Genomic DNA, 60,948 nt, shown 5'->3' on the forward strand with positions numbered 1-60,948 from the left:
GTCAAGGATTGGATGTCGAGGCACTTGCAATGAGAGGGCTTGGACTAGGTTGGTAGTGGTGAAGACATGGTGAGCAGGGTACGATTCTGGATGTTTGAAAATTGGTTTGACAGGATCTGTTGCTGGACTGCGTTGGATACGGGGCCTGAGAAAGAATGGCATCAAGATTGCCACCTAGGTTCTTGGCTTGAAGAGCTGGGTCAATGGCTGTGCTAGTTCCCAGTGGGCAAAGACTGCAAATGGGGCAGGTTCAGAGAGAGAAAATCAAGAGTTTGGTTTTGAACACATTACATCTGCAATGCCTTTTAGTCATCTAAATGGAGAAGTCACAGAAGCAGTTGGATAAGTGGGGGAAATTGATATAAACTTGGGAGTTAGCAGGATACAGGATGAATCAGTTTATGCATTGTGTGTAGCAAAGTGCTTCTCAAACTTTAGCGGGTTTACAAATCTCCTAGAGAGTTTATTAAATAAAATACGTATTCCTGGGCCTCCCAGGGATGCAGGTTTAGTAGATCTGCGGTAGAGTTGAGACTTCGCATTTCTAACAGTGTAGCAGATGATGCTGATGCTGCCGGTCTTCCAAGTGTACTTTGAGTAGAACTTGATGCTGGCCTTTCCCCCATGTATTTGATTTTTTCCTTCCTCTTTCTAAGAAGGCAAAATATCATACTCTGGAGGACAAGTGTCTAAAAGTCATATGCCTCAAGTAATCATTATTATTTATTTAAACAGATTGCCTGAGTCTCATTTACTTTATCATGCCTAAAATCACAGCATGAGTGAATGGCAGAGTCAGAATTTGAACCCAAATCTCCTGAATGGTTTGCATTATGCCCTACTGCCGTATGCAGGCTGTGTAACCTTAGACCAGTCTTTCAGCTCTCCATCAGTTTCCTGCCTGTCTCAAAAAAGATAATATATGTGGGCTTCCCTGGTGGCGCAGTGGTTAAGAATCCGCCTGCCAATGCAGGGGACACGGGTTCGAGCCCTGGTCTGGGAAGATCCCACATGCCGCGGAGCAACTAAGCCCGTGCGCCACAACTACTGAGCCTGCTGCGCTCTAGGGCCTGTGAGCCACAACTACTGAGCCCACGTGCCACAACTACTGAAGCCCGCGCACCTAGAGCCCATGCTCTGCAACAAGAGAAGCCACTGCAACGAGAAGCCCGCACACCACAATGAAGAGTAGCCCCCGCTCACTGCAACTAGAGAAAGCCCGCGTGCAGCAACGAAGACCCAAAGCAGACAAAAATAAATTAAAAAAAAAAAAAAAAAGATAATACATGTGAAAGTGTCATGCAAAGTCCAACATAGTTTGTCTATCCTCGTGAGGCGTTTCCATCATCATCATTTCAGATGTGGTCAAGTGTTTGTCAATGTGCCTAACATTTCTGATCTGGGAGTAGTAAGAACTCTCTCAGCTCTAATTGTGGATTGAGCCTCTGGAGAGAATGTGTGGTGTATAATGAATTCCTCTGTGCCCTAGAATACGTTCCTTTGGTCTTTGTTTTACAAATTGCCCCCATGGTGATCAAAACCATCAAGGCTTTCCAAAACAGATGATCATGCCTATCAGTTGAGCACACATAATCTGTGTGTGTTGTTGGGGGGGGTGCCGGGGGGAGGGGATTAGAGGAGGTGAAGAGGAGAACATTTATTGACAGCATCCCCTTGGTTCCAGGCTCTTTACATATTTGAGATAATCTTTGTAGTTGCCCTATGAATTATATAATATTCCCATTTTACAGATAAGGAGAGAGAGAGGCTCAGAGTCACTACCAGGAGGTGGTGGAGCTTGATTTCTAACCCTTTTCCTTCTGACTCAAAGCAGCAATTCACAGTGTGCTCCTGTTGCCTCATGAGAGTGAACCATAGATACTTGGATGTAGTTTTATATACTTCTACCTAAGAGCTTCAAGTGTAAGGCCGTAGACAGGATGAGCCCCATAGAAAGGCATGAAACCTTAAAAAAAACAAAAAAACAAAAAAAAAAACTGGGGGGGCTTCCCTGGTGGCGCAGTGGTTAAGAATCTGCCTGCTAATGCAGGGGACACGGGTTCGCGCCCTGGTCTGGGAGGATCCCACATGCCGCGGAGCAATTAGGCCCATGAGCCACAACTACTGAGCCTGCGCGTCTGGAGCCTGTGCTCCGCAACAAGAGAGGCCGCGATAGTGAGAGGCCCGCGCACCGCGATGAAGAGTGACCCCCGCTTGCCACAACTAGAGAAAGCCCTAGCACAGAAACGAAGACCCAACATAGCAATCAATCAATCAATCAATAAATCTTAAAAAAAAAAAAAAACTGGGGAAAACAAGACAAACTTGTGGGCACCCTCCTTGGGACTTCTGGGAGTAAAAATCCCTGTCAGGAACTGCTGCCACTTTTCTTCTGTTTCTATCTGCTCCAGGCTTCCACCCTTCACCCAAGTCAGCTAAACTGCCATTCGTTCATTCATTTAACAAACATTGATTGAAACACCAGCTTGTGCTGGTCCCAGGAGTAAGACAGACATGGTTCCTATCTTCCTGGCGCTAAAGGCAGTGTTGAAGCAAGGGGGCAGGGAGAGTATTAAAGAATGGAGAAAAGCAATATATATATATTTTTAAAAATAAATTTATTTATTTTATTTTTGGCTGCGTTGGGTCTTCGTTGCTGCGTGCAGGCTTTCTCTAGTTGCGGTGAGCGGGGGCTACTCTTTATTGCGACGTGTGGGCTTCTCATTGCAGTAGCTTCTCTTGTTGCGGAGCATGGGCTCTAGGCGCGTGGGCTTCAGTAGTTGTGGCACGCAGGCTCAGTAGTTGTGGCTCACAGGCTCTAGAGCGCAGGCTCAGTAGTTGTGGCACACGGGCTTAGTTGCTCTGCGGCATGTGGGATCTTCCCGGACCAGGGATAGAACCTGTGTCCCCTGCATTAGCGGATGGATTCTTAACCACTGCGCCACCAGGGAAGCCCAAGCAATATATATTAAACATAGAATTACCATTTGATCTGGCAGTTCCACTTCTGGGTATACACACAAAAGATTGGAAAGCAGGGCAACTGATATTTATACACCAATGTTCATAGCAGCATTATTCACAATAGCCAAAAGGTGGAAGTAACTCAGATGTCCATAAATGGATGAATGGATAAACAAAATATGGTACATCCATACAGTGGAATATTATTCAGCCATAAAAAGGAGTGAAATTCTGACACATGCAACAATGTGGAGGAACCTTGAGGACCTTATGCTTAGTGAAATAAGCCAGACACAAAAGGACAAATATTGTATGATTTCCACTTATATGAGGTACCTGGAGTAGTCGAATTCACAGAGACAGAAAGAACAGTAGTTACCAGGGGCTGGGGAGAGAGGAAAATGAGGAGTTATTGTTTAATGGGTATTGAGTTTCAGTTTGAGATGATGAAAAGTTCTAGAGATGGTCAGTGGTACTGGTTGCATGGCAACGAGTGTACTTAATGCCACTGAACCATACACTTTAAAATGGTTAGAATGGTAAATTTTATGTTATGTTTATTTTACCACAATAAAAAAAGTAACACATTTTGGACTTTGTCTTGAAGAAAATGAAATGAAAAATTATGAAAATAGATTCATCTTATATTTAACCAAAATAAGGTAATACAAATAGTTCTATGATGGCCATGATGTTAAGTGCTACAGAGAAGTGCTCCCTGGAGTTGGGAGAGAAGAGAGCAGGTGAACCTGCTCTGGTTGGTGGGGTTTGGGAACTGGGCAGGGCTTCCTCAAGAGAATGGCATTTAAACCAAGCCCTGAAAGAGTCAGCTTGGTGAAAGGGGGGTGGGTGTCTGTGGAGGACAGAACACTGCAGACAGAAGGGACAACAGGGGGAAAACCAGGAGCAGCAAAGGCCCTTGCTTCAGTCGAGGAAGAACAAGCCTGTGTGTGGAGCAGAGGAGGAGGCAGAGTGGGGAGGGAAGGTCGGGCTTGCGGGGCCTTGCGGAGGATTTCAGGCTCCTCGAAAAGCAAATGGAAGCCACCCTTAAGGGATTTTTATTTTTAATTTGCAAGCCTATTGGTTTCGTTGAGATTAAGTAGAAAGGGAAGGAAATTAAAGTTTATTGAGGGATTGCTCAGTGCCAACTAGCTCCTTACCATTCAGCTGTCTCTAAGCATAACACTTGGCACAGACAAGATGCTCAGTAATGATCCAAATGGTTGATGTTCCAGATGAGGCTCAGGGAGGTGAAGCCATTTGACTCAAGGCAGTATGGCCTGTGGGATCCTGGCCTCTGTGCTTTAAAGGGTCCTTCCCTGGACGCCCTGGAGCTGTGTGCCTCCCCACATGACCCAGGAACTGTGCCAACCTAGAGCCCATACCCCCTTCCAGACCAACCACAAGTACAGAAAACCCACATTTCCTTGCTCAAATGGCCCCAGCTCTCTTCTAGAGCCTCCTTCCTGGGTCCCTCCTCTCGAGAACACTGGTGTATGTTGGGGTGGCCAAGGGGCAGCTGTTGGTGGGAGGGCCACTTAGGACTTGTGACTGGCGTGGCCCAGCAGGTAAACACGAGGCTTCCTGGTTCAGGGTAGAGCCTGGGCGGTTCACTAGTTTCCTGTTGCTGCTGTTAAAAATTATCACAAATGTATCTTCTTACATTTCTAGAGGCCAGAAGTCAGAAACGGGTCTCAGTGAGCTATAATCCAGGTGTCAGCAGGGCTACACTCCTTTCTTGAGGCTTTAGAGGAGAATCCGTTGACTTGCCTTTTCCAACTTCTAGAGCCCACCCATGTTTCTGGGCTGGTGGCGCCCTCCGTCCGTCTTCAAAGCCAGCAATCCCATCACTCCACACTCTGCTTCTGTCGTCACATCTTCTCTGACTCTGACTCTTCTCTCCCTTTCACTTCTAAGGATCCTTGTGATTATGATGGGCCCACCAGGATAATCCAGGATAGTCTCCCCATCTGGAGGAGAGGTTGGGTGATTAGCAGTCTTAATTCCCCTTTGCCACGTAAGGTACCACATTCACAGGCTCCAGGGATTAGGCTGTGGACATTTTGGGAAAGAGGGGCATTATTCTACCTACCACTGGTGGGAAGAGAAGCAGGTAGGTTGAGCTAGTTTTCCTTGTTCCACCATATTCCCAAGAACTCTAAGAATCTGAAATTCAAACCTAGACTTCCAGGTCATTATGAAGGTATGTTTATCAAAGTAGGAAAATAGAATAGAAACTGTATTTAAATGGTTTATTAGTTTATTTGATAACGTTTAGATATTGAGACATGTGGTATGTGGGCCTCCATTCGCACTCCTGCCACTGGCCCTACAAATATTAGGGGTAGACCTAACCCAAAGTCACATAACAAGCAAATGTCCAAATTAGAGCACAAATTAGAACAAATCCTCTGTTATTTCCATCACACAGGGCACATCTTCAAAGAGAAGTAAGGCTACCATTGTCTTACTCAGTTTTGATGCTATGTAATCTATCTATCTGCCTCCCTGGTGGTTATAAAGCTGTCTATTTTTGAACCTCCTATCCAGAGCCTAGCTCCCTGAAGCGGAAGCTTCTGAAGCTGTAAACCTCCTCTAACTAGTTTCCAATCTGCTCATAACTTGCTCATACCATACATTGTCCTAGGTGGATACCTCTTACACAGACCCCCCTCTTGGTCTTTCAAGTTCTCTCATTTATGGATTCACCAAACAATTAATTAGTGCCTCCACTGGGGATACAGAGATGGTTTAGTCACTATCCCTGCCCTCATGGAATTCACAGTCTAGTAAGGGTGCCAGACAATGAAATGCACAATGATAACCCTAGGTACAGAGATGGGTGCATTGCTAATCCGGGCAGATCTGGGGGTGGGGTTTGGTAGAGGCTTTTCAGAGGAAGTGGTTCTCAAGCTGAGTCTCAACTAGGCCAGGAGGCTGAGGACTAGATTTTTGGGTTGAGAGACTGGCATGTTTATAGGCCCTGAAGCTACAGTGGGGCAAGTTTGGGGAATCCCAAATCAGTAAGGATTACTAGAACAAGGAGTGGGAGGTGGGAGGAGGCAGAACTAAGGCTTAAAATATGAAGAGCCCCAGACTGACCCTGCTAGACCACAGGCTTCATGAGGGCCCTCATGTTACTCTTCGCTTAGCCTCCGTGCTGGCGAGGTGTCTGGTACACAGCAGGTGCTCAATAAATATCTGCTGAAAGACTGAATGATGTGGAGTTCCTGAACACCATACAAAAGATCCCTGGAGGCAGCATTTCTCAGCCCGGCTGCACATTAGAATCACCTGGGGGAGCTTTAAAAACTAAAAGTCTGGGCCCTACCCTAAACCATTTCTCTTACTAACTTATTAGCTCCTTGAGGGCAAGGGTTGTATCTCATTTCTCTTGAAATTACTCAGTGCCCAGCAAGTGCGTGGCTCACAGTAGGGTTCAATATATTGTCTGGAGGAGGAGGGGAAACAAAATGTAAAAGGGCCACCGTAGATGCTTTCTCTGAATCTCTGGATCTGGGGACTTGGTGCATTAGGATCACCTTTAAGATTCCCTGGGTGATTCCAGCGTGCAGCCAGGGCTGAGATCAGGCCCGCAGGCCCCACACCATGGAAATGTCCTACCCAGATCAGATTGGCGGGTCAGATACGCTCTGAATTGACAGCTCTGCGGGAAATGAGGGGGGCTGGGTACAGAGGTGGTGGTGTTGACGGTTTAGTGATCCAGGCGAGAGAGAATGAGAGCCCCAACTAAGGCGATGTGGCAAGCAAATGGATTTTGAGAGAGTTAGGAAGACGCAGTCAATAGGATCTGATGGCTGGGGTGGACAGGTGAGAATCTAAGATGCTCCTGACTTCAGGTTTGGAAAACTTAGGTGAGTAATGGGGCTGTTTCCTGGAATCTGACATATTGTGCAGACGCAGGTTTAGGAAGCGTTTCGTGGCCCTGTAATCCTCTGTAAACAGCCGTCTACTCTTTTGCTGGCCTTCTGACTGTTAAGCCCCGGAGTTTCCCTAATCTTTTCCGTCTTGCCTCCGGCCCTCCCTGAGTAGTTCCAGCTCCTTTCTTTCCTTCTTTACCACCTTCACTATCCACTTGCGGGCGGGATGGGGGTGGTGGGCACTTCTTCCACAAAATCTGGCTGTTGGCACGTCTCTTTAGTTCCTCTCCTCCCTGCTGCCCCCAAAACACACTCTGGGCCTGTGTTCTTCAAAAAAAAAAATCAAAGTGGGGGCATGGTATAGGAATAGGGGGCAGCAGGGAGAAGGTTTCCCTTACTGTTATCAAAGTAACACTCTTCAGAACATTCGGAGAATACTGGGGGAAAAATTTTAATCATTTATATCATGCCCACATAAATCCAGTCACTGCCATCATTTTGGTGTGTTTTCTGCCCCCCTCCTCTTTTTAAACTAGACATAGATTATTTTGTTATGTTCTTTTTACAGTTGTAATCATACTGGTGAAACAGAACTGATTTATAAAAATAACGAAGCAGCTTAAGGGGGACAGCTTGAGAGTGGTGCATGGATAGCAATAGAAAAAATATACCCAGTGGAGGCAAGGGTGTGGAAAACAGGCCCGTGGTAGGGTGTTGGTGGGAATGTGCATTAGTAGAGCCTCTGTGGAGGGCAACTTAATATCTATCAAAATCTCATACGTGCATGACCTGTACCCCATAATTCTACTTAGAATTATCCTATAGAGGATATGTTCAAGTGCACAAATTTAGGTGAAAGAGAATGTTTGCTGCCTCAATTTTTTTTTTTTTTCTTTTGGACCTGCACCCCTGAATAAGCTCTGGGCTCTCCCAACCTTGGCCTCTTGGCAGGTGTGGGGGGAACATCAGTTTAAAAAAAAAAAAAGTAAGGAAAAACAGGAGACAGATGTTTATAGGGAGATAAGTTAAACAAATTGTAGTGTGTCCATAGAAATGGGAGACCATGCTGATCTGGATAAGTGGGGTGGAATACTTTGCAGGATGGTACGTGGTATCCCATTTCGGTATTAAAGGCTAACACAAAATGTCTTGGAAGGGAGCCACTGAACTGTATACTGGCGAGGTCCAAGATCTGGGAGGTGGGGACTTGTTCTGTGGATGCTCCAGAGGCCTGTCAGCATTGCCCTGAGAGTCAGGCTCTCCAATGAGATGACTGGGTTCAAATCCCTGTTCTGCCTCTTACTGCCTGTGTGAACTTTGACAGGTCATTAACCTTTTGTGCCTTCGTTTTCTCATGAGTAAAACGGAGATAATAATCATTCCTATCTCATAGGGTTGAAGTGAGAATTACATTTTTAGTTCATGTACGACCCTTAAAAGTGCTTAAGTATATGAATGTGCTTAATCAATATTAGCTAAATCAGAGATTCCTGAGTTTGCATTCCAGCTTTGCCACACTTTGGGCAAATTTCTTAACTTCTCTGAGCCCTGGTTTCCTGTAGAGTTGTAAGGATCTGGGTTAATGGTGTGTAAAATATCTTGCTGAAGAAATTGTCTCCCGCTGTAGTTCCTGGCCCTGTTGCAGAGGTGGTAATACCAGTTTCTGGATCTTATCCCTGGGAGTGGATCTCATTCAGTCTTCAGTTGAGGGGGAGCACACTTCAGGGCTAGAGGTAATGGAAGTCAGTGCAGCAGCCCCAGTGCCAGAGGGTGAAAGAGTGGGGGGACGTGGTGGAAGGAGGGGTTCAGCTGCTACTCAGCTCCAGCCACATGTAGACTGGCCAAGAACTGCTAGATCTTAACTGTTTTTCGAGAGAAGTTGTGAAATCGCCTGATTTTTAACTCTTGGCAATTAGCTCAATTTTGTAAACACTTTGAGGGCAAACAAAACATGGCAGCAGGCCATATTTAACCCACGAGCTGCCAGTTTGCTGTCTCTGCTCTAGCCTTTCTATTCGTGGATTAGCAAAAGATTTAATAAGTGCCTGCTGTACCTGTGCTCCTCAGCTCCTGATCATGTTTACCGTTCTGCAACCTCAGGTCTGCTGGCCCAGTATTGCTATCGGGTACTAATTCAGTCTGGTGGGTATTTCACTGTGGTTTTAATTTGCATTTCCCTGATTACTAGAGAGATTGAACATCCTTTCATGTATCTATAGAAGTATTTTCTTCCTCAGTAGAATTTTTGTTTCAAGTCTTTGGATCGTGCTCTAGTTGCTGATAGTTTTAGGGCTTCCCTAATGGAATTTTTCTTTTGAATAACATCACACCCACTAGACTGGACTCCTTACAGCTTTGGTGCTGTCTGCACATCTTAGGGGGCCCAGCACCAAGCACAGTGCCTGCTACACAGTAGGAAGCTCAGTAAATATTTGAACGAATCAAGTCCTGTTTCAAGAGTACGATATTTCTTTATTTTGCAGTTCTCGGCACAAGTAGTATTGATTTAGCTATCGGCTTATTCGACAAGCACAACTCCCCCACTTTGATGAGAAGACAGACTGAGAGAGATTTGTCTGTGTCTTGCCCCGTTAAAACCAGGAAGTAAAAAGAGGAACTGGCTTGCCTTAAGGGAACAGTGATTCTTGTAGGTGATTAGGGAAGTGTTTACTGAAAGAGGTACTGGAGCTTGAGAGAGGGAGAGATTGGAACTCTGATAGCCAACTGCTTAGAAATTATCCTGACATGAGGCTGAGGATGACACGCCTGAGGTATGAGTGTCCCCTTGATAGTTTGTGCACATCATATTAATACGTGGAATTGAATGTGCCCTTTTCCCCGTGATACAGAGGGTCCTCCCTCCTTCATTGGTCAATTGCGAAGTGAAGCCTCTTTTGTGTTGAAGTGGGAAGAGCATTGTTTTCACAGCCATAGACCTGAATTTCAGACCCAGTGGTTCCCATTAACTCACCAAGCCTCAGTTTCTTTTTCTATAAAGTGGGGACAGTAATAAAAAAGGCTGTCCCTTAAATGAGAAAATATTTAAAACATCCATTTCTCCTAACAATACTAAGTCTTCCATATGATTTTTGTTGTTTTTACCATAACTAGTCTGCCTTCCTACTAGGTCAGAGGGATCTCTCATCTGGTGGGGAGGGGTCTAACCCATGTTTGTCTCTGAATCAATCTTCCTGTCTTAGGCAACTCTGTTCCCAGGAGCGGTCTTCCTATGGATTTGCCGATCAAGCCTGGTCTTTGTGGTGGCAGTTTCTCTGATTCTTGCTTACACAGCGGCTATCCTAGAGAGTAAGTTCCTTGAGGGCTGCAGGGAGGTCACGCGGTTTGAACAGTGTGGTTCTGCACGGCTGGTTTTGCATCTGTGCTCAGATTACCAGCTTTTTGTTTTCAAGGTAGAAAAATACGCCAGCCTCACAACCCCTTCAGTCAACACCCACTGGAATTATTTGTGGATGTATTTATTGGTTTGGGGTATCTTGACGAAGACTGGGTGGGGGGGTACACTGTAAGCATTGCCTTTTTCCTCATCTCCCCTTCCTTTACCCTCCACTCAAGCCATACTTCCATTTCCTCCAGCACTGCAGACTCTCTCAGACCTGCAGTCCCTTTCGTTGCCTCACCTGGAGTGTCCTTCCACTCACTTTTCACCTGGCAAATTCCTTCCTTCTCAGCCTTCAAGATCTAGGTCAAATGATTCCTCTCTGAAGCTTCCTTTGGCCCTCTAGGCAGATTGAGGCCTCCCTTCTTTATAGATCTCCATTTACTCACTCACTTGATTAGCTACAGATTGATTGAGGGGCTACTGTGTGCCAGGCAGAGGCTACGGAGATTCATTTTAAAAAGAGTCTTTGCCCTAAAGGAGTGCATAGTCTAGGTGGAGAGACAGACCCAAACATGCAGACAGACATGCTAACTGCATTAGGGAAGCACTGAGGGGGAGCACCTCACCTGCATCTGGGGACAAGTGACAGGGAAGGTTCCTGAAGGTGGGGACACCTGAGTCCTAAGAATGTGTGGGTATCCAGGTGGAAGGACTGGCTTGGGCAAAGATACAGAGTAGAGAAATAATGTGGTGTGTGCAGGACAGCGGCAAGCAGTTGGTTGTGTTGGAACATAGGCAAGGGCTAGAAAACTTAGGACTTTGTAGGTTGAACCATATGAAATTGTCATTTTTGTAGGTCAAAACAAAAATAGTCAGATATCATCAGTTTCATATGGTTCAAGCTAATATGTTCTCCTAAGGGTTTTGGATCTTATCTTAGTGTTCCCCACACTTCTGTCATTCTTGAACCACCTTCATGATTTTCACTACTGAGTATCCACTTAATTTTTTTTTTTTTTTTTTTTTTTTTTTTTAAAGAAGAGAAAGGTAATTTTAAATTTATTTATTTATTTATTTATTTTTTTTGGCTGTGTTGGGTCTTCGTTTCTGTGCGAGGGCTTTCTCTAGTTGTGGCAAGTGGGGGCCACTCTTCATCGCGGTGCGCGGGCCTCTCACTATCGCGGCCTCTCCCGTTGCGGAGCACAGGCTCCAGACACGCAGGCTCAGCAGTTGTGGCCCACGGGCCCAGTTGCTCCGCGGCATGTGGGATCTTCCCAGACCAGGGCTCGAACCCGTGTCCCCCGCACTGGCAGGCGGACTCTCAACCACTGCACCACCAGGGAAGCCCTCCACTTAATTTTGATGTGAAGAGACTCACTCTTTATTTTTAACTTAAATAAATTTATTTTAAAAGGAAATTTTATGTCCAAATGAAAAAAATCGTTATTACTCAACATAAAAAGAAGTTAATTGTAAAAAGAAACTCAGTGAAAATAAAACTTGCTAGATAGATCCTGTTGCCTGCCTTGCTCTGCCTAAAAATGTCCCCTTCCACAAATAAAAGGAGTCTAAGCAATTGTTAGAGAAGTGTGCAGAGAGAGAGAGTTTGAGAGAACAAACATATTTTAAGAGCCCAGGAGGGTTCATGGCAGTAGGAATTTCGAGGAGAAGATGGAATCAAGAAATGTTTGAGAATGAAAATCACCAGGATTAATTCAGTGTCACAGGAGAGAAAAGAGGGATCAAGAATGACTTTCAGGTTTCAAGCCTGGAGGAATGCGGGTAGATGATGGCGCCAGCTATAGATGTGGGGAACAGTGATTTAGGAAGGGAGGATGGTGAGGTCAAGTGTGCACATCTCGCATTTGAGATGCCCAACAAACAGCCAGGATGAGGGTTCGGAGCAGAACTACTGGACACAGGCAGTCCTCGAGGCTGAGGGTGTGAGCCTCTAATAGACCAGCTATGGGGGCAGCCGTTTTGGTGTGAGTGCTTCCTTGCATTTCCTCTCAGGCTAAAAACCGATCTTTGCCCTCCGCTGTGAAGGAGTAGATGGAAGTCCTGGGGCAGCAGTGTTCTCAGTCATCTCCGTCTCAGCAGCTCCTAGCTCACTAGAGGAAAGGAGGTTTAAGGAGAAGGTGGCAAGTTCCACTTTGAACCTGCTGAGCCATAGGGCCATGGGGGACATCGAGGAGGAATATCCATCCAGATAGGTTCTGCTCTCCATCCAGGCAATCTAAAGTTTGGGACTAGACCTATAGATTTGGGAATCACCAGCCTATAGATAGTGGTAGAAGCCATGAGAATAGATGAGAATGCCCAAAGACAATGTAGTATCATAATAGTAGCGGGCCCAGGACTAAACTCAGAGGAACTACAGCATTTAAGGGGAGAGAAGTGGTGGGAAAGGAGACCATGAAGGAGACAGAAAAGGAACAGTCGGAAACTTTCAAAGTTAATCAGGAGAGGAAGTGTCATGGAAGCCAACAAATGGAGTTTCCCAGAGAGGAGAAATCACCAGCGTCAGATACAGCAGAGAGATCCACCACAGTAAGAACACCTTCAGATATTGCAGTTGGGATTTTACTGGTGACCTTGAAAAGTTATTTTCAGTAGAGTGGTGAGAATAGAAACCAATATTCATATTGATTGAGGCAATGAGCAAGCATAGATAGCAAATGTAGACTGTTCTTTGCAGGGGCATATAACATACCTTTGTTATTTGTTCATGCAATAAATATCTATTGACTGCCTACTGTGTGCCAGGCACTATCCTAGGTGGTGATGAATAAAGCAGTGAACAAAAAATGGAATTTATATTCTAGGGATGGAGAGACAGACACTATATGAAATACAGTTGACCCTTGAACATCATGGGTGTGAAATGCATGGGTCCACTTACAGACGGATTTTTTTCCCATACATTTATTTTTAACTAAAATAAATTTATTTTAAAAGGAAACATACTACATACATACTAAACATACTACTATGTTTACTATGCAAGGTTGGTTGAATACACAGATGGGGAAACCACGGATACAGAGGGCTGACTGTAAAGTTATATGGGGATTTTCGAGGGGTGTCGGCGCCCCTAACCCCCCAGTGTTGTTCAAGGATCAGCTGTATATCAGGTGATGATAAGTGCTTTGAAGAAAAATATAGTGACAGAGGTGTGTGGGTGTGTGTGCATATGTGCACTACTTCATATAAGGTGATTAGGTCAAGTCTCTCTGATCAGATAACTGTTATAAGGGATTGTTGAGTTTGTTTTAAAGCACAGTATCAAATTAATTGTAGTCTTTAATTCTTGATACCCGATCTACAGTGTTAAAATAATTAGTTTATAGGTTTTACCACTCCCCTACCTGGGATCCGTAAAACTTCACAATAAAATACAAAGTCCTTACCACGGTCTCTAAAACCCTCCATAATCTGCCCCCTACCTTCCTCACCAATTCATCTGGTACTGCCCTTCCCCTTTCTCAGTCCACTCCAGCACCAAAGCTGGAGTGAGTGAATGAAGGAATGAAGGAATGAAGGAATGAAGTGTGTCAGTTGGATGGTGTCTTCCCAAGTGGCCTCTCTGGCAAGGGGAAACAAGGCAGCTTAAGGTCAAAGAGCTTGAGCTTTGGTGCTGGACAAACCTGGCTTTGACTCCTGGCTGTGCTGCTTACAAGTTCTGTGACTTTAGGTAGGTCACAAAGCCTCAGTTTCCTCATCTGTGAAATGGAGATTATATGATATCTATATTGCAAGATTGTTTTTAGGTACAGTTGATAGTTAATGCAAATTGCTTAGCGTAATGTGTGGCACATTGTAAGTGCCAAGAATTGGTGGTAGTGTTACCACCATTGTTATTGTTATCATTGCTTTGATACATCAGGCCTCCTCAGCTAACAGGTGAGGAAGCAGGCCTCGCCAGCGTCAAGCAATGAGTCAGGGAACTAGGAGAGGTGACCAGCACCCAGGTGTTCAGTTATGGAGTGCAAGCCAGTGTGGGCTTCCGAGCTGAGCAGACCTTGGTTCATGTTTTGGGTTTGTCATCTACCATGTTTGAGCTAGTTGCTTTACCTCTCTGAGCCTTGGGCTCTCCATCCTTAAAATGCCTCATGAGATTGTTGGAAGGTGGAGAAATAACATATAAAGGTAACACAGAGCTGGGCCACCTATAAGGCACTCAACAAGCAGCAGTTCTTCCCACCTCAGTGGTGGTGCTGCCTTCTTAATCTTCTCTACTTAACCCAGTGGTTGGTTGGTTGGTTTTCCCAAAGAGATAAGGGAGACACGGACCCCTTTGAGAATTTGTAACCTGTGAACACCCAAACTCAGAGGGTTCCTAAACCTTTGCTGATAGTGGGGGTGGAAATTTAATAGATCCAGACTTAATGCAATCAATCAATCTCTCCTTCTTCTCCCTCCGTCCTCTCTGTTCTTTCTCTTTACTGTCCGGCCCTATGTGTGCCAGGCAAGCTGCTTTTATTTAGCTCACACTTTTTCTAACAACTTACCTCTAAGGGCATTCTCAGCACAGACCACAACCACACTCTCAGTTTCTGGAGCTGAGGGCATGGTGTCCCTTAAATTTCCAAAGCATCAATTTCCTTATCTGTAAAATGGATGGTGAGGATTAATGAAGATAACATTGTTGGTTGATAGCACTTTGCCAGGTATGTTCACACGTAATCTCATTAAATCCAAACAATAATTCCGTGAGGTAGACCTTTCATTCAACTCAGTCAATATTGAGTGCCTACTATGTTCTAGGTAGTTTTAGCCACAGTGATGCCTCATGGAGCTCATAGAGGGGGAAGAGACTATAAAAACATGAACCACTAAATAAAGCAGTTTCAAATTGTAATAGATGTTATAACAAAAATGAAACAAGGTAAAGAGCTAAGGGACCGGTGGTTAGGTTACTACCTGGATACAATTTATATAAATTCATAGTATAAAAGTATCAAAGTATATCATTGATACTTCTTTATTTTTATAGTAGCCCCCGCCCCCACCCCCGTCCCCGCCCCGGCCCCGTAAATACAGATTCTCAGTGGACTGCTTTCCATGGGCATTACAGAATGCTTCAGTCTGCCCTCTTAAGACAAAGGGCCTCAGGAGGTTTCTAGGTCTGATATCCCTAACTAGTTAGTGGAGAGTTTAACTGAACTTCAAGGCAAGTCTATGAAAGGTGTGGACTTTGAATCTCAGACACCATTCCTTGGAGCTGGCAGTCTCTGCTTGCATTACCACATTTGAGGAGGGCAAATCCAGCCTGTGAAACTCAGAAAGATGCCGTCCCTAAGTAAAATAACCACCAACTGAACATGTTTGAAGTATGTGAAACAAAGATGAATGTAGTCAATTCAGAAAAATGAGCCCACTGGGGAAGAGAACAGTGGCTACAGCTGCGCAGAACAAAGCTGCCCAGATGGTTTTACATTCTTCTTTACAGCAGAACATAATATTCTCTTTACCAAGGCAATGAATTTTCTCTAATAACTTGTTCTTTTAAAAAAAAAAAAACCTCTGTATGTCAGTTACTTAATATAACATATTAATAAACCTCACAAGAAATCTATAAAGAAACAATTTCAGCCAGTTTAAGTAACTTGACCACAGCCAACATTGGTAAAGGTGGGGATTGGAGCTCAGGTTGTCACTGAGCTCCAATCCTGTGCCTTTACATCCACCACCCAACAAACCTCAGATGCCGCCCACTTGGTTAGAGAGAGGAGTGGCAGAGCCCAGGCCAGGAGAGGTCCAAGGGGGAAGCCCTTCACCCACCAGTATTCCTCACCCAGCACACTGTCCAGCCCACAGAATCCCACTTGACCATTCCATGAAAGGCAAGGGCCCCTTTCTGCTGTCAAAGACAAAGTGGTTGGTTTTTTTGTTTTGTTTTGTTTTGTTTTTGTTTGGCTTTCCCCCCTCTTGTCTTTCAGTGTTTTAAATGACTCTAGTGCCAACCAGCCTGGGATTGCTCTTTTCCAAAATTAAAATGCCTTTAAGTTGTTTTCATTATAAAAGTGGAACATATTTGTTGCACAAAGTGTGCATAGCAGAAGAGAGCGAGCCTCCCTGCCCATTTTTGTCTCCCAGGATAGCCTTAAACATGCCTTCTGAACATGTTTTGTTGTTGTTTTAAAAGATGGGTCCTTTAAGTCCTCTCACAAGGGGCTGTATAGTGCTAACCCCCTCAGGTTTTCAGATGACACTCTGGGCTGGCCTTATGTTGAATAATAATTAGTTCAGTTTTCAAGAAACCTTCATGGAATGTCACCTGTGTGCTAGGTGTTGCTGATCCAAGGTGGACAAAACAGCCTCTGACGTTAGGGAACTCATTCTGTTGTTGAAAATCCTTGCATAAACCAAGGATTAGATAGATGGTAATCCCCCAGTGAACATATACAGAGTATCACTTTCAGAACTGGTTAAAAACTTTCTTTTTAATCAGAATGACACATATAACATAATTAACTGATCTGAGATGTAGACAAATATTCAAGTGTAAGAGTTCTTTACTTTGCAGGTAACCCTGCCTCAGGCTGGCATAAATGGGGTAGGGATGGGGTGCATACCCCCCAGCAGCAAACATTGTTTCTTTTCATTCCGGTTGTTGAGATCTCCCTGGGTAATGTGCACAAAGTGTTCCATGTGTCCTAAGTATATGCCAGGTCAGTTAGTCAGCAATTCTGCGTCAGGAATGGGCCCATTTTTCCATTACACCAGTGTTACATTTTCAAAATGGAAGGCATTGAAAATGTAAATTTAAAAGCATTTGCTGTGCAGGAGAGGGAGATTCTAGGGCCAGGACTAGAATCCAAGTCTCCTCACACCAGTTTGATGTGTTTTCCATTACACCCCATGATTGAGTCTTAGAGCACTGAATGGGTGATTATTAATCTTTATGGACTTTTTATCCAATGCTGATTATATGGACTGGACTGTGCTGGGCAACAGAGATTTAAAGTTGGACAGGTCAGGGAATTCCCTGGCAGTCCAGCGGTTAAGGCTCAGCGCTTTCACTGCGGGGGCCTGGGTTCGATCCCTGGTCAGGGAACTAAGATTCCACAAGCCACACGGTGCAGCCAAAAAGTAAAATAAATTTGGACAGGTCAGTCACTGTACTTGATAAATAAACAGCTCAGTGAGAAGACAGAAGAATAAATTGACAATTTACACCCTGAAAAGTGTTAGTTGCAGAGGAAAGGGCACCAAGCAGAGGGGGTGGGAACACGGGGTGGGGGGGAGGGAGGCTTCTCAATTTACTGAGTGAATGAAAGCTCATTTGAAGAAACAATTTATATTGTTTCTTTTACCTTTCCCAGAGCGAGACCTGAAGAGCCACTGGGCTTTCCCACATTGGGTGAGAGGTCAGGCTCAGTACACTGCCAAATTGTTGATGGTGATCAGATTAGTGTGTAATCCGATATGATCTAATCAAACAAGATGTAATCAATGCTGGTGTTTTAAACCAATTTTCAACTGTTCAGTAGCTTTTTTTTTTTTAGTAGTAATAATACTTTATTAATAGTAAAATTTAGTGCTTCTAGGATGAGGGTAAGAGCTCTCAAGGATGGTGTCATGGGCTTGTCTGATTGAGGCCCTACTGATTTAGAGGAACCAGCCATTCATTCATTCATTCATTCATTCATTCAAGAAGTATTTATTTGGTACCTCTGTACCAGACACTGTTTTTGGCGGAAAGTGAGACACGGGCTATTACCTCTTGTAGCTAAACTGTTTGACTTTTGACAAATCACTTTCACTCTCTGGGTCTCAAATCCTTGACCTGTTCAGAGATGTGTGGTCACAGTGGACCTGGACTGTTTAGATTCACATTCCAGCTTCACTTCTTTCCTGTTACATGACCACATGCAAGTTAATTTAGTCTCCCTGAGCTTCAGTTTCCTCATCTGTAACATAGGGATAATATACCTCGTTTCATTGGGTTGTACTGAGAGTGAAACTTAGCTCAACCACTGGGCTTAGTACCCCCAATCAAGGGTGGTCACTAGCGTTAATCCCTGATTTCCTGAGCCGCAAACCCACCCTGCAACCACACACAGGTGTTATTTGGGGCGTGGCTCAGAGCGCAAGGGGGCGGGCTAGGATTTATAAAGGCAGGGTCCGGCGCCGTGATCTCATCCTGCCTTGGCTGGACACCGGAGTGGTTTTCCAGGCCGTGGCTCCGCACTACGAGGACCAGAAGCGAGGCTACCCAGCGGCGACCAGTGCGGAGCCCACGCCCCCGGACCAAGCTGCTCCAGCTCCCGGCGCACGCGGCTCCGGGAGGGCGCAAAGGACCGGACCCCCGACAACCACAGGCCGTGGGGGCGGGGCCTGCAGCCGGCCGGCCTCCCCCCCACCCCCCCACGCCCCGCGGCCCCTCCACCCCACTTCGCCGAGGCCCGGAAGGGACCAGTCGCGCTTCCGTCTCCGCCGGGGAGGCACGGAGGGCGGAGCTGCAGCCAGAGGACGCGACGCGAGCCCAGTTCCGGCGAGGAGGCCGCGCCAGTGACAGCGATGGCGGCGGAGTCGGCGCTCCAAGTTGTGGAGAAGCTGCAGGCGCGCCTGGCCGCGAACCCGGACCCGAAGAAGGTGAGCGAGCGGGCAGCGCGGAGCGGGGCGGGCGTTGGGCGCGGCGCGGCCCCGTAACGGTCGCGGGCCCGGGCGCGGCTCCTTCCCGAGCGGCCGGGGCCGTGGGGGCTCGGACCCGGAGCGCGGCCCCGCCGGTCTGCGGCCTGCGGTCGGGAAGTTAGTGGCCCTTGGCCGCTGCCCACGCGGTGGGACCCCGCACGGCGAGCGGCGCGCCTCGGCGGGCCCGGCCTCCCTGCCTCCCGGGCCGGGTGCCCGCGGTGTCCGCCCGGAGCCCGCGTGCCGGCGGGGCTCCCGGAGCCCTCCCCCGGCGTCCCGGGCCAGCTGTTTCCTGTCGGGAGAGCTCGCCCAGAGTTAACTCCTGCCCGCTCCATTCCTCGCCCTGCGAAATGTTTCTGATTTCTTAGAGTCTTTTGATGTTTGTTGGGAGAAGGAGGTGGTTCTGCCTGTGCTTGATGGAGTCTAGGCTCGGTGTGTGGTCCTGCGTCTTTAAGACGTTTTTATTGCTTTGGCTTGATTATTAGAGCGTGGACCTTTTCGCTTTCTCAGTAAATCTCTTTCAAAACAAAATAAACCTCACGTCACCCTAACTAAAAACTTAGGTTGTAAATGGAAAGGAAAGAAAAAAAATAAGGTTTAGAAGTTGCAGCTAGATTTCCTTCTGGCCTTGATAGAAAGGTAAGAGCTACCGTTTCTGGCTGCTGCGAGTGATGGGCAACCATTTTTAATTGCACTCAGCTAGTTTTTTCCCCCCTTAACTGTTTTCTTAAGTTAAATGCATTCTTCTCTCTCTGCGACTTTTCTTCCATCCAGCTTCTTGGTGTCTGGGAGAGTGTCCCGTGGATGTTAGAATTTTTTTTTTTTAATTGAAATACATTGATGAAAACACTCAAGGTGTTTGACATTCTGTCAGCATTATAGCTGGAGTGTACAGTGTGTAAGAGTTGGATCTCTGAACCCCAGAGTGGCTTTTGAAGAGGAAATAATCCAGGGAGGCAGTGGAAATAAAGTGGTGAGGAGATTTGAGTTCTAATTCATTTGCCAGCCATGGACATTAGGGATGTTCCTTGCTAAGCCAGTTTCCTCACCTGCTTCTTCCCAGGACAGAACCAAAAGGCAGAAGAGCTCAGTAGATGTTAATCTCCACTCTTTACAATTTTTCTTGAAGGGGCCCTTTCTCTTCACCTGTTCTTGGCCTGTCATAGGTGAGGTTTTTTTCCCTCCGTTTCTAAAGGCTGCTCAACGCATCTCACTATCAGACCACTGTTTAACTCTTCTCGTGCATACCTAGCTCAAAGATCCACTTCTTCAGGACGACATTTTAGCTTTAAGTCTGTGAAAACTGAAATGCTTTCACTTGTTTTGTGTTATATTTTCTATAATGGCTTCAGTACCTAGTGGACAGACATATTTACAAGTTTCTTTTTACAGTAACCCTTTGTGGGCATCTAATAAATGGTCATTATTTCCGAGTACTAGCTTGTTTTCCCAAACACTGTAGGTTTGTGACTGATTTTTTTTAAAACCCTAGAGCAGTATGATGTAAATCGCCCCCATCTCCCCAATTTGGTCTTCCATCGGGTTAAAAAAAATGCACCGTGTAGTGTCTACATTTTCCCACTAGAATTTAAATTTTGAAGTAGCTTTTCCAGTAGTTGATGTGCATGAAATTTAAAATTAAGAAAAGGTTGGTTTGACTTCACATCCTCCTTGAACTATTAGTGATTGTGAGTATCTGGGCTTTCTCTTCCCAGATAGAAACTCACCCTGAGCTTCTGACTTTGCATTATGAAGATCATTTTTGCAAAGGGCACAATAGTTGGCATTTACAAATGAGCTAATGCAGAGGGAAAACTGCAAGCTGGCACACTGGCCTCTCAACCTTCTGTTAACCCAACAAGCTCCCACAGGTTGTTCTTGAAATTGTAAGATGATTATATAGCAGTACTGAAGTTACAACTAAATCTTGATTTCAAACCATTATTAGTCAAAGGGTTGATTCCACACCTATATTCATAGATTTCCTCGTATTAAACATAGGTGTTTAACTGTAACTCTCTTTTCACTTTAAGCTCATCTGTGATCTAGGCTTACTTGGGGAAAAAGGTATCAGGCAAACCAGGGTCACTTGGTTCCTACTATTTAAGTGGAAGCAATTTTCATGGCTGGTAAAGTTACCTGTCCTGTGTTACAGTTTGAACGTGGAAACTATGAAGAACACCGTTGGAAGGCAAGTGGAGAACGAGGGGTCAACATTCTGAATATCTTTAGCTCTTTGTGTTGAAGTAGTGTGCAGAGGACAACTGAGATTCCTAAGCATGGACTGTGCAAATGTTTGACATTTCTCAATGACTTGTTATCAGTTCTTGCAAACTACAACTGGTTTGATAACCACCTACCTGAGGATACCCAAAGTGCTTTATCTTTTTAATGCTTTGTTCTTTTTTTTTTTTTTTAATAGCCACTTTATTTATTTATTTATTTATTTTTGGCTGTGTTGGGTCTTCGGTTCGTGCGAGGGCTTTCTCTAGTTGCGGCAAGCGGGGGCCCCTCTTCATCGCGGTGCGCGGGCCTTTCACTATCGCGGCCCCTCCCGTTGCGGGGCACAGGCTCCAGACGCGCAGGCTCAGTAGTTGTGGCTCACGGGCCCAGCTGCTCCGTGGCATGTGGGATCTTCCCAGACCAGGGCTCGAACCCGTGTCCCCTGCATTAGCAGGCAGATTCTCAACCACTGCGCCACCAGGGAAGCCCCTTTGTTCTTTTTTGAACCTAATTGAAAATAGAGGGGCTCTGAAGCCCTTTTTCTCTTATGTTGGGCTAAATTGGTTTGAATATCTCTAGGGTTTTAGTTTCATCTGCTTTTAAGTCGTCCCTCCTAACCCAAAACGAAGCAGAAAGGCAGCATTTACACTTCCAGTTAGTGCTAGGCTTTGAGATGAACACACCTTCAATGACTTCTGGCCCCATTCTTATATGTAGCCTTTGTAGAGGTCCTGGGACTCTGTCCTGGTGGTGACCTTCTTTCCTCTGTGGACTCTAAACTGTCTGACAACGTAACACTAAGGAGGGGTTCTTCTGCTTTGTGTCGAGTGTGCTAAGAGGCACATGAACTACTGCTCCATTTACTTTTCCGGTCTTCTAAGGACAGTGTCTTTATGTTGGATATTTCTCCTGGCTTTGTAGTACATGCTGTGGTAAACACACTTGACCTACTCGCTTGTTAGGCAAGTTACCTAACCTCACTGAGCTCAGTTTTAATATCTGTAAAATGGGGAACATAATATCCATTTTATAGAGTTGGTTAATGAGGATGAAATGAGGTAACACATGTAAGGACTTAGCATAGTAGCCAGTGCACAGTAAATAGTATATAAATGCCTTTCAGGGAATGGCATTAGAGGAGACAACCTGTCTTTAACCTTTTCAATGATTCTAAATTTTCCTTTAAGAAAAGGAATTGGCATTCATCTTTGCACCCATAGCTTTGATGACAAGAAATACACATATACTTTGTCCTGAGTTGGATGGTGGTGGTGATCGAATTCGAAGTGGAGGATAATTTTCACTCAACTATGAAGGTGAAACTCCTTAGATACACCACTTGGCTTCTCATATGTTCCCAGTCAAAACAAGATTATCACATGTGATCCAGTTGCTCTGCCTAGCAACCAGGTTCGGTAATTACTGAAGTAGAATGACCAGAAAAACATACTTGCTACTCCACCTAGTAGCACTATAGCATACTAATTGTAGCCTGGGCTACACATAGAAAAAGAACAGATCTTGTTATCAGATATTTAAATATAAAGGTAGTCACAGTTAATCTATTTTGAACTACTTGTACTTTTCAGCACTCCTCGAATGGTAGGTATATTTATATATACATAAATATTTCCTAGAGAATGGCATAGCAGTCATGACTTTGGGTAGAAGTGGAGCAAGGAGGAATTGGCTGGGGAATATCTGGTAGAGGATCAAGGGTAGCCGTTTAAAGAATGGTCAGTTGATGAATGTAATGATTAATAAGAAGCATTTATTGAGCTTGTATAGCATTCCAGGCACTATGGCTAAAGACTGCACATGGTTTGTCTCTCTGAATCCTCACAGCTTGTGAAGTACAGACAGGATCCAGTTCCTGTTTTGCAGATGAAGTAACTGAGGTTCAGAGAGGTTAGTGACTTGCACAAGATCACCCCACAAGGAAGTGGCAGGGCCAAACTGAAGCCTGTCTCTGACTCTGGAACTCTGTCGTAACAGCTCTGCTATCTGATTTTGAGCTAGCTCAAGAGGATACAGAAAGGAAATGTGACCAAACCCAGATTGCTTCTCTAATCTACCCAGACATTTTGTGTTCACCATTTGCAATGGCAAAGCTCTGATTCTAGCAACTTGAAATTGGTCTTGGTTTCCCACTTACATCGAAAAAACCCAGTTCTGTTAAACACACTTTTTCTGGAAACATGATATCCTTTTTCTGTAGAGACCTCTTCTCCTTTTTACTTTCCTCTATGCCAGGTGCATGAGTAATTTCCTAAAATTGGCTCCTTTCTCAGAAAGTCTTTCTCAAAACTGGGCAGAAAGATAGTTGTTGATTACTTTTCCTAGAGCTGATAGGTTTGATTCTCTTCTCTAAGTTTTATTTCCCCTTGGCGTAGCATAGTGGCTGAAAGCACACAATCTAAAGCCGCAGATCTGAGTGAATCCTGCCCTACTTGCATCCTGGGGCAAGTACCTTAACTTTTTCGAGTCTGTTTTCACACTTGTAAAATAAGGATAACAATCATACTGTATACTACAGAACAGTGTAAGTACTTAACCATTGGATATTATTCTTATTTGTTCCAGTGAATGATTATGATTTTATAGAAATTAATGTTCATTTTATTCTCTGCAGCTATTGAAATATTTGAAGAAACTCTCCACCTTGCCTATTACAGTAGACATTCTTGCGGTAAGAACTGTGTAATTTTAGATGTTATATAGCTATGTCCCCTCCCCTTCCCCACCAGAGAGATTGTACAGTAAGAGCATGGGCTTTAGAAGTGAAAGAAACCAGACACAAGGCCACATATTGTATGGTTTTGTTTATATGAAATGTCCAGAATAGGCAAATCCATAGATAGAAAGTTAGATTAGTAATTGCCAGGGGTGGGGGGAATTGGGAGGAACAGGGTTTCTTTTTAGGGTGATGAAAATGTTCTGGAATTAGTGGCGATGGTTGTGTAGTATTGTGAGTATTCTGGAAACCACTGAACTGTACACTTTAAAATGGTTAAAATAGTGAATTTTATCTCAGTTTTTTTTTTTCTAAAAATTAAAAGAACATTGGCATTTAGTCCTGGATTCAAATCCAAGTTTGTGACTTTAGGCTGTTCCTTCGTTGTAAAATGGGGCAGGTCCTAACCTCATAGAGTTATCAAATAAGTATTAATTCAGACACTGTATGCAGTGCTCTTAGCTCAGTGCCTAACACCTGCCATGATCACTCTTGTTATTATTGCTAAAGTTCTAGAAGTGTTTTAATTTAGTGTTTTCCTCTTCTGAATCTGGTGCGCTTTGCTACTGTGTGTCTTATTAGAGTTTTGGGGCACAGACACAAAGTAAGTTTGTACTGAGACTTGCAAGGTATGTTTTTGGAAGGAAGTATTGGTTTGTTGAAAAGTAGGAGGTCTTATTTCTTTAGACTATTGTGAGCCTGGTTCTACACCCCTCTAACAATTCCTTTGTCAACTTTGTAGGAGACCGGGGTTGGGAAAACGGTAAATAGCTTGCGAAAACATGAGCATGTCGGAAGCTTTGCCAAGGACCTAGTGGCCCAGTGGAAGAAGCTGGTTCCTGTGGAACGGTAAGAAAAGTTCCTCAGTTCTGCCTCAATTATAAGCAATAATCCATGATCATTATAGAATACTAGAAAACATTTAAAAATAGAAATAAGAATAAAAATTTCTTAATTCTACCATCCAAAGATAAGCATTATTGACATTTTGGAATGTTTCTTTCTAACCTGTTCTTTTTTTTAAAATTATTTATTTATTTATTTATTTATTTTTGGCTGTGTTGGGTCTTCGTTTCTGTGCGAGGGCTTTCTCTGGTTGCGGCGAGCGGGGGCCACTCTTCATCGCGGTGTGCGGGCCTCTCACTGTCGCGGCCTCTCTTGTTGCGGCACACAAGCTCCAGACGCGCAGGCTCAGTAGTTGTGGCTCACAGGCCTAGTTGCTCCGTGGCATGTGGGATCTTCCCAGACCAGGGCTCGAACCCGTGTCCCCTGCATTGGTAGGCAGATTCTCAACCACTGCGCCACCAGGGAAGCCCTCTAACCTGTTCTTAAAAGGCATTTTTATATAGTTGTGAATAAACTGATGTAAATTACAGCCCTTTTTTAATGTAACAAGTTAAATATTTTGCTGTGTTGAAAAGCTTTTAAAGTATTTTCACGTCCACAAGATGTTTGATCTTCTTTGTGTCCTGTAGTTAAACTCATCATTTTCCATTTATTGAATATTTCAGCTTTCCCAGTTTTAAAACTTAGCTGAGTGTCTTTGAGCAGAACCCATTTACCTTCTTCCCAAGACCTTGTTTTTAACTCTGTAAACTCTTCATCTCTTTCGTGAGTTCAGGTCCTGTGACGTTGTCCTCTGAACAAGGATTACCCTGAGATTTATATCTGCTGCATCTTCTTTTTCTTTTATTTTAGAAATACTGAGCCTGATGAACAGGACTTCGAGAAGAGCAATTCTCGAAAGCGCCCCAGGGATGCCCTTAAGGAGGAGGAGGAGGTAGAGGGGGACTACCCAGAAAGCTGGAAAGCCTCCGGTAGCCAGTCGTTTAGTCCTGATAACAGACAGAAAAAACACAGAAAACTCTCAGAGCTTGAGCGCCCTCACAAAGTATCTCACAGTCATGAGAGGAGAGACGAGAGAAAGAGGTACCACAGAGTTTCTCCAGTTTACTCTTCAGACCACGAATCTTCCGATTACGGCCATGTTCAGTCCCCACTGTCATCCGCCAGCCCTCATCAGATGTCTGTGGACCATTACAGATCCCTGGAGGAGGACCATGAGCCCTTTGTTTCACACCAGAAGCCTGGCAAAGGCCACAGTAATGCCTTTCAGGACAGACTGGGGGTCAGTCAAGAACGACACCTGGGTGAAGCCCAAGGGAAAGAGGTCGTGAGTCAGAGCAAGGAGCACAGATCTTCCCATAAAGAAAAACGTCCGGTGAATGCCAAAGGAGATGAGAAGTCTTCTTTGAGCAGAGAAAAATCACACAAGGCCATCTCCAAAGAGGAAAACCGGCGGAGGCCACCCTCAGGGGACAGTACAAAGGAGAAACCGCCCTCTAGTGGTGTCAAGAAAGAGAAGGAAAAAGAGGGCAGCACCAAGAAGGTTTTACCCCCCTTGGAGGTGGCATCAGACAACCACCTTAAAAAGCCAAAATATAGAGACCCAGAGAAAACCAAATCAGACAAAAACAAGCAGAGTCTAGAAAGCTTAGACATAGGCAAGAGGGCAGGAGACCTGTTGCCCAAGGCAAAAGAGAAGGTTTCTAACAACCTAAAGACTCAAGAAGGAAAAGTAAAACCTCATTCAGATAGAAAGTCAGTGGGCTCCTTTCTTAAAGCTGAGGAGGCAGATATGGATGATGAATTCGAGCAGCCCACCATGTCTTTTGAGTCATACCTCAGCTATGACCAGCCCCGGAAGAAAAAGAAAAAGATTGTGAAAACTTCAACCACGACTCCTGGAGAAAAAGGATTTAAAAAACATGATTCAAAAAGCACTAGTAAAAACTTGGACTCAGTTCAGAAATTACCTAAGGTCAATGAAAACAAGTCAGAGAAGCTTCCGCCAGCTGGATCCCATTCAGCCAAGCTGAAAAAGGTAACCCCTGTGGCCCCTTCCCAGCCAGAGCACCTGGGCCTGCAGAGCTCCCGGGACGACCCCAGGGACGACCCCACCGCTGTTTGTCTGGGCTGGCTTTCCCGTGGCCTGTTGAATGTCAGTTTGAAGTAATTTCCTCCCGGCCTCTCTGGCCACCTCTCTCTGGCCACCAGGGTCAGCAGAACCCAAGAAAAGTATTTTCTGAGGCATCCCATTGTGCTGGGCCCATCTCTCCGTGTCTCCTGACTTCGGTGGTGTCGGGCACGGCTGCCGCCCCTCCTTCAGGCTGGATACGCCTGTGAAGTTACCTGCCACGTCAGCGCTGCTGGGCATCGACTGTGGGAAAGAGCTGTGCTTGTAGAAGGAGGCTCTCCAGTCACTGGTCTCTTCTCTGCAGGTCCCCAGCGATGTGCTGCCAGTGTTACCAGACCTTCCATTACCTGTGATACAGGCCAATTACCGCCCACTTCCTTCCCTTGAATTGATGTCTGCCTTCCAACCAAAGCGAAAAGGTAATTTTCTTTGTCTCTTTTTCTTTTTTTAATGGAGAAAATGATTTTAAAAATTCATTCATGATCTGTCATCAGATTTTGGTGCATTTCCTAAGAGCACAGGTTCTGGAGTTTGATGGCTTGGGTTTGAATCCCAGCTCTGGCTTCTACTACAAGTTACATGAACTTGGGTAACAACTTAATTTCCTTGGACTTCAGTTTCATATTCTGTAAATGGGAGTAATAATGGTATCTGCCTATGAGGTGGATTGAAAGTGATAATGCTGGTAAAGCTCTGAGCTCTGGGTTTTTACACATAGTGTTTGCTAAATCTTAGCTGCTGCTATTACCAGCAGCCTTTTACTCTGTACATTCCATAGGGGCTTAAAAAAAAGGCTAGTTTAGGGACTTCCCTGGTGGTGCAGTGGTTAAGAATCTGCCTGCCAATGCAGGGGTCACAGGTTCGATCCCTGGTTCGGGAAGATCCCACGTGCCGCGGAGCAGCTAAGCCCGTGTGCCACAACTACTGAAGCCCATGTGCCTAGAGCCCATGCTCCGCAACACGAGAAGCCACTGCAATGAGAAGCCCGTGCACCACAACGAAGAGTAGCCCCCGCTTGCTGCAACTAGAGAAAGCCCGCGTGCAGCAACAAAGGCCCAAACGCAGCCAAAAAATAAATAAATAAATAAAGGCTAGTTTTAATAGCAAAAGAATTAGATGCTACATAGGTGTCCCTTAGCAAGAGACTAACAGATGGATCATGGTTCATCCACATAGTGGCATCTTATGCAGCCGTTTAAAAAAAAAAAGTAGAAAATCTATGTACTGATGTGATTTCTAAAATGTAAATGACAGAATGGTTATAGTATGTTATTGATTGGTTAAAAAGGAATAAAATAAATATTAGTTTATATTTGCATAGACTCTCTGGAAGGACACAAGAAACTGGTAGCATTGGTTGCCTTTGAGAAAGGAAACTGGGAGGCTGGGGAATGGGGTGGAAGGAGAGTTTTCACTGTATTGCTCAGTGCCTTTTATCACTTACACTCCTGTTTTTCTTGCCCTACAGCACTCTCCTCACCCCAGGAAGAGGAAGAAGCTGGATTTACCGGACGAAGAATGAATTCCAAGATGCAGGTCTATTCTGGTTCCAAGTGTGCCTATCTCCCCAAAATGATGACCTTGCACGAGCAGTGCATCCGGGTGCTTAAAAACAACATTGACTGTAAGTCACATGCTTCCCTTTCGCTCTTCAGCACGTTGTGGCACTGGGACACCGGGTGACTTGGCCGCTACTCAGTGCGTTTCCCCTTTGATTCTCTGCAGCAATCTTTGAAGTGGGAGGCGTCCCATATTCTGTTCTTGAACCTGTTTTGGAGAGGTGTACACCTGATCAGTTATATCGCATAGAGGAATACAATCACGTGAGTATCCTGTTTGGATGGGAAGAGGGCAGTGTGCTGGCTTGCGTCTCCAGAAGCAGCCTTGTCTCCGAATCTGCCACGGTGATGGGCAGGTGGTGGTCAGATCACTGTTCTGGGTTTGTCTGTGGGCCTTTAAACAGGCAGGTTTTTAGCACCTGCTCCTGGCATCTTAAGTAGGCCTCTTGGGCTAGAATCAAGATGGGATTGAAAGGTGGGAGAGGGGGACCATTTCCCACACCTCCCTTGAGCTTGCCTAGTTACAGAGGTCAAGGGAGAATTCTAGCAGCACAGCCCTTGGGATCCAGGGCAGGGACAGAGCTATGTGTTGACACTCAGGTGTCTGGTGAATATAATTGGCTGGGTGTCTCCTAGAGACAAACAGATCTATCCCCAAATCCTCCTAATGCTGGAGATGCTCATCTGATTGCATTAGCTGTCTCTAATTCAAAGGATCTATGACATATCCTTCTTAAGTGGCCCCTGGCCATTGCAGTTCAGTGTAGTGATGGGGAAATGCCTGGATTTGACTTCATCCCAGTTCCTACCCTGGACTGATTTTCTAAAGGAAAAGACTGATCTTAAACTAATTTTTGTGTTGCCTTCTCTCCTAGCCCCACAACCCCCAAAAGCAGCTAGTATAGTGCCTCACACTTAACATTTTTTAATTCAGTGATTTGGGTTTCTTTCCTAGAACTGTGGTATTTTAATATACTACTGCTACTACTAAGAGGACCAAAATATCATTAGGAAGCTGGTCCCCCTGGGTGATTAAGGATGGAAAAGAGATGTGTAAGAGTACTTGCATGTAAATGATGTCCTGGTTCTGATTTTAGGTATTAATTGAAGATACGGATCAATTATGGAAAGTTCATTGTCACCGAGACTTTAAGGATGAAAGGCCAGAAGAGTATGAGTCGTGGCGGGAGATGTACCTGCGGCTTCAGGATGCCCGAGAGCAGCGGCTGCGAGTCCTCACAAAGAATATCCGATCTGCGCACGCCAATAAGCCCAAAGGTAAGGGGGCAGCGTGGGTCTGGCAGAATAGTGAGCCCTGTGCTCTGGTCAACAGCAGGGCCGTGGTGGGCTCAGCTAAGGTATCACCTCTGGCCCCCAAATCTCTCCTGCATTTGCAGAAGAGGGCAAAGGGTGAGGTGTTTCTTCTGCCACTGTGCATGCTACCCTACAGAGGGGTTTCCAGGGTTGATAATCCCCTACCTTTAGCACCTCAGCTCAAGAAGGCGGGTATCAATCTCCATTTCTCCGCAGGCCGACAAGCAAAAATGGCCTTTGTCAACTCTGTGGCCAAGCCGCCTCGTGATGTTCGAAGGAGGCAGGAGAAGTTTGGAACAGGAGGAGCAGCTGTGCCTGAGAAAATCAGGTAAGATCTCTGCTCCTCTGTGGTTTCTGCCTGCTCAGGGAGAGAGAGAGCCCAAGAGCTTATCTTTCAGCCCTGAGAGGCAGCCCAGGGGCAAGAAGCGATTGATTTTGGGGGTGAAAGCGTGGCAGTGCAGAGTGGGTTCTGCAGGCTGACCTTGACCATCTGGGCACCTGACCTCCCTGAGCCTCAGCGTCCTTGACTGCAATGTGGGCCGGATAATGATTCCTGCCCCTAGGTGGGGTCAGGGTGGGGGGGTGGTCAAGATTAAATGGAGAACAGGGCCTGGCTTCTGGGACACATCCCCTAAGGCTTTTTTCCCTTTCCCCATTTAAACAAAAAACATATTACTGTGATGACTAAATTATCTAAGTACGTTAGCATTGTCAAAATACAGACTTACACCTAAACAGTGAAAAGTTAGTCGAGATTATCATTCATTCTGAAGGCCTGCCACAGTCACTTCCGAGCCATCACCAGAATCTAGGGTACTAGGTCCGCTGGTCAAAGCCGCAGAACTGAGTCCTCAGACCAGCCAGCTTCAGGCTGTTGGTGCCGAGGGCAGATTTCTCCTGCTCTAGGCTAGCAGCTTTGCTCTGTGTCCCAGGATCAAGCCAGCGCCGTACCTCTCAGGAAGCAGCCGCTTGGGCAGTGGCGGCAGCAACAGCTTTAACGCCAGCCCCGAGGAGCCGGCCTACGACGGCCCGAGTACCAGCAGTGCCCACTCGGCACCCGTGGTCAGCAGCGCTGTTTCCTGTGATCCTAGGAAACCGACTGTGAAGAGTAGGTAACTTGGAGCTCCTGCTCAGATATTTCAGAACTAGTATTTGAACCCCTCTAATGTTATTCCTGCTGCATCACACTTTGTGTGTTAGATGTAGCATATGTGATGCCTTGCACACAGCTGGTCCAAATGTCAGGGCCTCCTTCCCCTGCTTTGTTCGTAGTGCATATTTTCGTGTGTCATTTAAATTATGATCGTAGTGAATATTCATTTTGGTACTCTGCTTTCATTTTTCTTTTATTTTTTTCAACCTAAATGTAAACCTGTTTCTCCAGGCAATAACATGGAGTTTCCAACTGTTATTATTAACAGCTAAATAATTTTATTGAAGTTTTATAACCTTATAACCCCACCTTCCATGTATTTTTTTATATGTAGTTGGGTCTATTTCATATTTTACTAACTTAACTACTGTAGACTATCCCCAATATTCTACAGCGGTGTCCTAACTTAAGAAAAGCATTATTCTGTATTTACTTCAGGGCCCACAGGAGGGTGGGAGTCCTGACTTGCACTTTGGCTCGGTTCAGGTTAACCAGGCTAGAGGGCAGGCTAGTCGTTCTTAGGTGGTATGTGCATTTAGCTCATCTCAGACCTGTTGCTACACTGGACAGACAGGTATGGGAGGGGGTGCTTTTGGCTGGTTTGGATATTGGTGAGGCAGAGTTAAATTATGGCTCAGAATGGCCTTTAGAGTCTGGCAAGGCTTGAACTTCAGTTCTGCCGCTTACCGTACAGGGTCCAGCCTGAGTCTTGGTGAAGTTGTGAAAATTAGAGGGAATGATTGTCAGGGGCCTGGCAGGTGCTGGGGAAGTGTTACCTTTGGGCTGCTGCTTTTCTATGGGGTTGGCAGATAACTGCTGCTTGTATCCATTTGTCTGGCTGTGTAGAGCCAAGAGTAACAAGGCTTTGTTTGATTGTAAACCACTGGTGTCCACACTGCCATGGATCTGAAACAACTGCCTTATTTCTCTTTTCACAGAAATTGCCCCAATGATGGCCAAGACGATTAAAGCTTTCAAGAACAGATTCTCCCGACGATAAACTGAGGACTTACCTTGGAAATGAAATTTGCGGAGAGGAATACGAGGACAGTGGGGGTTGGGGAATGGAACTTCCAGAGGAGACCAGGATCTTTCGCTTCGTGGAGGCTTTTGGTCTCCGAGTCCTGCACAGTCGGCAGGCGTCGTGCCTGTACCTGTGTCCGCAGCTGCCGCCTCCCTGCCTGGCGAGCACTTCCGAGTTCTGAAGAAGATGTGAAGCCTCACGCTCACTGAGGATTTTAAGGTCAATTGTACCTTTGTTGTTAATTACCTTCTTTGTAAACTATAAGACATAGTTTTAATTAATAAATATTGCCCCAGATTGTATTTATATTACCCCCAGGTTTCTTTTTGTTTTTTGGGGTTTTTTTTGTTTTTTTCCTGTCCTCTACCACACACTTAGCCTTTTATTTTTAGGGTTCTTTGTTAGACAAAAGCCTATTGAAAGCCTTTCCCCTGTCCCAGTTCATCTCTCCTGAGTAGACTTTGGTCCAGAGAGAGGACTGGGTGTCCCCAGAGCCTGTGTGGCACGTGCTGCACGTAGAGCGAGGAATGGGTCCTGGGCTGCCTGTCCTGGAGGGGGAGCCCTGGCGTGGTGACAGGAAGTGTTCAGGTCAGACCCTCCCCCCCCCCCCCCCCCCCCGCCCCACCTCTGAGACCCTCAGTTGCTTTGAGGTCCTGTGCAGGTGCATCTCTTTCCTACTCATTCAGGGAATTATTTATTAAGGGAAGTTCTAGAGTCTTTCCCCCCATCCTTTTTGCCAGGTCCCACTGTTTTTGAGGCTCACTAGAGAGCACAGAACTCCAGTATTTTTACAATTTCCAGTTTCTAATTCAAAACTTTAGGGTTTTTTTCCTCCCCTATTTTTCCTTCTCCCCACTGGCATGGGGCAAGACACAAACACATGGCAGGGCTTTCTGTAGGCCCCCAAATACAACTTTAGAGTTTTAAAAGCCAGCACTGTAATCTCTTAGTCCCTGTGAATTGCTACTAGAAGTGACTGGTTTTAAAAGGTAATGCTGTGTTGGAAATTGGTTTTGTTTTTGCCTTTCTTTAAAAGGTAAGATCATGTGATTGAAAGAGCACAACAATTTGCTGTGTTTTGTAGAGAACTTAGCAGCTTGAAACTCTACTTTTTGAATCTTGCAACCAGAATTTGGAGGTAAGGGCCAGTTTAAGGAAAGGGTCTGAGCTGTAGCATCAGGGTGGGGCAGCCCCAAGGGCATCCACCAGTCTTGGGAAGGGAGGATCTCACTTTCGAGTTGACATAGGGGGAATAATCAGAGCTTGGAGGACAGTGTCAGTGTCCTTCTTGGCTGTTGAAGGGCACTAATCTAGTAGGAACCCACTTGGTTGTGACCCAGATAGAAGGAGATACTATAAATTTGAGAAGCTCATCCTTAAGAAACCTGAGAAGCAGATTGAGGGTGTGGTTAGTGTGATAGCCCATGGAGCTTGGCAGTTACCAGTCCCTTTGACAAGCTCACTCAAAGCCCAGAGTATGGAGCCCACTGTTTTTAACCATCCTGGAGACTTCAGTTAGGCTAACTCTGAAGATTGCAGAGCGACGCAGCAAGAAGTCTGTGCAGCAGAAGCATTGTTCAGTGTGTGTTGCTATGCAGGGTACCTGAGGGACACAAGTATTGCTGTGTTTTAATTTGCTGTATTTTTGAATTGGGTAAAGCATTCTTTCTCTTGATTGTTTGTATTACCATTCCACCAGTCCCCCAGCCTGCTCCCCCAAGGTGGTATTAGAAAGCCTCTTATCTAAAACCAAATGAGCGTCTGGGTCAGGTGCCAGACACCTGTTGCCTAGAATAGCTTCCTCTAGGTGTCCACGCCTTGAATTTGTCTCTTACCTGTGTGTTCAAGTCTTTACCATTGAAACCAGTTTTTCATATTTGATACAGTTGTGTATGATTTAATTTCCTTTATTAGGAGTCTTTGGGCAGGGGGGGAAGAAAAGACACATCCCAACATCACTATCCATCTTTGGATCACCCCTGTTTGCATAGAGCCAGATCTTTCCCTCTCCCCCTCCAAGACTGTCTGCATCAGGGATGTGACCTGGTGAGAAGAGGGAAGAGGAAAAACTGAGTTTCTAAACTACCGCCTCTCCTGGGTTATTGAAATGCCTGCAGAGCAGACACAGGATGATGTTGAACCTTTGGTCTCATTTGTGAAAACTTGTGCAATTTTTTTTTTCTGTGCTACACTACATACAAATCACTGAATTGCAAATTAACCCCTTTGTGATCCTTGGTGTAATGAGCAGTTTCTTTGGGGCTTTTTCTTTCTTTCCGGGAAGTGGGAGGGAAAGGAGCAAGGCATTACCTTGCTCTTCATTTGTATTTTGGTCCCAAAATGTAAATACAATTTTCTATGTTACTTTTTTGTGGTAACTACCAAGATGAATATTTTAATTAGATAAGTTATATGAAAAGGAAGGAAAATTCCATGTCTAAATTAAAAAAACAAAACAAAACACCATATACTGTTGTCTTTCTTCCTTTCTCCCTTATCGTGTCAGAGAATGGAAGTCGGTCACAATGTCTGGTTTCTGGGCTGTGAGGCAGAGATCTTAATCCCTGGGCTGGGCCATGAAGGATGCTGGATTTCTGTCTGTACTGTAGCACAGCAGGTCTGGGAAAAGGAGACTCAAAAGGGAGGAAACCCTATGAGCAAAGCAAGGAAACTCAGATAAAAATGAGCACTTGGTGGGGACCATGCACTGTCCCTTACTGCACTTGGAACCCTGGGACTGACCTGTTACCCCGTTTTACAGTTAGAAGCTGAGGCTCTGAGGGGTGAAATGACAGCCAAAGCCATTAAGCTAGTAAGTGGCAAAGGAAAGGATTTCAAACCCAGATTCTCTGACTGCAAAGTGTGTGCCACTCTACCTTTCAGTCACTTCCAGCGGGTGTGGAGGACCCAGATAGGTCTCCTCAGTCTTACACTGGCTTCCTAATGAGAGCACAACGAGCACACAGGCAGAAAGGTCGTGGCAGCAAGGGCTTAATAAGAACCTGCTGTGCTGGCCCTGGCTGAGCTGCGAGAGTTTCAGCATTCGTGGGTGGAGCCAAGGGCTTGGTTTCAGCCCCTACATACATCAAGAGCCTTGGTTCTCACATCAAACCTCAACATCTCACGGCAACACGGTTTTATGATCCCTTCTCTCCTAAAGGGTATTCTTGGTGTATGGTCTGGACTTATTTTTCCCAATTCTTTACTGGATCTAATTCTCACTGTTACAAATTACTATGCATTGAAGTTAATGATGGAATGTGGTATCCGATGGATGATTTTACCCGGTGTCTATAAGTTAGCCCTTTGTCCATTATTCATTAATTCAACATTTGCTGAGCCAGGGACCTGTATTAGACCCTGGGATACAGAGTAACATGCAGTCAAGTCTGGCGCTCATGGTCAGGTAAGAGTAACTGAGCTCACTGGTTATATACGTACCATGTTCCAGGAACCACGGTCTCATATACATACATTATCTCGATTATCACAATGGTACTATAAGGTAGGTTGTCACGGCCCCCATTTAAAAACTGAGAAAGCTGAAGCACAGGGAAATTAAGAACTTGCCCAAGGTCACACAGTGGTGACCAGTGGTGCTGTGTGCTGTTGGTCTGACTTCCAAGCACATGTTCTCAGTCACATTTCCCATCTCACACGCAAACACATACCCAATGTTAGGCTTCTGGAACAAAGCCAACCTCCAATGCAGAAAGATGCCCAGGCCAAGACCCTAATCATCTCTAGGAATGACTTCTCTGTGCTTCATGTAACTGATGTCCAGAAGAATCCTCTTCCTGGCTCATCCCCTTAACAGATGCCCCTCTCACAGGGTTTCTCCACTAAGGTTCCACATCCACTTGAGTGTCTCCTTGGTGATTTGGCTAACCTGGTTATTTGGTGAAATAGGCAGTTTGTCCTCACAGGCCCCCAGATTTCTCTTTCTGTGATGCCTACTGTCTCAACTCTTTTCAGAAACTTCTGAGGAAAGTTCAAGCCATCAGTTTTATATAGCTATACCCATGTTTCGCAAGCAGAGAATCTCTGGGGTTGGGGCCCCAGAATGTGCATTAAAAAAAAAAAAAAAGAATCCAAGCAATTCTTCTTATAATGCACATTAAAGTTTGAGAACTGCTCCAGAGAATTTTCCACAAACAGTGTAAAAGCTTTTCACAGCTGGCCTGTGTGTCAGGGCTGGGAAGCCTGCATACTCAGTCACACAGCAAATACTGTGCTGTCCCCACTCTGTGTCACTGCATAAGACAGACATGGCCTCTGCCTTCATGGAGCTTTCATCTAGTAGGGGAGACAGTAATCAAATAACTACACAAGTCATTGTTTTCTTTTGGTTTTTTTGGCCACACCACGTGGCTTGTGGGATCCCAGTTCCCCAACTAGGAATCGAACCCGGCCCCTCAGCAGTGAAAGCGCGGAGTTCCAACCACTGGACTGCCAGGGAATTCCCAGAATCATTGTTTACATATTTCTGGCCCCACTGCAGAAATCTGAATTGGTCAGAGGTAGGATCTGGAAGTAGGTACTTTTTTTTTTTTTTTTTTTTTTTTAATTATTTATTTATTTATTTGTTTATTTATGGCTGTGTTGGGTCTTCGTTTCTGTGCGAGGGCTTTCTCTAGTTGTGGCAAGCGGGGGCCGCTCTTCATCGCGGTGCGCGGGCCTCTTACTATCGCGGCCTCTCTTGTTGCGGAGCACAGGCTCCAGATGCGCAGGCTCAGTAATTGTGGCTCACGGGCCTAGTTGCTCCGCGGCATGTGGGATCTTCCCAGACCAGGGCCCGAACCCGTGTCCCCTGCACTGGCAGGCAGATTCTCAACCACTGCGCCACCAGGGAAGCCCAGTAGGTACTTTTTTTATAGGCCTCCCCCAATGAGTTTGATGAGCAGCCTGGTTTGGGAATGCCTCGTGCAGTGCGAAAACAGCGCACGAGTTTTGGGATAAGAGATTCAGGTTCAAATCCTGGCTCCACCACTCTTCAGCTTTGTGACACCTCTCTGAGCCTCAGTTTCCTCATCTATGAAATGGGAATAATGACACCTCACAGGAATTCTTGTAAGGATTCAATGAGAGAAGTGGAGCTCAATAAATTTTACTGTCCTTCCTTCATTCCCTCTAAATGCGGAATGAAAGGCAAAGTTTTGTTTTCTCTTGACAGGAATTAAAGCTTTAGGATCACAAGATAAGGACTATTCTGAGGTCAGTGAGTCCTTCCTGATAATTGAAATCTTAGCCCCTGCTGCCCCAGATAGGATTAGTTCAGCTTTTCTGTTTTTGGACTCCTATCTATTTCAGGTCCCTTAAACCATAGCCCCTAACACCCACCAAAAAGGCAGACACTACCTAATTTCTTGTTATCTCAGGGGTCACAAATACCAGAAGTTTGGTGTAAGACAGTGGGAAGTGGTGGGAACAGAAGGAAAAAGGGCTATTTACACAGCTCCACCTGATTGTTTCCAGGCAGAAGGCAGGGCCCAGTGTTGCCACGTCATCGAGTTTTAAAGAAAAGACCGAAATCTAGACTTCTATGTAAAATTTCCCAGTATTTAAAACCCAGAAAATCTATATAAAGTGGATAATTTTCCAGAAAAATACAACTTACCAAAATTGACCCGTATAGAAATGGCAAATTTAAACAGACTAATTACCATAGAAAAAATAGAGAAAGTAGTTGTAGAGCTTGCCCTATAAAAAAGCTCCAGGCCTAAGATTTCATAGGAGAATTCTTTCAACCTTAAAGATTAGATAATACCAGTGCCACTTACACTATTCCAAAGCAAAGAAAGAGAAGAGGTTAAGGAACCCTGGACTTGGTTATGGTGTAGCAACAACTCCCAAATCTCAGTGGCTCAACACAACGAAGATTTGTTTCTCACTCACACTACATGTCCATTGAGGGTCTGTTGGAGCTCTGCTTTATGTCATCCTCACGCAGGGACCCAGGCTGAGGGAGGCCTTCTAAGATTTTCAAGGCAAGTTAAGAATACTGCACTGGACCCTAAGCTACATCCAGAGGTGACATCCATCATTTCCATCATATTTCATTGGCTGCACCTAAATTCAAGGGGACAGGGAAGTACAATCCATCCATGCACCTTGATGCAGAGAACTGGAAATATTTGCTAACTCCAAAGGCAATCACAGTAGCCTGGACTCTCAGGTACTCCACAAGGCCACCCAGCTTTGAATTCCACACTTCCAAGCTTCAGCAGGTCACTTAACCTCTCTGTGTCTCAATGTTTTCCTCCCCAAATGAGGAAAATACACCAACCTTGTGGAGCTATCATATAATGATTTAATGAGTTAAAACATGTAAAGTGCTTAAAATCGTGCCTGGAACATAAAAAGAGCTCAAGACATGTCAGCCAGGATGTCAGTGATGAATTAGGTGAAGTACCCAACATGGAATGGGCATTTAGTAAAGGATTTTTGTTATAACTGAAGCTCTGAGGAAAATGACTTGTCCAATGTAACCTAGCTGGTACATGCAGCATAACATGGTGGTTAAGAGCCTGAGCTCTGGGGTCTCAGCTTTGCACCAGAGTAAGTACTTAATAAATGTTAATTAATATTTGGAGGTGGTTCAGTGTGGTTAGCCTCAGCACAGCCTCTGGAGGCCCCACTGCCTGGGTTCAAATCCTGGTTCCGCTACTAACCAGCTGTGTGTCCATGGGCAAGTTACCTAGCTTCTCTGTGCCCCAGTTTTCTCACCTATAAAATAAAAATAATAGGACACCTATAATTATGAAGATTAAAAAACAATATAAGTAAAGCTCTTGGGACAGTGCGTGGCACATTATTAGTGCCATATGGTTATTAGCTATTATTAGTACAATACTCTCGGTTTGCCACAAGGAAGCATTCGAAAGTGACAGAAAAATAGTTCATTTCTCCCAGCTTAATTGAGACAGGAGAGAAGGGAAGGTGGATACAAATTCAGCAGTCCTTTTGCTACAGAAATGTTTGCAGATGAACCTGGGAGTAGGAGAAAGAAAAAATCGGAAGCTTTTCCTACCTGCCCCAGGGTAGTCTTAGAAGTCGGTGAGAATTCCCATTTGTCCTCAGACATCCCTGCAACACAGGAGTGCAAGAGAAGAGGCAGACAGAGTAAGGAGAGGCAAAAGGCATTATCCGCAAATCAGAGCCAGGCTACCTTGCAAGAGCTGGTTTCTTCCAAATCCAACCCCCTTAGCAATTGCAATTTCCCACTGAACCAGACGGGGGTGCTGAGCTGAAAGCCTGCTTAACAATAAGTAATGGACACTATCTACCCTTTTCCAACCCACCAGATGTTGTTCCAAACCTTTCTCATACATTATTCATATCGCCCTCATAATAAAACCCTACAGAGTAGGTACTCTTATTATTCCCATTTTATATATGACAAATCTGAGGCTTAGAGAGGCTAAGTGACTTGCCCAGCAGGCCATACTCAATATCTGTGGGATTGAGGCAAGAGTACAAATAAATGGTGGTGTACTTAAAAAGTTATAAATGGAGCTAACGAACAGTTAAATAAAATACAGCCTAGGCAATTCCCTGGTGGTCCAGCGGTTAGGACTCTGTGCTTTCACTGCTGTGGGCCCGGGTTTGATCCCTGCTGGGGGAACTAAGATCCTGTAAGCTGCACAGCCTGGCCAAAAACAAACAAACAAAAAATACAGCTTATTCTGCTACCTTGACAAATGAAACTTCGCAGTGACCTGGAGGCCACCTTCAGATTTCTGAGCCTTTGGAGCTCTGCACTAGAAGGTGGTGGAAAGGGAGAGAACAGGGCCATAGCCCCACCCCTCTTCTCTTACCCTAAAATGTGTCCCTGCAAGGGGCCTTGTGCACAGGCGTGCAGGTGTCTTAACCTGTATGCTCACATTCTGTTCTAGGGTCTCTAAATTGAAAAGGTCTGCCAGGTATCCAGCACAGTGAATGACAAAAGAGCCACAGCATTAAATTTCAGAATACTAGGGACCAAAAGAAGATTTTAAAAGCTTCCAGAAATGGAATGAGGGCAACCCATACAAAGAATCAGGCATCAGAATGGCACTGTATTTCTCAAAGCTAGAAAACAACAGAGCAATAGCTTCAAAATTCGGAGAGATTCTATCCTCATCCAAATTACCAATTAAATATAAGAGAAATTTAAAGACATTTTCAGTGGTTACTTAGTGTGGTAGCCACCTCCAAGGGGGCCTCTAATGATTTCTACCTCTTGGTATTCACACCCTTATGTTGTTCCCTCTCACACTGAATATGGCTGACCTATGGAACCGTGGAATATTTTAGAATCAACAATATGTGATTTCTACAGCTAGGCCATAAAAGACACTGTGGTTTCTACTTTGCTCTCTCTTTGATCACTTGCTCTGGTGAAAGCCAGCCACCATGTCACTAGGACACTCAAGCAGTCCTACGGAGCAGTCTATATGGTGAGGCCTCGTGCCAACAGCCTGCACCAACTTGCCAGCCATACGAGAGCACCATCTTGGAACTGGATTGTCCAGCTCCATCAAGCCTTCAGAAGACTTGAGGTTTGTGAGAGAGCCAAGACAGAACCCCCCAGCCCCCCAGCAAAGCCGCTCCCAAACTCTTGACTTGCAGAAATTGTGAGATGAATGCCGACTGTTGTTTTAAGCGGTTAAATTTGGTAGTAATTTGTTACACAACAAAAGATAACCAGTATGGGTCTATTGGGGGCGGAAGAGCAGGGAGCCACAGTATTTTGTAGTTCTTCCAATTAAAAGGTGAAGTCTATCTCTCCACCCTTGAATTTGGATTTGGCCAATGAAACTTGTTTTGGCTGACGGGACATTCACAAAAATGATAGAGGTTGATGGTTAACAGGTGCTTGTGCAATTGGGTCTTCCCTCCTGTGCTCCTGGAACTCAGCAACTGCACCAATGTGTCTGAGTTCCGGTAGTCTGCTGGAGACTTGTGGCCATCACCTCAGCAGACCGTCCACATCAACAAGACTTGTGAGTGAGGCTATTCCTAACTAATCAGCCCACCCAACTTGCCCAGAAAAGAACTGACCAGGTGATCTACAGAAGCATGAGAAATAATAAATGCTGTTGTTTAAATATTTTAAGTTTTGGGGTGATTTGTTACATGGCATAAGCTAATCGATACAACATATTTACTTGATGTATACCTTTTTGTTTCAGGAAAACAAACTAGGCTCAAAACCTAGTTATTTCCCAAACTTATCTGATCTTGGGCAAGTTAATTTACCTCTTTCAGCCTCAATTTTCCTCACCTTCAAATTGGGGATAATATTGGGTAACACTCCCTATCTCTTAAAGATCATGTGACAAATAACTGAGATGAACTACATGAACTACATAATGTGCTTAGCACCATGTCTGGCACACACTGCCCGATAAATCACTAAAGGATGACAATGATGCAAATGATAGGAAAGAAGCCAAAGGTGAGTAGAAGGCCTGGGTTAGTCCTGCAGTGGGATACAGTCTTCCCAAAGAAAGGCTACTGAGTGTATCATTCTATTAAACAAATATTTGCTAACTGTTTAGTTTAGCACCTGCCAGGCCCCTTCCCTGAAACTGTAATGTGAAAGCAGGAATAAGTCATAACATTGAGCTATCTGAACCAGAACCAAGCTTGCCTGCTTCACAGAGAATTGAACTAGGACATCAAAATATTTCTGAATGGAACTTGAGCAGATGTTTATTTTGGTTTCCAGCCCCGAGTCTGGTCTGGATACTTCAGAGCCAGAGTGAAGGGTAGGGGCTATCCAAAGTATCTCTTAACTCTCTCAACTTCCTATCTCTCCCCGTCTCCACCAAGAAGTAAGAACGCATTCTACCCCGAAACCAGAATCATTTCAACTCTAAATAGTGGCTTTCCACTCTTGATCTCAACCCAAAAGATGAAAAACATTTTAAATTGCACCTGAGTATACAAGAAGCTGAAACAAAAGTTCCGTAAGTGGAGACTAAAATGTGTAATACATTCTGAATTTTCTATTTTATTCTATTTAATTTTTTAATGCTGGTCACAATCCTCTAAATGGATTTTAAGACATATCAATGGGTCACAACCAGCCGTTTGAAAAAACTGCTCTGAAACATCACATGGGGAGGGGACTTAAAGGTCATCTAGTCCAATCCTTTTATTTTACAGGGGGTAAACTGAGACTCAGAGAGGTTAAATCACTTGCCCAAGGCCACAAAGCTAGTACGTGGCAGTGCTTGGATTTCAACCAAGATCTGACTCAACTATTGAATTCTTACCATGTGCCAGCCACAATGCTGAGTTTTTGAAGAGCATTATTTCATTTAATACTCACTGAGATCCTATGAAACAGATATTACCATTCCCACTTTACAGACGAGGAACAAAAAGTCTCAGGATGGGGAACATGACTTATTCAGGGTGTCACACAGTCAATAACAGACCCAGGACTTGTCTCCAGATTCAGCTGTCCATAAAGCCTGTGGTCTCGACCACTAAGCCCACTGTGAAGAAAGTGGTTATGAACGTGGGTTTGTGAGCTCTAAGCGCCTAAGCATGCACATGTGCGGCAGTGATAACGTTGTGCTCCCTACTCTTCAGGGCCTTATCACTGCGCCACCAGCTCCCAAAAAACGTTGGTGGTAAACGAAAAGAAAACAGACTTCAGCCTAAGGAGGAGGAGGATTCGAAACCCAGCCCCACCAGTTACTCGGAACACCAGCTTGATCTCTGCTTTTCAGTTTCCACATCTGTGAAGCTGGGACTGCAATAGCAACCGTCTCCGGGACTGAAAGAGTCAACCTTAATTTCCCGGCCCCTGGAAGCGCCTTAGCAAACGTCTACCCTCTCCGAGCCCCGCCCTCTTCTCCTCACGCGCTTGCGCCGCACAGGGGCGCCTTTTACGACGCGGCGGTCGCGGCGCGCTTGGCGGCCGGAGCGAAACGAGCGAGTCGCGGGCGGCGGCGGCGGCGGCGGCAGGGCACGGGAACGCGCGGGAGGCGGCGTCGCCATGTCGCATGGCCACAGTCACGGCGGGGGCGGCTGCCGCTGCGCCGCCGAACGTGAGGAGCCGCCCGAGCAGCGCGGCCTGGCCTACGGCCTGTACCTGCGCATCGACTTGGAGCGGCTGCAGTGTCTCAACGAGAGCCGCGAGGGCAGCGGCCGCGGCGTCTTCAAGCCGTGGGAGGAGCGGACCGACCGCTCCAAGGTGGGCCTTCCGGGGCCTGGGCGGGCGGGCGGGCGGGGACCCGCGCGGGGCCTCAGGCCGCCCGTCTGCTCTGTCAGCCTCATCTCTGAAGTTAAAAATAACCACGGCCCGATTGCCAAGCGCTTTCCCGTGCCCGTCTCCTGCCAGTCCTGTGAGAGGCGAACAGAGTCGAATCTCCCCGTTTTGTAGGTAGAGGAGCTGAGGCCCAGAGACGGGAAGGGGCTCTTTGCTTTACACGGCCAACGTTCAGTTCCAGGGCTGCGGGGGGTAGTGAGGGAGGATGACCCATCAGGGCGTTTTCCCTACCGTTTGACCACTGGTCCCAGTGGCTGCCTGATTTCACTTATCACCTGATGAAGACCGAAGACCAGCCTCGGGAGATGAAGCACGTTATCCTATCTAGAGTATTTACCATTGTGGGGCGTAGAGCCATTTGAAAGCTGTGGACCGCATAGGCACAGATCTCTGCACACAATTTCTGGAGGCTAGTCGGTCCTGGAAGTTAATAAGTGCTGGAAAACTGAGGGCGGTTGACTATCTGCATTGCACTCCAGCTGTAAAGCAGGGTGGAAGATGCCTAAAATCGTAGGCGCTCAGCAAATATTTGTTGCTTTTTCCTCTCTCCTCCCTCTCCCCTCCAGTTTGTTGAAAGTGATGCAGATGAAGAGCTTCTGTTTAATATTCCGTAAGTATTTCTTTGGTGCTTGCCTCAGGCTAAAGAGGCTGTACCCAGTTGCCTTATCAGGATTCATTCCATGGTTGTGTCAAGAGGACACCTCTGTTTCTGGAAATGGGGTAAATTACTGAGGTGGGTGTGAGTAGCTTTCTTGGTGCAAAAAAGATGTATTTGTTAAAAGATAACTGAGAAGTCAAGGTAAATTTTTTAGAACCAAAGAATGCCAGAGGCAGACAGGATCTTAGAAATTATCTAGCACAAGTCTGACACGTGAGTAAACTGAAGCCCAGTAAGGGGAAGGGCCTTGCCCAGGGTCACACAGCTCAGCAGAGATTGAACCCCAGGTTGACAACCCTCTTTTTTGCATTCTGGCAGATTTACAGGCAATGTCAAGCTCAAAGGTATCATTATAATGGGAGAAGATGATGACTCACACCCCTCTGAGATGAGACTGTAAGTGGCAAGGGTCTAGGCCCTCAAGAAGCTCCTATCCCTTTTTCTCTTTTCTCTGGTAGCACTTTATTCCAGAATAGTCTAACTTTTTCTTTTTACTGGGTTAACTATCCCCTCCCTCTCTTAAAAAAAAGCCTCATGTTTGTTCTGCATCGGAATACACTTATCTCTTCCTGAATTAATGGCATTTTTAGATTAAGTATCTTTAGGGCCAACAGCTTGTCTCTCTTCAAAGTATTTGCTGTGGCACCATTCAGAGAGCATCCTATAAATGCCAACTGTTGATGACTTTGCAGTTTTCGTAATAACCCAGCTGCAGATCTCAAATGATCTTTAAGGAGTCTACCCTTGGGGTTAGCTTCAACATCTTCCCTTGCTGTTTCAGACAGTTACAATCTTTCTGTGTGTTTTGTTGAGATGGAAGCACTCCATCTGAGTTTACACGGCCTTTAGTTAGCAAAGTTCTATATACCTCTTGTAACATGGAATCTGTTGATACTAGAGCTAGTACTCCCTTTCTGACAAGTTGCCTTATTCCAGCGTAGCCTTTCTAGAAGGAGGGGACACTGCTTTCTGAGGGCTGGAGAAGCAAATATGAGAAGAACTTTACATAAAAAGTTCTTCTGAAAAATTGATCAATTTAAATGAGAGATTTAAGAAATGGACACTATTTGAATGTTAGAAACATGAATTTGAAAGCAAATCCACATATTTAATCATTGTAAGGAAACAAAGTATGTTTGAGTTGATTCTTTCTGGGACTTGTTTACTTGCGAGATGGATTGACTGGACAAGACTAGACATCCATGTTGCGTTGTAGTGAAGAGGGGGCTCTGGGGTAAATACTCGGGTTCAAATTCTGGCTGTACCGCTTGCTAGCTGCATGACTTTGGGCGTTACTTCTCTATATCCCGACGTTTTCATATGTAAAATGGCAATAATAGTCTGAACCTCTTAAGATTGTGGAAAGAAATGAGCTATAACATGTAAAGAGCTTAGAATAAATCTGGAACGTAGGATGTGTCCCGTTTTGTTTGTTTGTTTTTTGGTTTTGCGGGGGGGTTTGGCTGCGCTGCGCAGCTTGTGGAATCTTAGTTCCCCGAACAGGGATTGAACCTGGGCCCTCAACAGTGAAAGAGCCGAGTCCTAACCACTGGACCGCCAGGGAATTCCATAGTATGTGCCTGGTTTTGGAAAGGCAGGTGCAAATACTTACAGAGCCCTCAGTTCTAAGCACTTTGCACTTTATCAAATCTAAGATGTCATTGATTATAAAATGCACCATTATTTTATGTACCATTGATAAAGAAAAAAGCAGTATCTGTTCAACTATGACATGTCACTGATACATTCAGAAAAGTTAACTTGAGACCTTAAATCAGTGAAATTTGAACACAAACTAGGAGTTAGATGATATTAAAGAATTATTGCTAATGGTTAAGTTGTTCATTGTAAAATGGTATCATATTTTTTTTTACGAAGAGCTTACTTTGTAGAGATATATACGGACATATTTGTGAATGAAATGATACGTTTGAGATTGCTTCAGAATATCAAGCACAAACAAAATGGGGTTGATAGGCAGAATTGGCATGATCTTGATTATTGAAGCTCAGTAATAAGTATATGGAGATTCATTATATTTTTCTCTTTACTCTTATGTATGTTTGAAATTTTCCATAGTAAAATTTTTTAACAAGTGTGCCTCTTAGAATTGATTCAATTTAATATCCACATCAACTGTATGGGATATGTACTATCACTATCCCCATTTTACAGATGATGAACTAAGAGACAGATTAAATCACTTGCCCAAAATTACACAGCTGGTCAGTGACAGAACCAGGCTTTAAACCTAGGAAGTCTGGCTCCAGAGACACTGCTTTTAACCACAGTGCTATACTGCCTCTCATAATGCTGCTTATAAATGTTCACTATTATTATTATTATTCTGTGCATCATTCTTAGAAACACTTTGAAGCAAACATTTGCTTTCCTGTGTTACCTGCATTTTGCTGCAGCTAATATCTAGGCCCCTCCCATGTGGGTGTGGTAATAAGACACTCTGGAGATTGGAGGTGTGTGTGGCCCAGTCCTTTAGAATTTGTGAGTTACAGAGGAGACTGCTGTTTCTAAGATACGTCTTTGAAAATTTGTTTCTTCACTAGCAGTTTTACTTAACTTTCCAAAGCCCATTGTGAGTCGGCGGCCTTTTGTGCTTTCTTCAAAATGGAAATCCCCAAGTTGTATTTTTTTAAGACTTGTAAGATGACTCTGTATACTATAGGGTAATTTTGAACACAGAAAAATGCTTGAGCATTGGGTTACCTGATCTTATCTCTTAACTGTGTTTAAGATGTTTCTGCCAAAGTATTTTTTCCCCGTGAGTAAGCTGTTTTATTTAACATCCCCAGCTTGGTCTGAATGTGCTGAGTTGCTTATTTTCTCCATGCATTTGCTGCATGTGACCCAGTTTGAACTATCGCTCTGTGTATTGCTTCTCATGCGCTCTTAACCCACTCAGAGATGCCATTGGCTTATGTTGCAGTTCTCAGCTCTTGTTGGATTAAAGATATTTGTGTATAAATGCCAGTAAAATGCCATTTCCAAAATTTGATCTCCTGTTGATAGAACCGAGGGCAGTTGAGGAGTCAGTAGGAAGTTCTGAGAACCTGAAAAATGTGATAATGCACATTTCTTGATTTTTCTCCCCTTTCCTTTCTCAGGTACAAGAACATTCCACAGATGAGCTTTGATGATACAGACAGGGAGCCAGATCAGACCTTTAGTCTGAACCGGGATCTTACAGGAGAACTAGAGTATGCTACAAAGTAAGCACTGGGCCTCTCTTCCACTCTTTGGCTTCTGAGAATGGCAGGCGCTCCCTCATTTGCAGTGAGCATCTGTGCATTAGCATTTAGTGGGCTTGCAGTTGTTTTTGGCCCATCTCCTGCTTCCTTAGCATCAGAAACAAGTTAAAACAGTGGAGAGGCCTGATCCTAGGCTTGGTCAAATTTTGGCAGAGGTTCAGTGCAAGCCACAGACTTGTTAACCTGGAAGCAATTGACAGATTTGAATGAGCTCCTAGTATGGTCTTAGGAAAGATGTTTTCAGAATTCCTCTTTGCATAGTGGGCTTACAGCAGCCAAGTTACATGTGACCACCTTACCTCTCTCATTTTCCTACTGAGCTAGCTTTCAGATCCCTGCGTGGCCGCACAGCATTTCTCATTCCTGTTCCTTGCAGGCAGGGGCAGCGTTGATTCATTTTTCTGTCCCTATTGCCTTGGACAAGATCTGGCAGATGTTCAGTAAATGTTCACTGTATTCACTGCTTGCCCAAAGGAGAAGGATGAGACGTAAGACCCCAAGATTGTTCTCTGACATTTGCCTGGGTTTTACCGCAAGATGGAGCTGGAATTGACTTTTTTGACATGGTAGTGAGCTTCTCACTGAACTCTTATTGTTGTCTTCTCTCTCTACTCCTTCATCCTCTAGAATTTCTCGTTTTTCAAATGTCTATCATCTCTCAATTCATATTTCAAAAAACTTTGGAGCCGATACCACAAAGGTCTTTTATATTGGCCTGAGAGGAGAATGGACTGAGGTAAGATGGGGTTGGAAGTATTATTGCCCCTCTAATATGTGTACATATGTTTGTATATCTGCATGCTGTGGTAGTAGGAGCTTGAAGGAAAGGAAAAAGAGCAAGTGAGACATTGGTTTCTCCCAGTCTAGTTTTTCTTGGTTTCATCACTGTAAACTGTCCGTCTCATTTGACAGGCTATAGGAATTTTAAGGGGGTTGAAATAATACAGTTGATATCAATGCAGTTTTTCACCTTAAAATTCTTTCCTTCATTTAACATTGTTGGTAACCTTTCTTGTTCTGGGCACCAGAGATAGGGTGATAAACAAGATAGACAAGGTCTTCTTCTCATGGTGCCTCCATTATAGTGGAGGAATGACTCTTCTAAGTGATGGGGTGAATCATTGATTCGCTCTTACCCAGGCTTCTCAGGATAAAAAGTATCAGAACGGGGAAGAGATTAGATGATGACTTCTAGAAATGAACCTGAATAAGGACCACTCCGTTGTGTGGTCTGGGCAATGGCCAGCTGACCCAGCCTCTCAATTTTCTTGCAGCTTCGCCGACATGAGGTGACCATCTGCAATTATGAAGCATCGGCCAACCCAGCTGACCACAGGGTCCATCAGGTTACCCCACAGACACACTTTATTTCCTAAGGGCTGGCCAAGGCTCCCACAGAGGCGTTGTGTCAGTGAAGATGTACGACATACTGTTGGGAAAGACACAGAGAGATGGGGCTCCAGAGAGAGTTGGCTGCCACAGCCTCTGCCAAGCTTTGTCTTTGGGGCTTGCTGCAGAAACCTGCCCTACGGAAGACACCACACCCCCGGGAAGGGTCGTGTGGGTGCCGAGGGACAATCGTGGTTCTCTGGGGCCCTGCAGAAGTTGGGTCTTGGGGTGGTCAGCACCTGGCAGTCATGGATAATGCCTGCCTTCCCAGTTAATGTGGCCATGGGATCCCAAGTGTCTTGTTGCTTTGTGGCAGGATTTTTGTGTGACTTGTTTTTTTTTAAATGGAGACTCTTCCTGGGCTGCAGTAAACTTTCTGAAGCCTCAGCATTGTGTTCGTGTTAACCATCAGGAGGGTCTCCAACTAGAAATACTTGTCCCTGCTTGCTCCTTCTCCCTGTCATCTTTCAACATTCTTGTCAAGTTGCCCAGCTTGGAGTTGTCTGTCATGCACTAGTGTCCCATGGTTATAGTTAGAAGAACAAGAATCTCCTGATAATGCTTAATAGCTTGAGAAGAAGTTCTTTTTTTCTGCTAACCAGGTAAGCAGTCTGAGGAGAGCATGGCCATCGTTTCTGTGTTTGTGGGTATCCTGGTCGGGGTAAGATTGGGACTTAGATAAGATTCCTCTTGGGACATCCTTAATATTTATTAGCTTCTAACTAGTGTTGTAAGCCCAGTGGCAGAATTTGGAGATCTCAGTTCTTCTGTTCATGGCTTTTTATTCACTGTGACTAATAAGCTTCCTAATAAATCCTTGCCAGACTTAATGTTTGTATATTCTTTTGAGTTCTTGGTAGTACTTATGAAACCTTTACTGAGAACTGTATGAAACTTTGAAATCTGTTGTTGTTGTTTTGGACTAGGTAGATGATAAGTGCCACAATTAAATCGACAGTAGATCAGTATCTCCAGGAAAGGTCAGGTTTAATTCTGTACAGTAGGCTAAAAATGCTCCTATACCCACCCACCCACATTTTGTAAAGAAGAAGGTGAGGTTAAAAACCTTATATTCCATTTCTCAGGTAAGGAAGTAAGTTGTGAGGTGATGTTTACAAAAACAAGGGAGAACAGATTCTGGAGCTCCTCAGAAGAAATGATGGTGAGGAAAGTGAAGTGAGCAGCACGTAAGGTCTGAAGGTAGACCCAAGAATTTGGACTTAAGTTTTTGAAAGTCAGTACGGCAATTGGACAGAATTTAAGTATCCTAAAAGAGGGGATTTGAAGTGGTCACTATTCTCTCCTTTGCAGAAAATAGAAACACTTGATAATGGAAATTAGTGTTGAATTTAATCCTCTTGAGAGAATGCCTCTGAGGGATTGGCCCACACCGTTGCTAGCCTGTTTCTCCAGCTTATCCTGGGGAAAGCTTAGCACCACCAAGCCTTGCCCGAGCCTCAGAATTTCTAAAAATGCAGCCTGAAATCAACCAGAATGCAAGTACAATTCTCGATGCACTAAGGGTCCTACTCACTCCTCCGCCACAGCCTCTTTATTTCATTTGGGTCATTTGGAGATAAAGAAGGGCTATGTTTTAATTTGGAGTAGGGGGAAAATAAAGTTAGAAGTGTTAGAGCAGACTAACCACTAATCCCACTAGCACTAATTACAGGTAGCCTCTGAGACAAGGCCTCTGAATTTGAGCTTCACTCTGAAGAATTTGCTCAAAGTGCCACAGTGTCTTAGGTGATTGGGGTGCAGGAGGAATTGTTTATTCTTCCACAGGCAGACCCAGCAGGGATTCTGGGAGTGGGAGCAACTGTGTTGTCCTCATCCATTCACCCCCTTTCCACCCCTGGATCCTTGGCCTGCTGTGGTTCTCTGGACCCAGAGTTTTCCTGTTCTGTGACCTGCTGAGCACTTAAGACCAAACTGCCTCTTAACCTGGGAAAAAGTGCTTTGTTGAGCTTCCAGATATACTGTTTTCTTGCAGTTCAAAAAAAACCAGTGTACATTAAGCTGGGCAAACGAGTCCTAAGCTGCTGAGGGATGACTCATTTCCTGTGTGCAGATGCCCACAGGTTCTGTCAGGGACATGGTCCTGCAACCCAGTTTGCCTCCCCTTCCGGCCTTTATGTGGACCCTGAGCCCCATTCCACTTTACCGATGCCACAAGGAGCAAAGGGTGACTCGGTGACCAAATGAAACCCTCTTTGTTAACAACTGGAGCGCGCTGATGGCGGTATTTTGTGCACTGTCTGTGTGGTATTGCTTGCTGTGCGCAGAGCTAAGACAACACTTCCGATTCCTGACCAGTTGTCTCGGACACTGCTGATGCCAGTGTTCTTTTCTCCCAGGGTCCTTTTTAGAGTCATTATGTCCTCACACTGTGATTTTACACCGTACAGAGCATTTCCACACGGCCTCATTTGAGCCGAACAGCAAAGCTGTGAAGTAAGCTGGGTGGTTATTGTCACCGTTTTTCAGCTCAGGAAGCAGGTGCAGAGGCAGCATTACAGTGTAATCCTGAGGTTGCTGTTTACTTCCCTCCCCTGAGCCTCAGTTTCCTCATCTTTAAAATAAGATTGGAAGACTAGATGGTCTCAAAGTGTCTTTTCAGCTGAGTGTATGACTTTATCCATGACCCTGGCACAGGACGTGAGGGCCAGTGGTGGATACCCAAGACCGTAATGGATGGGAAGGTGGGAAACTCTGCTAGTGTGAGGAATGCCTCTCCTTCAGGACAGGTTTCCTCCAGGAGGCGCACGGGTGGTGGTAGCAAGTGGGAGCCACGGACGCACTGTCTAGATGCGGCCGGAGATTCCGTGGCTTGGTTATGGGGAGTGGCCCCACCGTACCCAACATGGCAGCTCCTATCTGAAGAAACCCCGACGCCCACTTCCGGGTTCCGTACCGCTGGCCAGGCTACTTCCGGCAGCGCGATGGCTGGGTTCCCGGGACTCGAACGGAAGTTCCGGCGGGGGCGGTAGAGGGGGAAGAGTGAGTGTCTGTGCGGGAGAGAGAGGAGAATCGCCCGAGAGGTCTCGAAACCCCGAGGAGTGGAGGTACCGTGGTCCGGGGCCAGCAGGCCCGGGGAGGGCACTGGCGGGGCATCGGCCCACCGCGAGGGTCCTGGCGAGTGGCGAGGGGCAACCGCAGTTGTGAGGGATGGGGGTGGGGAGTGAGGTGCGAGGAGGCGCTGGCCGGTCTGGGGGACTTTGTGGGTAGAGAGGGGGAGGAAGGTGGGGTCCCGGTGTGATGAGAGGGACTTCAGGGTCGGAAGTGGAGGATCCCATTGTGGGGCGGGGGCTCTCCAGGGTCAAAGGTAGAACGCCCCTTTGTGGGCAGAAGCGGGTCCGGCGTCAGGATAGAAATTGTCACTGTGGGGAGGGCGACCCTCGGTCAGAACAGAAGTTCCCATTGTGGGGAGTGGGAGACCATGGGTCAGGGTGGGAGTTTTTACTGTGGCGAGGAAGACCCCAGGTCAGGGGGGAAGGCACCACTCTGAGAGGAGGGGCCTGGGGTGAGGGGTGGAAGTCGCTCAGTGGGGAAGGAAGGGAATCTCAGCTTAGGACAAAAGGTGCATTCCTGTGTGGGAAGAGGAACCCCAGGGTCAGAGGTGAGGGATCCCACTGTGCGGAGGGGCGCTCGGGGGAGAGGGGAGGGGGAAGCCAGTTGGTGGGGTGGGAGGGGTGGGCGCTGCTCGGAAGGGTCGGCACTTAGGGGCGGGTAGCAGAAGCTGCCGGGGAGTTTGGAGGATGCTAAGGACGGGAGGAGCCAGCCAGCTTGACATTCTTTTGTGTGTTTGGGAGTCCCAGAGAGAGCATGGTCGAGCTGAGGGACCTATTTGGAGTCAGTGGGCAGCCGCAGGTGGCCTCATACAAGGGGGCGGGGGGCACTGTTTAGGAGGTGGGTGGTGGATCGGAGTTTGTGTGCCTTCTGGGGATATGGGCAGCTCCCAGGGGTTCTGAGAAGGGCTGAGCCAGAAGGCTGACGGGGGCTGGATGGGAGGGAAGTTGGAGAAAATGTGTGTGGGGTTGAGGGTAGGGGCTGGAAGCATATTTCCCGGCAGTTTTCCTTCCCTTCATTTCCCAGTAGGGCCGGGAGTTGTGGGGAGGAGGGGACACAAGGGCTCTAGAGAAGGGGGATGATTGGAGAGCAGGGAGAGGAGGCAGTTACCTGCCAACGAGTGTTAGGTGGGGAGAAGGCAGCAGGGGATGCCCTGGCTCCCCTGCCCCACGGCCCCAAAGCCCTGCCTCTGCCCACCTCCAGCAACCTCAGGCTGTGTGGGGGCCAGGAGCAGGGCCACTAGGATGGCTGCCCCTGCTTTTCAGCCCTGGAGTGAAGGCAAACTTCCTGCCCGCTTGATCGGGCCCAGGACTTCTTGCCTGGCTTTTCTTTGTGCCCAGGATAGAACCTGGGGTGGAGGGCTGATGGCCCAGTTACGCCCTGGGTTTGAGGCTCTGCTCCTGTGTCAGGATTCTCTCCCCTTCCTGGCCTTGCTCTTGACCGCTGCCCCGAATGTGCACAGGCCCCAGCCGTGGAGCCCTGCAGTGTATGTGTGGTAACACCATGTCTGTGCCCCTGCTCACCGATGCTGCCACTGTGTCTGGAGCTGAGCGGGAAACAGCTGCGGTAAGGGTCTTCTGCTACCCACGCAGCCCCCAGGGGGCCGGCTGGGGAACTGGCTGGAGGGGGCGTGGGGAAAACAGAGGTGGCAGTGAGAAGAGGGCGAGCAGCCTGCAGCCGGGAGGCAGGGGCTTAATCACCTGACTGCCACCTCAGTTCCCCTCCAGGTCCTTGGGGGTGAGGGAGGGGTGGCCAGAAGTTGGACAGAGCGAGAGTGATAGCAGGACGGTGACTGCCCTCTTCCCCATCTCTGATCCTTTTCCAGGTTATTTTTTTACATGGCCTTGGAGACACAGGGTGAGTGAGCTGGGGAGGGGGTGTTCCTGGGGAAGTGGGGGAGGGCCCAGTGGGCAGGACTGGAGAGGCCTTCGCCCTCCCTTCCTCCCTCTCCACATTGGTGCCTTTTCTCTCTTCCCTCCTACAGGCACAGCTGGGCTGACGCCCTCTCCACTATCCGGCTCCCTCACGTCAAGTACATCTGTCCCCATGCGTGAGTGCCACCCCAGCAAGGGAAGGGCTGAGGATGGGGGGTGGTCCTGTGGTCCCAGGCCTGTTCTCTCCTGCCGCTGCATCCTGGGGCCTGGGGCCCAGAGCAGTCACAAGTGCCATTTTCAGCCTTCATCATTCCTGTGGAACCCTCAGGAATAGAGTCCAGCCCCAGCCCCAAGGCCTCCTAGACCTGAGACTCCTAGAACCAGGACCCCCTGTACCCCTTCCCCAAGTACTCACCGACTGAGCTGGAACCCCGTCACACCGAGTGCTGGGCTGTGCTTCTCCATCGCTACTGCTGATGCCCCAACCACAGCCTCCAGCCCCACGTGGCAGGTTGCCTGGCAACACCTTAAACACAGGCCCTGCCTGCTGGGAGGGTTCCCCAGGGGTTGCCCTGCCCCCACCTGGGCTCTCTGCTGTGGCTTCCTCATCCCTCCTGAGCATGACGGCCCTTCTTGCTGTCCCTCCCCAGGCCTCGGATCCCTGTGACACTCAACATGAAGATGGTGATGCCCTCCTGGTGAGTTTGGGGAGGGGGAATAGGAGCTTGAGGGAGCTGCCTGGGGCCAGCCCAGGTCTCCCAGTAGCTGCCAATGCCTCTGCTCCTCCAGGTTTGACCTGATGGGGCTGAGTCCAGATGCCCCAGAGGACGAGGCTGGCATTAAGAAGGCAGCAGAGAACAGTAAGGCCCCAGCCCCTCCTCGGCATCCTCCCTCTCCCCCTCTGCCCGCCCAGGAAAGTGCCTGGCAATACCTCTGTTTGGCTCCCTTCCTTGGGTCCCTCTGGCAGCTTTCCCTCCACCCAGTCATGCCCCCTCCCCCCAGTCAAGGCCTTGATTGAGCATGAGATGAAGAATGGGATCCCTGCCAATCGGATCGTCCTGGGAGGCTTTTCACAGGTGAGGGGAGAGAGAGGCGGGTGGGTGGTGGGAGCTGAGCTGTGCCCTCATGACCCCTCATTCTCTCCTTCCTCCAGGGTGGAGCCCTGTCCCTCTACACAGCCCTCACCTGCCCCCACCCTCTGGCTGGCATTGTGGCACTGAGCTGTTGGCTGCCTCTGCACCGGGCCTTCCCCCAGGTGAATGTCTCCACGACCCCGCTCCTGCCCTGTCTCCTTGAGGCTGGGGGATTGTGCCCAAGCACTGGCTGTGCTCTCTGAGTCCCGTCTGGCCCACAGGCAGCCAACGGCAGTGCCAAGGACCTGACCATCCTTCAGTGTCACGGGGAGCTGGACCCCATGGTTCCCGTACGGTTTGGGGCCCTGACAGCCGAGAAGCTCCGGTCTGTTGTTACACCCGCCAGGGTCCAGTTCAAGACTTATCCCGGTGTCATGCACAGCTCCTGTCCTCAGGTCAGTGCTGAGGGGCTGCTTCCCACTCCCGCCCTTCTCCTTCCTCCCTCCGGCCAGGAGCCTCTCACAATACCCCCCCTCCCCCCCAGGAGATGGCAGCTGTGAAGGAGTTTCTTGAGAAGCTGCTGCCTCCTGTGTAACTACAGTTCCTGGCCCCCAGCGCGGTCCCCCAGCTCATGGGGGACTTGGCACGCGCGGCACCATCTTGGATCTGAGCCGGTCGAGCCCCTTTCTCACCCTCCTGGACCCTTCCTCTTCCCACAGGCCTCTGGGGCAGGCAGGCCAAGGCCTGGCCGGGCCTCCCTTCCTGGCTTCAGCCACCTGGCTGTCTGCCGCACGGGGTGGGCTGCTTTCTTATCCCATTTCCCTGGAGGGGGGGCCCCCCTGGCAGCAGTATTGGAGGGGCTGTAGGCAGCGGGAGAAAGGGGCCCAGCCGCTGACCCACTCACTCAGGACCTCACTCACTAGCCCCACTTTGGGCCCCTCCTGTGACCTCAGGGTTTGGCCCCTGGGGCCCTCCCAGGCCCCACCTCCCACCCTCTCCCGCCAGCTGATTCTGCCCAGATAATCGTGTCTCTCCTGCCTCCACTCCAGCTGCTTCTCAATCATGAATGTGTCCGTGGCCTGGGCCCCCTTGCTGCTGTGGGCTCCCTGCCCCTGCGCAGGAGTGTGGGTGACGGGGCGGAGTCCTTCGAGGGGGCCTCCCCTCAGCCATTCTGACTTGGGGGCTGGGCCCTGCCTCCCCATTACCCTCCGCCCCCGCGGGCCTGGAGCCTGCAGGGCTGGACTGAGGCTCAAGGTCTCCCCCAGCTGCCTCACCCCACGTTGTCCCCACTCTAGGGCCCGGGGGAGGTGGGGAGGAGTCATGTCTCGTCTTCTGTCTCCATGTAGTTTTGGGTGTTTTTCTTGTTGTGTCTGGATTCCGATAAAATTAAAGAAATTGCTTCAACTCTTAGGCCTGGATGATTCTATCCAAGGGGTAGAGTGTGATCATGTGCAAGAATCTGCTCCAGTGTAAGAAAACTTTATTTTAAATACTTTGGGAAGCTCCTTCGTAGCAGTATAAATTAGTCCCTGGGAGGGAGGGCGTTCTGTGTGTCTCAGGGCCCTGCTTCGCCCCACTTGCTCTTTCTTGGTGGTCCTCCTGGGTTCCTGGACCCTGTGGAATAGAGACCCCTGATACCTGGTCAGTGGTGCCCTTGGCCTCATGCCTGGTGGGCTGAGTGGGCACAGTTGGGGTCTGAGGTAGGGGAGGCTCTGAGGCCCCTGGGTTCCTGCCAGAGGCTGGAGAGCAGGCAGTTGTTTCTCTTCCTTTCCTGGTCCCTGGTAGGTGAGGGTCTCAGGCCTGCGCGCCAAAGCCTGAAGGATTCTGCTTCTGCCAGCGCCATAGATCTTCGCCTGTGATGGGGCAAGGTCTGTGCTCAGGGTCCACACTGGAGTGCAGGGCCCGCACCACCTCGGACAGCCCGGAGTGGGCAGGCCCAGACCCCCGGCGGCCCTTTTCCTAGCCGCTGACTCTCTCCCAGGGGCCAGGCCAGCACCCAGGGTCAGGGGTTGGGCTAGCACTCACACATCCTGTCCAGCCCTAAGGCTGCTGACCAGCCCAGCTCCTTGAGGGCCAGGCTGGGGTTGGCATAACAGGCAGCCACATCGCCTTCCCGCCGGGCCACCACCTTGTACGGGATCTGCAAGAGAGCGGACGGCTGTAGCTTAGCTGAGCTGGCCCTGGCCTTACCCGCCAAGTTGCTGACCAGGCCCTCAAGAAATGGAGGTCCAGAGCAGGGTCTCGCTCTCAGGCGTCAAGTCCTGAGGCAGGCTTGAGGAGACAGGGCGGTGCTGGGATGCCCATCACGTAGGTTAGTGGGAGGGGCTGGGGGTGGGTCAGGGTGGGCTGCCAGCCTACCTTCTTCCCCGAGGCCTTCTCCATGGCCGTGACCATCTGTAACACCGAATAGCCCGTGCCTGTGCCCAGGTTGTAGATCTGTCCGGAGAGGAGAACAGGGACTGTGCCGGGGGCTGGACTTACTACCCCTCTGGGCCCCATTGACCCAGGCCTCCGTCTCCTTCCCCTCCCTCCCTTCTCCTCCTACCCGGCAGCCACACTGCTCCTTCAGCTTCCTCAAAGCCGCGATGTGGCCCTTGGCCAGATCCACGACGTGGATGTAATCCCGGACGCCTGCAGAGGAGGAGGTGGTTGGGTGTTGGGTTCAGTACAGTCTCTGCCCCGCCTCAGTCTCCCTCCCGGCTCCCACTCCTGGCTCCTCCTGGTCCTGGGCTCACCTGTGCCATCCTCTGTGTCATAGTCATTGCCAAAGACATTCAGTGCCTCCCGTCGTCCAATCGCCACCTGGGGTGGAGGTCAGGTTAGCTTTTCCCAGGACCTTGGCACCAGCTGTAGCCCTCAAGCCTAGGGCCACCCCCTTCCTTTCCCTTCTCCTTTACCTGGGAGACATAGGGCATGAGGTTATTGGGGATGCCCTGGGGATCCTCGCCGATGCAGCCCGAGGCGTGGGCGCCTATGGGGTTGAAATATCGCAGCAGCACTGCATTCCAGGCCTGTGGGACGCAGGTCAGACGATGGGAGTTGGGGGTGCAGGCTGTGTGTCCCAGCTGAATCCAGAGCCCACCCTGCCGGTTCTCTATCCCTAGAAAGGAGCAGGGTATCGGGCCCTCCCTGCAAGTGCTGTGTGACCTTGTGCAAGTCACTGCTGCTTCCTGAACCCCAGCCTCCTCCTCGGTGGAGGCTGATCCGGATCCCATCCTCAGGCTCGCGGGCATGGGCTGTGAGGGGTCCGTGAGCGGAGCCACGGCTGAGTCAAAGGGGGCCCTCACCTTGTCCGCCTGGCACAGGTCCCGGATCATTTCCTCGATGAAGAACTTGGACTTGCCGTAGGGGTTGGTACAGCCACCTGTGGGGTGAGCCTCATCCAGGGGCAGGTACCGGGGGTTCCCATACACGGTGGCCGAGCTGCTGAACACCAGGTTCTTCACCCCGTGGGCCCTCATGACCTGCCCGTGGAGGGGAGGCGTCAGTGGCCTCTGCCTCACACGTTATTCCCGCCCCCTTACACCTCCCAGGGGGGTGGGGCTGAGCTATGGGCTCCCATGTACAGAAGGGGAGACTGAGGCTGAGAGGCAAAGACCTGTCGAAGATGACACAGCTTGGGCTCTGCCACTGTGTTTGGCAGTGTGTACCCGGCTAGGGGCCCTCACAGTGTCTGTGTCCTCGCCTCATGCCTCACCTCCAGAAGCTGGATGGTTCCTGTCAGGTTAACTCTGTAATAATCCAGAGGCTTCTGCACCGACTCGCCCACAGCCTTGAGCCCAGCAAAGTGGATGACCGCTGTGAAGCTGTGCTGCAGGGTTGCAAAGCTGGGGTCAGAGGTTGCTTACAGGCCTGGCCCTTGGCTATGCCCCCTGTCTGCCTGCCAAGCACCCACCTCCTTAAAAAGACGCTGTAGGGCTGCCTGGTCCAAGATGTCCATCTCCTCAAACTCCACAGAGTGGCCTGTCAGCTCCTGAACCCGCCGCAAGCTCTCAGGCATGGAGCCCCCTCCTGGTTGGGCACATAGAGGCCATCAAAGTCAGAGGAGATGGGGTGCTGGGTTCCCAAGGGACTGGCCAGACACACATCTCTTGGAGGCGGGGGTAGAACGCAGGGTTTCCCTTCCATCCCCCTGGGAGCACCAGCCCCCCTCCACCTGCTCACCACGAATGGCGTTATGGAAGTTGTCGACGACCACGGGCGCATAGCCCGCCTCCAGCAGCTCCAGCACGGTGTGGCTGCCGATGTAGCCAGCCCCACCCGTTACCAGCACCTTCTCTGCCATCGCGCCTGGCCCAGGACAGAGACTCAGAGGTGGCCAAGGCTGCCTGCTCAGGGCCTCCTTCGATCTGGACTCTGGCGTCAGGGAGGCAGTGGTGCGTCCTAGGTAATAGGGTGGGTCTGGAGTCAGCCCTGGTCGAAGACTGGATACCATCACTTTCTGGCCTTAGGCCTTGGAGACCACTTCTCTCTTGGCCTTAGTTTCCAACTCTATACCATGGAGTTTATAACTGTACAACTATCACGTGGTAGCGTGAGGGTCAGATGAGGTGATTTTAAAGGCCTGCCACATGGTACAGGTGGGGAGACGACTGAGGCACAAGCGCCATAACTGACCGGGGGTTGGGAAGATGGAACCCTAGGCTCCACGCTGCCTTCCCCGAGGTATCTGGGGACTGGACAGTTCTGGACAGAAGGAAACAAGGCAGCAGCATTGGGACTCCAAGAGCCCAGGAAGGGGTTCTGTCTGCTCAGACTCAGACCTTCCCAGTCCCTCTGCCATCACTAGGTATAAACTGGCTCCTTGGTTCAGTGACTAATACCTCCTGGGGTAAGCAGCCCCCTGACTCCCTCCCACGAAGGTCAACTGGGAGGAGGCAGGAAATATAGCAGATGGCCTCAAGGTGGGGTCTTTTGCCAGGCAGGCTGAGCCCAGCTCTGGGGTTACAGCACTGCACTCCTGGAGTGGGCCCCACCCCAGGTCAGCCAGGCTGGTTCCGCCTGTGCGGATGCCACTCCCCGCTTGGAGCTAAGGATCTCGCCTAATTCTAGGGGGCACTGAACAGGGTAGTGTAGACGTGGCCTTGGCTCCAGGCTCCACTGCCAGGTGTGCACCACCGCCCTGAACAAACTCTACGGGCAGAGACGGTGGAGCGGAGGAGGGGGGCGGGGGAGGAAACTCAGACACTGAGGTCTTTCATTCCGGGCGGCCTGGCCCGCAGCCGCCTTCCTCCGAGCTGCGTCAATCCTCTTCTGGGCTCATCCAGCTCCGACCCACCTGACTGAACGCCCGCTGCGTGCCAGGCTCTGTATTGGGCACTTTTGCATTATTTTCCTGAATTCCCCCAACATCCTGATAAGGCAGGTGTTACTACTGGCACTTTACAAAAAAGGATACTAAGGTCAGAGAGGTGAAGTAATTGCCTTAAGTCACAAAGCTAGTGCTGGCCGGGCTAGAATCTGGATCTCCAGGCTCAAAGTCCCGCCCCTCGCCCCAAGCAGTTCGCCCCCTGCCCCCACTGTTTCCCGCTGGACTCTGCTCCTGACGCTGAAGCCGCCCCCGCCCCCGTCCCACCGAGCTCCACGCACTGTGCGGGCCCCCGGAAAGTGGCGGCGGAGGAGCCATGGGAGGCAGGAAGGCTGGTGAGGCCGGCCTTCCTCCGACTCGCAGAGTGGCCTCGGTCAGCTGTCGCCTCCTCAGTTTTCCCAGTTCGTAAAATGGAGGGGAGGGGGCCCAGGGCCGTGAGCTATCAAGTGCACTTGAGCCTCAGGCTGGGATTCGGGCGGTGCCTCGGCCGGGAATGAATGAACCCTGGCCACCCCAGCCAAGGCAGCGGGAGCTGCGAGCAGCGAGGGTGGGTCCGCCCTGGCGGGACTCTGCCCAGAACGCAGCCCAGACCCCCGAGACTCTCCCTCGCGCCCGGTGGACCACCCAGCCCCTCGCAAACCCGCCCAGGCCCCCAATTCGCCTCCCGAACCTGCTCCGCACCACGGACCCCGCGCTGCCTCGAACGGCGCCGCCTCCCGAGCTCCGCGCCCAGTCCCTTTAAGAACCGACGGCCCGCCCTGGCCCCGCCTCCTCCACGCCCCCAAGAGACGTGTCAGCGGAGAGACCGCAGTACGGGGCGCCGGGAGGACCACGGAAGCTGCGTCTTCAGGACGCCTGCGCGGCACATCCCGCAGAGGGAGGTACCGACCCGTGCCTGGGCGGTGGGCAGAGGAGGGCACGGCCCGCAGCCGGGCCCGCGAACCCAGGCTCCAGCGCTTGTCCCGACCACGGGAAACGGGCGCCGCGCCCCGGGAGATGGGGCTTCTCAGGGGCGCCCGGCAGCCGTCCCGCGGCGGGAGCCACAGCCAGGCGCGGGGCCGAAAACCGCGGCTCCACGCTCGCCCGCAGGTTTTTCACTGTTTTCGTAGCTGCCAAACCCTTTCTTTTTAGTAACCCTGGCATGAAGCAGATGGCTGCCTGGAACAGAGGCAAGAGGGACGGCGCCGAAGGACGGGAACGGGTAGGGGTCGCCCAGAGGCTGCCGTTCTGTAAAGTCTA

The 60,948-nt window shown here is 47.9% G+C and overlaps 4 protein-coding genes across 12 annotated transcripts; 3 read left to right on the forward strand and 1 right to left on the reverse strand.

Annotated features, from left to right (window-relative positions):
* The first annotated feature begins 18,357 nt into the window (after positions 1-18,357).
* ELOA (elongin A) lies at positions 18,358-32,117 on the forward strand. 3 transcript variants are annotated; one of them, XM_036860480.1, is made up of 11 exons: positions 18,358-18,786; positions 23,678-23,734; positions 24,522-24,628; positions 25,478-26,663; positions 27,061-27,175; positions 28,225-28,380; positions 28,482-28,579; positions 29,413-29,593; positions 29,846-29,957; positions 30,562-30,737; positions 31,721-32,117. In XM_036860480.1, exons 1-11 carry the CDS (start codon positions 18,712-18,714, stop codon positions 31,780-31,782), a joined length of 2,325 nt encoding a protein of 774 aa, XP_036716375.1. In that variant the 5' UTR covers positions 18,358-18,711; the 3' UTR covers positions 31,783-32,117. The 3 variants fall into 3 exon arrangements, with proteins under 3 accessions (XP_036716375.1, XP_036716364.1, XP_036716356.1); XM_036860461.1 differs by having other exon boundaries at positions 18,585-18,786; positions 30,562-30,741; XM_036860469.1 differs by lacking the exon at positions 30,562-30,737 and having other exon boundaries at positions 18,584-18,786.
* A 10,577-nt stretch (positions 32,118-42,694) lies between these two features.
* On the forward strand, positions 42,695-48,995 carry PITHD1 (PITH domain containing 1). Its single transcript, XM_036854237.1, has 6 exons — positions 42,695-42,997; positions 43,639-43,682; positions 44,049-44,126; positions 46,853-46,957; positions 47,624-47,732; positions 48,271-48,995. The coding sequence occupies exons 1-6, from the start codon at positions 42,800-42,802 to the stop codon at positions 48,370-48,372; spliced, it is 636 nt and encodes a 211-aa protein (XP_036710132.1). The 5' UTR covers positions 42,695-42,799; the 3' UTR covers positions 48,373-48,995.
* Positions 48,996-49,133: 138 nt separating this feature from the next.
* On the forward strand, positions 49,134-55,811 carry LYPLA2 (lysophospholipase 2). Of its 4 annotated transcripts, none has more exons than XM_036854211.1 (10): positions 50,828-51,450; positions 52,917-53,020; positions 53,280-53,311; positions 53,439-53,504; positions 53,979-54,026; positions 54,118-54,188; positions 54,331-54,404; positions 54,482-54,583; positions 54,683-54,856; positions 54,946-55,811. In XM_036854211.1, exons 2-10 carry the CDS (start codon positions 52,943-52,945, stop codon positions 54,994-54,996), a joined length of 696 nt encoding a protein of 231 aa, XP_036710106.1. In that variant the 5' UTR covers positions 50,828-51,450; positions 52,917-52,942; the 3' UTR covers positions 54,997-55,811. The 4 variants fall into 4 exon arrangements, with proteins under 4 accessions (XP_036710114.1, XP_036710106.1, XP_036710118.1 ...); XM_036854203.1 differs by having other exon boundaries at positions 50,829-51,450; positions 52,864-53,020; XM_036854219.1 differs by lacking the exon at positions 54,331-54,404 and having other exon boundaries at positions 49,134-51,450; positions 52,864-53,020.
* Positions 55,812-55,862: 51 nt separating this feature from the next.
* Positions 55,863-60,459, reverse strand: GALE (UDP-galactose-4-epimerase). Of its 4 annotated transcripts, none has more exons than XM_036854175.1 (11): positions 60,380-60,459; positions 58,566-58,784; positions 58,297-58,412; positions 58,099-58,212; positions 57,689-57,865; positions 57,299-57,412; positions 57,137-57,203; positions 56,947-57,032; positions 56,760-56,837; positions 56,427-56,541; positions 55,863-56,254 (listed from the first exon to the last, which is right to left on the reverse strand). In XM_036854175.1, exons 2-11 carry the CDS (start codon positions 58,684-58,686, stop codon positions 56,196-56,198), a joined length of 1,047 nt encoding a protein of 348 aa, XP_036710070.1. In that variant the 5' UTR covers positions 58,687-58,784; positions 60,380-60,459; the 3' UTR covers positions 55,863-56,195. The 4 variants fall into 4 exon arrangements, with proteins under 4 accessions (XP_036710070.1, XP_036710082.1, XP_036710075.1 ...); XM_036854187.1 differs by having other exon boundaries at positions 55,865-56,254; positions 56,760-56,860; XM_036854180.1 differs by having other exon boundaries at positions 55,865-56,254; positions 60,391-60,446.
* Between the last annotated feature and the right edge of the window lie 489 nt (positions 60,460-60,948).

The sequence above is a fragment of the Balaenoptera musculus genome, chromosome 1, assembly GCF_009873245.2.
Source record: "Balaenoptera musculus isolate JJ_BM4_2016_0621 chromosome 1, mBalMus1.pri.v3, whole genome shotgun sequence".
NCBI classification, from domain to species: domain Eukaryota; kingdom Metazoa; phylum Chordata; class Mammalia; order Artiodactyla; family Balaenopteridae; genus Balaenoptera; species Balaenoptera musculus.

Bases quoted from the DNA above. Each gene is read 5' to 3' on its own strand.
- ELOA (XM_036860480.1), top strand. From the start codon at position 18,712: ATGGCGGCGGAGTCGGCGCTCCAAGTTGTGGAGAAGCTGCAGGCGCGC. The intron at 23,735-24,521 runs GTAAGAACTGTG...TCAACTTTGTAG, and splicing joins TTACAGTAGACATTCTTGCG to GAGACCGGGGTTGGGAAAAC. The intron at 24,629-25,477 runs GTAAGAAAAGTT...CTTTTATTTTAG, and splicing joins AAGCTGGTTCCTGTGGAACG to AAATACTGAGCCTGATGAAC.
- PITHD1 (XM_036854237.1), top strand. From the start codon at position 42,800: ATGTCGCATGGCCACAGTCACGGCGGGGGCGGCTGCCGCTGCGCCGCC. The intron at 42,998-43,638 runs GTGGGCCTTCCG...TCTCCCCTCCAG, and splicing joins AGCGGACCGACCGCTCCAAG to TTTGTTGAAAGTGATGCAGA. The intron at 47,733-48,270 runs GTAAGATGGGGT...ATTTTCTTGCAG, and splicing joins TGAGAGGAGAATGGACTGAG to CTTCGCCGACATGAGGTGAC.
- LYPLA2 (XM_036854203.1), top strand. From the start codon at position 52,907: ATGTGCACAGGCCCCAGCCGTGGAGCCCTGCAGTGTATGTGTGGTAAC. The intron at 54,027-54,117 runs GTGAGTTTGGGG...CTGCTCCTCCAG, and splicing joins AAGATGGTGATGCCCTCCTG to GTTTGACCTGATGGGGCTGA. The intron at 54,857-54,945 runs GTCAGTGCTGAG...CCTCCCCCCCAG, and splicing joins TGCACAGCTCCTGTCCTCAG to GAGATGGCAGCTGTGAAGGA.
- GALE (XM_036854175.1), bottom strand. From the start codon at position 58,686: ATGGCAGAGAAGGTGCTGGTAACGGGTGGGGCTGGCTACATCGGCAGC. The intron at 57,866-58,098 runs GTGAGGCATGAG...CTCCACGGGCAG, and splicing joins GAACCATCCAGCTTCTGGAG to GTCATGAGGGCCCACGGGGT. The intron at 56,255-56,426 runs GTGAGTGCTAGC...GCCCCATCACAG, and splicing joins CTTAGGGCTGGACAGGATGT to GCGAAGATCTATGGCGCTGG.